Source organism: Parasteatoda tepidariorum, chromosome 4, assembly GCF_982258835.1.
Source record: "Parasteatoda tepidariorum strain Cologne lab strain chromosome 4, Ptep-v5.0, whole genome shotgun sequence".
Lineage (NCBI taxonomy): Eukaryota > Metazoa > Arthropoda > Arachnida > Araneae > Theridiidae > Parasteatoda > Parasteatoda tepidariorum.
Window position 1 is genome coordinate 41,218,050 of NC_141758.1, and position 72,089 is coordinate 41,290,138.

General features: G+C 28.0%; 6 protein-coding genes and 2 long non-coding RNA genes across 10 annotated transcripts; 4 read left to right on the forward strand and 4 right to left on the reverse strand.

Moving 5' to 3' along the window:
- Positions 1-4,074: 4,074 nt before the first annotated feature.
- Positions 4,075-9,251, reverse strand: LOC139425899 (adult-specific rigid cuticular protein 15.7-like). The gene is made up of 4 exons (XM_071182203.2): positions 9,004-9,251; positions 6,442-6,552; positions 5,214-5,683; positions 4,075-4,130 (listed from the first exon to the last, which is right to left on the reverse strand). The coding sequence occupies exons 1-3, from the start codon at positions 9,013-9,015 to the stop codon at positions 5,234-5,236; spliced, it is 573 nt and encodes a 190-aa protein (XP_071038304.1). The 5' UTR covers positions 9,016-9,251; the 3' UTR covers positions 4,075-4,130; positions 5,214-5,233.
- Positions 9,252-11,315: 2,064 nt separating this feature from the next.
- Positions 11,316-23,117, reverse strand: LOC147810916 (adult-specific rigid cuticular protein 15.7-like). Of its 2 annotated transcripts, none has more exons than XM_087160990.1 (3): positions 21,827-23,117; positions 13,067-13,168; positions 11,316-11,873 (listed from the first exon to the last, which is right to left on the reverse strand). In XM_087160990.1, exons 1-3 carry the CDS (start codon positions 21,827-21,829, stop codon positions 11,418-11,420), a joined length of 561 nt encoding a protein of 186 aa, XP_087017116.1. In that variant the 5' UTR covers positions 21,830-23,117; the 3' UTR covers positions 11,316-11,417. The 2 variants fall into 2 exon arrangements, with proteins under 2 accessions (XP_087017116.1, XP_087017115.1); XM_087160989.1 differs by lacking the exon at positions 21,827-23,117 and adding an exon at positions 15,178-15,227.
- On the forward strand, positions 18,426-23,522 carry LOC107446334 (uncharacterized). The gene is made up of 2 exons (XM_016060950.4): positions 18,426-18,564; positions 23,113-23,522. Exons 1-2 carry the CDS (start codon positions 18,553-18,555, stop codon positions 23,431-23,433), a joined length of 333 nt encoding a protein of 110 aa, XP_015916436.1. The 5' UTR covers positions 18,426-18,552; the 3' UTR covers positions 23,434-23,522.
- A 4,008-nt stretch (positions 23,523-27,530) lies between these two features.
- LOC107446331 (adult-specific rigid cuticular protein 15.7) lies at positions 27,531-34,605 on the reverse strand. Of its 2 annotated transcripts, none has more exons than XM_087160988.1 (3): positions 33,246-34,605; positions 28,845-28,946; positions 27,531-28,061 (listed from the first exon to the last, which is right to left on the reverse strand). In XM_087160988.1, the coding sequence occupies exons 1-3, from the start codon at positions 33,327-33,329 to the stop codon at positions 27,597-27,599; spliced, it is 651 nt and encodes a 216-aa protein (XP_087017114.1). In that variant the 5' UTR covers positions 33,330-34,605; the 3' UTR covers positions 27,531-27,596. The 2 variants fall into 2 exon arrangements, with proteins under 2 accessions (XP_087017114.1, XP_015916433.1); XM_016060947.5 differs by lacking the exon at positions 33,246-34,605 and adding an exon at positions 31,314-31,707.
- A 6,892-nt stretch (positions 34,606-41,497) lies between these two features.
- Positions 41,498-43,194, forward strand: LOC147810917 (uncharacterized). Its single transcript, XR_015433022.1, has 2 exons — positions 41,498-41,707; positions 43,057-43,194. It is a non-coding gene; the product is annotated as an uncharacterized LOC147810917 (long non-coding RNA).
- Positions 43,195-47,609: 4,415 nt separating this feature from the next.
- LOC107448933 (uncharacterized) lies at positions 47,610-55,295 on the forward strand. The gene is made up of 6 exons (XM_071177000.2): positions 47,610-48,264; positions 49,527-49,773; positions 49,860-50,097; positions 50,649-50,935; positions 53,305-53,490; positions 53,996-55,295. The coding sequence occupies exons 1-6, from the start codon at positions 48,065-48,067 to the stop codon at positions 55,082-55,084; spliced, it is 2,247 nt and encodes a 748-aa protein (XP_071033101.2). The 5' UTR covers positions 47,610-48,064; the 3' UTR covers positions 55,085-55,295.
- A 1,148-nt stretch (positions 55,296-56,443) lies between these two features.
- LOC147810918 (uncharacterized) lies at positions 56,444-59,327 on the reverse strand. Its single transcript, XR_015433023.1, has 3 exons — positions 59,183-59,327; positions 58,315-58,361; positions 56,444-56,629 (listed from the first exon to the last, which is right to left on the reverse strand). It is a non-coding gene; the product is annotated as an uncharacterized LOC147810918 (long non-coding RNA).
- Positions 59,328-67,036: 7,709 nt separating this feature from the next.
- On the forward strand, positions 67,037-69,654 carry LOC107448907 (uncharacterized). Its single transcript, XM_043055682.3, has 2 exons — positions 67,037-67,165; positions 68,612-69,654. The coding sequence occupies exons 1-2, from the start codon at positions 67,154-67,156 to the stop codon at positions 69,530-69,532; spliced, it is 933 nt and encodes a 310-aa protein (XP_042911616.1). The 5' UTR covers positions 67,037-67,153; the 3' UTR covers positions 69,533-69,654.
- The last annotated feature ends 2,435 nt before the right edge of the window (positions 69,655-72,089 follow it).

Genomic DNA, 72,089 nt, shown 5'->3' on the forward strand with positions numbered 1-72,089 from the left:
CAATCTGGAAAATATGGTCCCCATCGTTTGGTTTGGAGAGCGATCAGAAATTTATACCCCTTAATCTGAATTCTTCGTTTTGAGTATTTCACCATATTTCAAGAAATGTCTAAACAAAATTAAATATTTTTGCATGGAACTATAAAACTTGTTTGTCCTTGCAAAAAATAAATTTTAGTAAACATTTAATAATAGTAAAAAGCAATAATGAATTGCAAGGCGTACAATTTTTTACATCATTTTAAAGTATATAATTTTAGATGGCAAAATTCCTAACCAAACTATTAGGACCATATTTCTCAAATTGTGCCTACCTGTATTTTGGAGGCCAGAAATCCGAATATGTCAAAAAATGTATGTTTATTCAGAGAAAGTACGCTTATGAGTATAATTTCGCAACTTGAAATATCGTCTGCACTTATTAATTAGCATACTTGAGGTCACCCCCTCGAATCAATAAGATTGTGTCCTAAAATGAGAAAATCTGATCTCTAGATCAAAAGTTATTCAGGGTTGTCAGTTACTTTTGCACACTGTATACATCGGGACACTGTTTTAAGTGAAAATTCTAATTCCACTACGCAGTGGTATCTATGACCTCTCCTTTCCGGAATTCTTTTTAATTCCTCTACTCTCTTTTGTTATTATGTCAGACATACATTCTTTTTTAACTTGTTTGTAATATCCGAAGTCTTCACTTTCAGTTTAGCGAAGTATAGCCGAATCAGGCTCTCTTGTATTTATGTAATTTTTTTTCAATTATCAGAAATTCATTTTAATTTTTTAAATTAAATAAAATCGGTGATTGTAAACATTGTTTGGATCTCAAAGCACTGTTAATCTGATTTATTTTTTATTTATTTTTACCCATTGGCAAAATGGGTCTTGTTTTGCGTTTGATGGCGTGATCAACTTATTTGGTTGTCACCACATTTTTCAACTGTGTTCAAGTGTATGAGTAAACAGTGCGCATGCGTCGTCATTGCATGCGTTGCTACGGCGACCGCAGCTGTCTTTCTTTTTATTTTCACTAGCAGGTATTTTTAATGTATTTACATAATAATAATTTAAAATATTTTTATATTCTTTTTATTATTAACTTATAATTACTGGCTTGATGGTGATTCCAATATAAATATGAATACTGAAGAAGGAAAAGTATTTTGTGACGTCTTGAAACACGTACTAAGGCAAGATTTGAAAACCAATCCGACGACAAACATCAATTGAGGCAGTTTTTGCAACCCATGATTTTAAGGCAATCACAACTTTTTTTCAAATTTATTTTAACATGCATAAATTTTTTTAAAAATTTTATTGCATATTTTTCTTGAACGAAAAAAAAAATCTCTCTTTTTAAAAAGCTGAGCAGTTAAATTTTAAAAAATATGAAGAATAGAAAGCAAAATGTTTGGGAAATGGAATTGAAGTTAAAAAAAGTACATGGTTCTTTCAATTTCAAAAACAATTGAATTTAAATTAGGTAAGCAATTCGGAGACAATAATAAAGCAAAGATATTTTTCGTAATGTTTCTGCGTGTCAATTTTATGTTTGCATTCCCCACATATTTGTTTAGTGTTAAAAAATAATAATAATAAATTATCTAATCAATATCCAAATTCCAACACTTCTCCTTTCTTTTAAAATAAGAAATATTTGTTTTGTTCTTATTTTATTTTAAATATAGTTTAGGTTTCTATTTCATTTAATGAAAACATAATAATGAGAAATATTTTGATATGACCTCACCTAACTGCTTATTCGCAGACTTTCTGTCTTCCGTCTTCTTTGACCTTATTAACATTCCAAACAGAGGAGGCCGTTAAACTTTCTCTTTCTTTCGGTTGAGTGGTATTTTGCGAACGACCTTCGAAGAAAACTGAGTTTTCTGATGACCTTCATCATGAAACAAGTAAACTAATGGATTTGCATTAGTTTTCTTAAAATTGTTTACGAATTAATCATTTCTTTTAATTGTTTCATTTTATTAGAGAGCGCTGTGATGTTTTGATATAACATTGTTGTTTTGATATAAAAATAATTTAAAGTGATGTAATAGTTGACATTAATAGATAATATTATCTTAGCGATAAATTAGAAGTTGAAAGAAAGAAGTTCTAAAAATTCTGTTTGTAGTTATTTCTATTGAATTTTTTGGAGTTTCTAAATTTGATTCCGTGTTAAAAACATTTTTTCGATTCGTTTGGTTTGTTTATTTTTTTTGATTGGATTGAATGTATATTTTTTCAATCAAGATTGGTAGAATTTTAGAATTTTTTTTTTCTTTTGCCTTTAAGGTATAGATACATAAAAATATTAAAACTACCCAATTACGAAGCTTATAGTAACGAAGTTCACTTACAAAGCACATGGTAATTTATTTGTAGTTCAAATAGATACAAATTTTTTTTTTTTTTTTTTTTGAAGAAAAATCTGATTTTTGATTTAACTTTTATAGTCGCCGTGCACCCGAAGAAAAACATTGTTACTAAAAAATAAATAAATTAACTATTCATTAAATACAGTAAACTCGTTACAATTTTAATAGTGTCTAATCACGGCTTTACACAAAAAAAAATTTTTAGAGACATCCAAAAGTAGAAAATCTGAAGTACGATTTTTTTTAAACTCAAGGTAAGAAACTCAAACAGTTTTAATAAACTGAATCTGATAAGAAAAAATAAAAAAGAAACGAGAATAATTAAGGAATACTATCAGTACATCCCTGGGATCGCTTAACAATTGTAACTTGTAGAAAATAAACTCTGAAGATTTTCACTTTGGATAAATATTTTATCTATAAGCGCACATTTTCTCGATACGTGTACATTTTTTTTAAAGATTTTTTGAACACATCCCCACAAAGATGTCACCTGCAAATGATACATACTTAGAGGGGGAGAGAAGGCTTAAGTAACTCAATATATTGGATTCAATATATTTTCAAATATTGGGAAACTGACTGATACTAGAAATATCAATAATTAAATTATTACAATTTTTCAAAATACAGAATTCTATATTTTAAATTTTTCATAATTTAAGACTTTGAAAAAGCACAATAATATTTTTCTTTGGGATTATTTTCTAGAGCAAGTATATATTTTCTGAAATAATTAGACTTTTAAAAAAATGCGAATTAAGCATTTTAAAATTTGTGTTAAAATAACTTGCGACTTACTTAATATTATATTTTGAGCTCGGGGTGATTGCTTTATAACTCAATTCCTGTAACATGCAATTTACGTAAATGAGTTGAGTTACTTAAATTGGCTGTTTAGTTTAAGGTTATAACAGTAAGTTTTTTTAGGTATCTTTTTTTTACCTTTGCACCATATATTAACTCAAACAAAAAAAGAAACTTTTTTTTTCGATTCTTGATGACTACTAAACTTGACCATTTTTTCTTTTCTTAATATTGCCTTAAAGAAGTTGAAGCTGAAGAAAGAAAGATGTACAGAAAAGATATTTAAAATTAAATATTTTACAGTCACTAATGCTTTTCCATCCAAAGAAATTTATTGAACTTTAATCCGATTGAATAATGCTCGAAATGACAAAAAATACAAAACTGTTGTTGGAAAGTTTAGTTTCCCTCCTTAAACGTTGTTTGTAAACTAAATAGAACGTTGCGATTTATATCAAACTTTTTATTAGATAATTCGTAATTATTTTTAACAAACTATTTTGTTGATATATATCTCTTTTATAAGGTAGCAACACCATAATGAGTAATCAAAGTTTTAATTAATAAGGATTGTTGTTCACACCATGAAAATAATCGCTTTTTGACTTAAAATATTTTCCAGTATTTTTTGATAAATTAAAATAGAAAGAAACAAACCAAAATATTATTAAAATAAACTTTTATTTACATCTATGAACGGCACATTACAAATAAATAAGAACCAACGAAACCTTTAAAGCATACAGCATCTTAATTCAATATAATATTTAAAGAAACTCCACCACTCCTACCAATTTTTGGTTCAATTTTGTCGTAGCAAGGCAGCACATTTGGTACACTAACATATAAAAGAAGGCTTTCAGAAATTATGTAGAGAATTTGGTAATTTGCTTTTTTTTGATCATCGAAATGAAAGGTATATTTGGATCACAGCTTCATGTCCTGAAAGTTAAATACATATTATAAGACTGCAGAAAGTTAAATATATATTATAATGCTCACAATTGTTTTCATATACTGTATTTTATATACTTTGTTTTATATTGTTTTTACATAATTTGATGTTTATAAAGTCGGGGTTCCTCAGAAAAAGGTTCAATCATTTTAGGTTCCATAACTGAAAAAACTAGGAACCGAAGCAGAGTATTTATTAATCTTCCTATATAGAATAATTCCCATACATAATAAACGTAATATAATTCCCAACATAATAAATGTAGAATAATTCCCAACATAAAACTCTAAAACAAGGTTCGTAACAAAATTCTTAAATGACAATAAATTTCTTTACAATAAAAAATTTCGACATAGATCTTGACAATAATTTTAGTGAAATCGAAAAAGTTAATATTTAGTTAATTAACAGCAATAACTGCGCTTTTAAATAGAAGAAATTTCCTTCCAGCGAATTTTGAACCAGATAAATTTTATACGCTTTTTTAAGGAGAACTAAAGGTTTCATTTTACTAAGCACAAAACATTTTCTCTCATATATATGGAATGAAAAAATTTAAAGCAAAATACGATTGGGCTTAGAAATATGAAGAAAAAAAACATTAATTTGCTAATTTCAGAATGCTTTTTATTTTATTTTTTTTTTCATAAATATTATACAACCACTCGTGGAGATGGTCTTCATATTTATGAAGATCTAGCAATAATTACATGAAGTATAAAAAGCCAAGGAATTGCCTAATAAAAATGAACTTTGTTCTAAATTTCCCACATGTATTTTGAAAATTATTTTAATTCCAAATTGTTGGAGAAATAATCTTTTTTTGTCTTTTTTTTTCAAAAATATAGAGCTCTGAATTTTGTATCTTATTATAAACACAATTTCTTATAATAAAAGATGTTTTAAAACGCTTTATTGTGCTATGAAAAGTTAAATTTTACTCAAAAAGACGTTATTTTTGTTATAAATACTATAACTTATTATAAACGAATTATCTTACTATAAATGCTAGATATTATAACAAAATCAAATTTCTAAAACTGATTATAAAAATAATTATCTCAACTTACATTAAATAATTTGGTAGAAATCACCAATGTCCATGTCCAAGTCCATGTCCATATCCATAGTGGCCATGTCCTGCAACAGCGTATGGGGCAGCAACTCCATAAGCCAAGGGGGCGGCAGCAGCATGAGCCAAAGGAGCAGCGTATCCCCATGGTGCAGCTACTGCAGCATGTCCTACAACAGCTGCGGCAGGGGCTACGTGGCTAACTACTGGAGCAACAGGGGCAGCATATGGGCTGGCAATGACAGCGGCAGCTGGAGCGCTGGCTGCAGTTCCAGGTTCATTGGTCTTGACAACAGCTCTGAATCCATGTCCATCAGCAACGTATTCAACCTTTCTTGCTCGTCCATCGATGTCGGTGATGGTGTATGAACCTTTCTTGTTGCCATGGCCATCTCCTACTTCAGATCTGGAGTTGGTTGCACCAAGTCCATCCTTGATATCATACCCAAAAGCATAGTTTCCATAGCCCTAGAAAGTTTAAAAATTACTTTTTTATAAAGATTTAGTTGTTATTTTCTCACACGGTAAATGTCATCAAATAAATGTATTTGTAATGTAAATGTCATTAATGTATAAGTATTTGTGTTCAAGCTGAACTACACTGCATAGGAAATTCCGAATCAAACTGCGGTAAAAAATCTCGGCACTCAGGGTGCCGTTACTTTTTACAGTAGAGTCAATTTTTACCGGAACATGTTATGGAACAAAAAAAATCTGATGTAACATGCATTTTACAGTTATAATCATTGTAAAATCAGTGAAACACTCTAATTAAGTAAATATTACTGTAAAAATTAGGATGTAGTATTTTACGGTAAAAGCGGATTTCACTGTAAAATGAATTTTACGGATGTTGCACCCAAAGTGCCGGTACTTTATACTGTAATTTGTGTTGAAATGTTTCACAGTCTATCAAACTTTTGGAGAAAATCTTAATGTCTACTTTTTATAGTGCATTATTTTTAGTGCCAAATTGATTTTTCAATGCAAAAGATTTTGCATATAATTTTCAATAGCTACAGCAAAAATTCAAGTAACCTGAATTACTTAACTTATTAAATTTGAATGTTTATAAGCATAAAACTGAGAGCAATTGTTTTGTCATATTAAAATTGAGTAATTAAAAATCCTAGATATCGAAGATTTAACGACAATTACTGTTTTGTAACGACTGTCATTAGAGAATGCTTTATCAGTGCTTTTTTTTCCTTTAAAAATTTACTTACATCTTGGGTTTGGGCACGAGAGCTGACACCAGTGTTTACAAGATGTCCGTGTCCTCCATGGGCCAAGATACCGGCATGGGCAACAGCAAAAGCAGCCAACAAACAAGCAACCTAAAAAGAAATGCAAATTTTATTTTAGAAAGTGATCTTACCAATATCCTACAAATGAAAAATAATCTCATCTTTTTCAATGCTAAATTTTTAATTTTAGTTAAATAACTGCTTAATATTTTTTTGCCTCTATGGCAATTATATTTTACAAGTTTTTTTTATCTCAAAAGCAGCTGCAAAAAGTTGCATTTTAGAGTAAGGTACAAAAATAGTTGGCTAGTTAATTACATTTAAAATAATCACTTATCTTGGAGAGTTTTATTAATAATAAAAATGTGGAAAAAAATTAAACTTATAAATGACTATTTTTCAAGAAATAAAATGAACACAAAACAAATCAACACAAATTAAAGTTAATATAACCTTAGAAAAGAGTTGAATTTGCTTCTTATCATTGACAAATATATCGTCTCAATTTCCTTAAAAAAATTAAATAACTGAAACAATCTTAGTAGTGCACCACACAACAATAGCTCGTTGATTAAGGAATAAGATCACGAGAAGACGAAGTAATCCAGTTTGTTTTTGTTGCTTTTTAATCCGTTGGCTACTACGATATTTAGATAAGGTGTGTAAATTAAATGTGTGTAGAATGGTTTTATTTTTCTTTCATTCAAGCAAACAAACAACGAATGTTACACATTTCTTCTGACATGCAGTATTAATTTTGAACTTAAAATATTGTATTGAGTCTAAAAGACGTTATGAAGCATGACTGACTATGTTAATTTGAAATGTCAATAAGAATCGTTAGAAAAAAAAGTGAGAGTAATCTTCACCGCCAAATAGTAACTTATTTACGCATTGAATCACTAACATTAATGCATTTCTTAACATCTATGTTATATAAAATATTAATGCATATATAGATTGTTAAAAAACTGTTAAAATTCTTTTTCGCGTTGGCAAAAGAGAAGTTAAATTTCAAACAAGAGAAAGAGCAACCATAAGCATTAAGGTTCAAATGCATCTTACTATATATAAAATTCTAATGATGGTGTCGCAGTTTTCCATCGTTGTCGATGCATTTTTATTGGCCAGAAAATCACGTGGTAGGATCCAGTTTTCCCCCATTCATTTCAATATTGTTTAGGTTGTCATCAGCATAAAATTAACAAAAGTTGTAAAGGTATTGTTTTCCCTTAAATGTTTTTGTATCCCTAATTTAAAGTTATTTTTCAGTACTGCTATTATTAGCGAAAATTTTAAATTACGGTTGAGAACTCATCAAATTTGTTTGATCAATATAATGTATTAAGAATATAAATGTTATTTAAAAAAATTATAATTAAAAAAATCACTTCTGTTCACCAGGAGATCTAAATGTTTATAATACTAATAGATAGTAATATTTTGACGTGGGAAGTAGAGGCGCAAGAGCGTAAGTAAACAGAATTCCTTTTAGTACATAGATATTAAGTGAATATTTTTAACTTTAGTAGAAAAACTGTTTTCTGCCAAGAAAGACAATTATTGCGAAGCAATCATTGGGGTTGGTGAGCGGTAGCGAACAGGGGGCTTTGCCCCCTAGTAGGTTTATAAATTCCTGAACAAAATTTCCTTTCTCTCATGGACAACGAAACGCTTAAGCGAATCGAGCTATAAGTAAGGCATAAATGAAATAAAAGCGAACAACCGATACATAACAAACAGAGAATTCATATATAGCAAACAAACTGAGTTATATTTTGATTTTTATGGTGCTTATTTGTTTATGTAGATTCAATAACAATTTCGTTCTATAATTTAGTTTTACTTCATAAGATGCTTCATAATTTACACAGAAAAAATATGTATTTTTTCAACGAAGATCAACCAGGAAGGTTTTTTAATTTTACATTTCCACCATTTCCTTTGGTTTTCATGCATTTTAAGAGTTAATATTAATATACCAGACTTAAAACTGTTTTTCCAATGCTGAAATTTATAATTTATTTTTGGGAAAATTCTATGAATTATTTCTTTCAAATGCAATTATCTATTTGGTAATTTCATCACGGTACCTTAAAAGCATGGAATAAAAACCATTTTTCGGTTAAATTTTCGTTTCAATTTCGTATTTTTTACTAAACACTTACTAATAAGATCTATAATTTTGAAAACCAGAAATTCCTATAACTAACATATGAACTAAAAAGTAACTAAAGGAATTATTTAAATACCGTATATTTTAGTTTCTTAAACCAGAATTGTATTTTTTTTTTTTTTTTTTTTTTGCTAGAAATATCCTTAATTTATAATCCTTAACAAGTAATATCCTTAGCAAGCAATTTTACCACAAAAATTTTCCGAATAGTATTCTATAAATTGTATGCAAATACTTCAAATTTGATATAAATTAATTTTTAAAAATATGATACTTCAAATTTTACTTATTCAGGAAACTGAAGTAAATTTGCTCGAAAGCTACAGTTTGAGCAAACTTGATTTACTATAAAAGAAAATCCTTACCTTAGCGATCATTGTAGTAAGTTAGTGTTTCTCTGAAACTCAGAAAAGTAGTGATATACCCCCTCACGTTTCGTTCGAGCTTATATAGTAAAACGCAACAAGGACAAGCCTTTCAATTTCATGTTTCACAAAATAATAAAAAAGAGGCAAATACCAAAGATATGTTCGAAATACCCCACCCTTGTTAAGGAAATAAATTCATCGGCATGAACAATACATCTCTTCAACCTTCAACTCTTATGTTTTCCTAAACTAAATAATTGATCTCACGCTTTGTAATGACGCTGTGTTTACATTTTTATTTATTTTTCGCCACATAGCTGTTGGCGAGTCGGGTGATTTAACAGATATGGTGGAACTGGTATTCTGACTACAAAAGAAGTCGTTACCTATCTAATCGTGCGTCGAACACGGAAGCGAAGCTAGAGGAGGTGTTCAATATGATTTTTTTTTTTTAAATATTATTTTGGGTGTGACTTGACCTTAACCTGAATTTTCACCAGTTTCTAGCCAATATTTATGGTTTATAGACATATTAGGTTGATGACAGCAGGTGTTTTTTGTTTGTAAGGGAATTTATTTAGAGAATTTTAAAAAAAATTCTTGTTTGGAACAAGTTTTCTTTATTCTTTTAAAATCGAAATTCGTAGCATTAAATATTCTGGCATGAATGCAAAAATTAAAATATAACCTAAATCTAAGTAATGTGCCTACATCTTAAGATGATGTATAAGCAATTTAAGTCTAACGCGCAGATGAAAATGTGTAAAAAAGAATTTTATATTATCTAAGTATCTAACGTATTTTGATAAAACTATGCATAGAGAAATTGAAATATTATCAAATTCATGGCTTAGATTTAAATGAGGAATTGAAATAGAATAAAAGAGTAAAGTAAATAAATCTTGATAAAGATATTTTAAGTTTAATGGAATGTAAAAGTCATTATTAGTCATGCCTTCATAACAATGTGTATCCTGAAATTGAAATTATAAACCTATCGTTCTTCAGTTCTGTATTTACTTTTAATACTATTTTTGGAAAGATATAAGTTTCAAATATGTATTTCCTAACGTTTGAAGAAACTTGGAGTTTTTCCAAATGTTTCATAACGTTTATTAGTTTTATTTAATCTATACTACAAATTTAGGCATCTTTAAGGCGTTCCATTTTACTCTTCTGACTACTTTCTTCAAAGATATAAGCTAAGTAGATGCAGCATAGATGCAAAGTGATATGTAAATATATGTTAAAAGATATGTTGGATTTTAAATTTATATTTCTTTACTGTACGGAAAAATACATTTGTAAAGTGGTTTGAAAGTTGACATTTTAAAATATAAGAAGGAAACAACTTATTAAAAGGAAAATGCCTTAAGAAAAGTTTTTAATTGTTTTGTTTCTAAAAAAAATATGAAATTAGTGAGGAAGAATTCTATTTTCATACGTTAATAACAAGTATAATCATCATTATTAAGAAAAGCAAATGTTTTCTTTAGAAAGTCCAGCTTTTTTTCTTAAAAATAAATGAACTTAATAAATAATTATCCTTTTTAGGTTTTCAATGCAACTTTTGGGCAAAAACTGTTTTTAATTTTAATTGAAAAAGAACTACTTCGTCTCGAAAAGATATTTTATAAGAATGGGTGCTGTTATTCAATAAAACTATTTAATAATCTAATAAATTTTAAAGACTCAGTAATTCGAAGATATTTATTTCAATTAAATGATTAATTTATCGATTTGTTTAATAATTTCGAGTAAAGACTAAGTTTGCAAACAAATCATCAAAATTTTGCATATTTAGTTTGATAATTAAGTAAATAAATATTTAAATACCACAGCAGAATTGTGAAACAGGTATAACTACTATTCGGTGGAGTTTTGATTGAAATTAATGTGATTCAAAATGTATAGTATAAATTACCTTGTCAATATGTTTGATACAAATCAATTCATTTTCAGGCTTTAAATCAACTTAACCTAAGGAGCTAAATGATTCAGAATAATTTAACAAATTCATTGATTTAGCAATATAATTGTAATTTATCTTACTCTCTTTGAAATTTATCTCCAATTACATGAAATTGAAACTCATTCAATAAATGACAGTCTGCAATTTCAATAAAAACAATTAGTTCTTTACCACTATACAAAGTTTAATTCTACTTCTAGCGATTATTAAATTTAGTGTATGAAAACTAATCGACCGATTTATACACTGGAATAAAAAAAATAAAAATTGTCTGAAATAATAACAAAAAAAAGAAAAAGAAAATTTGTACATAAAACTAAAAATAAATTTTACAAAATACATGAAATCAAATTTTTTATTTAGCTTTTTAACAATTATAAAACCAATACAAATAAATAAATCTTAAAATATTAATTTCTAATTGTTCGAGTTTTAAGAATTACCACAATCCCTTCATTCCAACTCCCATGCCTAATCCCAAACCACTTCCATAGCCCAAACCGGCTCCGTATCCGAGTCCAAGACCAGCATGTCCAATAACTCCTCCGTAAGCTACTGGAGTGGCAGCAAGCATTGGAGCGGCAATACCATGTCCCATCATGGGTGCAACATGAGCGATGGGTGCAGCGTGGGCAATATCAGCAGGAGCTGCGTATGGACTGGCGATGACAGCAGCGGCTGGTGCACTGTAAGCGGTACCAGGTTCGTTGGTCTTGACAACAGCTCTGAATCCATGTCCATCGGCAACGTATTCAACCTTTCTTGCTCGTCCATCGATGTCAGCGAGAGTGTATGATCCCTTCTTGTTTCCATGAGCATCTCCTACTTCAGATCTGGAGTTGGTGGCTCCTTTGCCATCCTTGATGTCATATCCGAAAGCATAGTTTCCATGTCCCTGTTATTTTATGATAAGAAATAAAAAACAATTATCATCAATAACAATGTAAGTGCATTGTCATAAAAATAATTTATGATTCACAAGATTTTTAACTTAACGCATACTTTGCATTGATATAGCATCCCTTTATTTACATACTTTTGTTAAAATCGTTTAATTTCATTCACGGATTTTGATATAGCTTTGTCGATCATATCATCTGTATCTAGACTAACTTATTTTATAAATATCATTTTTTACTTTTTTATATAAAGAATTTAATTACATTAACGAATGCTGAAGTAGTTTAACTAATCCTCTCATTTATTTCTACAGTGGTTTATTTTATTCATATCACTAAGAAACTTGTATTGTTAAAAATTTTCATTTCATTCATATTATTTTGGCCAAATTAATCCATTTTTAAATTCAACATTGCATGTTTCCTTAGTAAAAGCATATATTTGAAAAAATCATTATTATTAACATACTTTAATAAGCTAAATTTTAAAAGTTTACTTTCGCTTAAAAATATAAATCAATTAATCATTAATGATTTTTCGTAAAAATTAGTTTAAACTAATCTACCTTAAGAGTATTTTGTAATACTTATCCTACGTTATGATAAAGGGAAAGATAAAAAAAAAAACATCGTTTCCAAAATTTCATTCAAAAAAGAAAAAACAAACTTCGTAATAATTAATTATTTAATTTTATCTAATTAAGTAATTAAATTTTAAAATAAACTTCAGTTGAAAAAAAATCGCTTAGATAAACTTAACTTTTTAAACTTAAAGTAATATAATTATATAATATAATATATTAGTATTATAAAGTAATATAGTATAAAGTATAATAAAATATTTTTCTAACATATGACGAAGCACGTCTTCTATTGTAATTCAATTTATTTTATGAAGTTAATCATTTCACCACCGAAGACTGATTGACTTCCTAGTTTCTAAGTCAGATTTATTTTGAGCATTTATAAGCAATTTGTCTTGCGTAAACGCTTTTCGTTAACCCGCTATGCAATGTTACGTTATGAAATTAATCAATTACGTTATGGAATTAATCAATTTGTTTTTGAAGATTGACTCATAACCTGGATTCTCAGTTAGATTTATTGTAAGCATTTATAAGTAATTTATTTAATGTAAACGCGAAGCGTTGTAATAGGTATAAAAATCGTACAAAACATATTTACTTACATCTTGCACTTGAGAACGAGAACTTACTCCAGTGTTGATTAAGTGTACTGGAGCCAAAATGCTGGCGTTGGCAACAGCCAAAACGAAGCAAAAAACAGCGATCTGTAAAAATAAAACAAAAGAATAAAGTTTGAATTACATTATGTAACTAATAACAAATTCGATGAAGAAAAAAGTTTGTGTTAAAGACGTAAGAGTTATTTTGTTTTCATTTAACTAAAAACTTTTACGACATTTATCGTATTTGACAGTTTACAGTATAGATTAATTGTTTTATAAAATAATTTATTGAGTTATCTCTCGTTTGGTACGAAACGAACGACGCTGAATTACTTCTGATCTAAAGAAAAGATCTAAAGTTAGTGCAGACCATATTTTAAGTTAAAAAATCAGACACAAAAACCTACTTATGCCCAAAAAACCTAACTTTTTTTGACTGATTAACAGTTCTGACCCTCCAAAATACAGGTGGTAGCCACACATCTGGGAAATATGATCCTAATTGTTTGATCAGGAGAGCAGGCCAATATTTGATCACCTTAATGCTAATTTTGCTTTTTGCTTATTTCGCCATATCTCGAGAACTTTTTAGGCGAATTGAAAACTTTTTGCTCGCAATTATAAAATGCGATTATCTATAAATAGTTTCAAGGAGAAAAAAAAAATTTTAAAATTATTTATTATTTCTTACAATTTTATTTCATAATAGCCGTTAAAACTTGTAAGTCATACAAATTTTTACATCATTTTAAAGAATAATTTTATAAGGTGAATTACAAAATTTGAACTTAATCGGTCGATTAGTTCCTGAGAAAAGTAAATTTTAAATATATAACTGTTTTTGATCATCGTTTTACTTATCTGTCTTCACAATACTGTTTTGAATTTTATTAACAAACTGTACACAACTAAATAAACTTATCAAAAATCTGAAAAACTAAAAAATAGCAATATGTTTTACAAAATTTATTTTGATGAATGAAAATTATTAGAAAAAAATTTGACATTGAGTTTTAATTGGAATTATTCTTTAGTAAAATAATTTGTTTAAGAATTTAATTGACAGTATAAAAAAAGTTTTTTTTTCTAGGAAAAAAAGTTTTTTTTAAAGATTCCTTTTTGATATTATTAGTGCTAAGGCAAATATGGCATAAAAAATTGGCAACGTCTTACAGCTTTGCAATTTTTGATTAGCTTACGATTTCCATCAATAATTGACTGACCATCAATAACAATAAGTTTCAATTTATCGAAACAGAAAATTTTGGAAGAGTAACTTAGCTCGCATAATTTTGGAAGAGTAACTTAAGAGAACTTTGCTTTTATTTAAATATCCATTTACTTTTGATAGCTTACGTATATACTTAATTTTTATTCGTATTTAACTAAAAATAAATGATTTTTAAATGAAGGTTTTGCTTATAGAAAAGCTATTTAGCGAATATTTTAAAGTAAAATTTACCTAAGGATTTTGAAAACTCATATAAATAAACTGAAAAAATTGGGATTAGAAATTTAGTTCAAAAATTTTATAGGCTGTTGCATTTTAATTAATAAAAATTCTGAATATAATAGGTAATACTTTAATTTAAATTGATATGGATATTAAGTCATTATTGATTAAAGATAATCAGCTATCTATATTATCAATGCATAATTGTGATATGGTTAATTAAAGAAACTATGGGTTTATAAAATATTTATGAAACAAACTTCAACGAAATCTAATTTAGTTATGTTTATTTACATTAAAATTTACTCTGATTAAAGTAAAGCAATACAATAAGCGTTTACACTAAACCGCTAAAACATAATAAATATTTAGTACCTAATTTTAAAAATTGAAAAAATTTGAAAAGTTTTATTTCAAACTTTTTCCAACTTTAAGGCATTGAAATTATTCATAATATATGTTCATGAAGTTACAAAATTAAGCTTTCTTAGCAGGATTAAGTTCATTATTACATAAATTTAAAGTATGACACTCGGATGCTAATAAATTTATTCTAAATTTCTTAATCAATAGATTCAAAGAGATTGTTACAATAAATAATTTCAGTATTAAAAATAATATTTACTCTGCGAAATAAATAAATAAATAGTTATCTTACTTTAGAGAACATGATTGCTGAAATATCAATCTGATAATAATAACCATAGCTAATCCATCGTCTTTTATACTTATTGAGTGACAAAAATAAATTACCTTTTCACTTCAAAATGTAATTTTTTTTAAAATTTTGAATAATTTAAAATAATAAAAATTATTTGACCAATATGACATTGACAAAATAGATTGTGATTGAATTTAGATCACATTATCCGATACGCCTTTGATTATTTAAATTTGTTTGTGTTATTAGACCTTGATTACATTAAGGTGGTATGTAATTAGTTGATCACCGAGTGATTTATCCTTATATTAAAATAATTATTAAATCTAATTGAGTATTGGTAAATATATTGTTTTAATTAACAAATTTATAGATGCTATTTGTTAGTTGGAGATTCGATTAAAATTTTAAAAATTGCTGCATTTTTATCCTGAAGTTGAAATATAATATCATTTTATGTATAGAAACATTTATGTTTACTGTTTAAAGTTAACGTAATAGTAATGTTATCAATATAGTAAAAAAATATTTCCCAATCTTTTAACCACCGTAATTTTTTAAAACTAAACTAGATTCATCTTTAGTGCAAATTTATTACTCATTTTCAAAAAGTTTAGTTATTAATTCATTAATAGTAAATATAATTATTGTATTTTTAGCAGAGATTACAATGTATTATAAGTAATGTATGATTATTATACTACATAATATTGCATATTTTTAACATTTATATAATCATAAAAGTGAAAATGATATGGTGTAGTCTCCTACAAAACGTTTAACTGACACTTCCGAGTGCACTTGGAATCCGCGAATTTAAAATTATGTAATCATATGCATAATGTTAGCACTTTTTAAAATTATGTAATAATAAAATTAATCCTACTGTGTTTAAAAAAACTCAATTTCGTAACTTTATGAACATATATTATGAATAATTTTAATGAAATAAAGTTGGGACAATTTTCTTCTATTGCCCCGAAACGAAACAAGTTAGTATCTTTATATTTATAGATAACAACTTTTAAAACATTTCTGGTAAAAATAAATTTTCGCATTTCTTATAATAATATAATAATATTTTAACATTTCAGAGATCATATGAAAAATCAACAAATCAAAACCTTTTAAAAATATTTCAATACCTGCTGCCGAAACTTATTATGAACGAAATGAAACGAAAACGTTTTTCAAAATTTTTTTAAATGTCTTTGTACCTATTTTTTGTCACATTCTCTACGTATTATGAACATAATTTCAACAATATGTGCTGTATTGTCATTAAATGAGTTATACTATACAGCACAAATGATTTAAATTTAGTAATTTATTTCAGGAACAATCTTCATATATCTTCATATAATTGCAACGAGTTAAAATATTTTTATGGAGGTAATTTTATCTGCCATCTCAGCCAAAGTACTATAATCAATATTTTCTTTAAATTTTTCTTTTAAGGTTGCTCAGTATTTTTGTCTTTTCCTAGGTCGGTACCAAGTTTTGACATAGACATTATTATATAATACACGTTTTTGACATTATTCGTTCTCCAGCAATCTATGCAATATTACGCTGACGAATTAAATAATTATAGTATCAATAATTATGTAAATAAATATATTAGTATCAACAATTATGTTAATAAAGTTACTCTATCAAATTATTAGCATAAAAATAAATTTGATCTCAAACCAAGATTTAATGTCATTACCAAATTTTCGTCGATGAAAAAGTTTTGGGAAGAAATAAAAAGCAATCATTTTTAAAAGCCTTTTCGTATCCTAGTACAAAAAGGTTTAAGATAAGAAAATTTAAAAAAAAAATTAAAAAATACATAAAACACATTTTTTTAAGGTTCAGCACAGAAAAGTAAGATATAAAATATTGGTGGTAACTTATAAGAATCAATTTGTTAAAGTCTCGGTTAATTTTCCTGATATTATGTTCATTTTATATCAAGTTTATCTTAAAATGTGTTGCAAGAATTTCTTAATAATTTTTTTAAGGAAACAAATAAGAAGTCGGTGATTTATTTGATTCAAAAATCTACTATTCTTCATCTTCTTTTATCGTTGGCTCATTTTATATTATTATTGTTATTCGAAAAACCGATGTTTTCAACTGCTCTCATCGGTTGTTCGCTTGATGTTATGATAGTTATTCGAAATCCGACGATTTTTATGGTTTTTTTCATCGGTGGTTCAGTTGATGGTCAGTTCGAAATCCGACGATTTTAATGCTTTTTTCCATCGGTGGTTCAGTTGATGTAATTAAAGTTATTCGAAAACCGACTATTCTTCATCTTCCTTTATCGTTGGTTCATTTTATATTATTATTGTTATTCGAAAAACCGATGTTTTCTACTGCTGTCATCGGTTGTTTGCTTGATGTTATGATGGTTGTTTGAAATCCGATGATTTTTATGCTTTTTTTCACTGGTGGTTCAGTTGATGTAATTAAAGTTATTCCCAAAACAGACGATTTTTCATCTTCTTTTACCGGTGGTTTACTTGAAGTTATTATGGTAATTCCAAAACTGACGATTTTTCACTTGCTTTGTTTTGGTTAACAAGCATCATTTAATGTTTACCAATTAGATGTATGATAAAGAGTTACTCAATTAAACAATAACGGTTTAAGTAAGAAATTAAATTAGTAAAATAACAGAATCGGAAAAACAAGGAATCATCGCATCAGGTAAGATTCAAATAAGCAAACGAAGTAGTTAATAAGTAAAGCAGTTAAGGAAAAAATAAATAAATTAGCAGAATCAGTTTATCGAAAAAGTAAACAAATCTACAATTGTTGGCACAGTGATCGAGATAAGCTTTTTTTTATTTTTCACATTTTTGAATCTTTTTTTTTTCTTTATTCCTTTGATCTGAAGTCCAAAACAATACCATTATTCAATGTAGAATATCATTAAATTAAAATGTCACTTTTAGAGAAAAACCGGTCGTCTAAGCCATTTCTCCTCAGGCCATGTTTCAACTTACAGCTTCTAACCAGTAAACGAGGCAAGGTCACGTGAGAAAAAACTATTTCCCACACTTTACATAATACGCATAACTTATAAGCTCTTCAGCCTTCAAAACTACTAATCAGTTATGTCGAACGTTACTGATTCTGCTAAGCAAAATGTTTCGTATCATAGCGTACCAGGATAAATAACTATCACTTCCACTTCCAATAATTAGGAAGTAGGAACACCCAATGATGGGTGGGTAAAATTAATAATCTATTTCAAGGACGTTCTGTATGTAGTATTTCGTTTTTTTACTTTGCAGGGAATGAATTTTAAATAGTATATAAAGCTGAGCTGTTTTATTAAAAAAACTATTAGCTCTTGCTTGTTAAGAAACAATTCTCAAAATGATCGCTAAGGTGAGATTAATATTTAATTATTCAAATAATATTCCTTCTAACTTTATTAATTCAGGTAAATTATAGTAAAATGTCACTAATTACTTATTGTATCATTAGAACGAATTAATTTTTAAGCGCATTTAATTATAAACGTAAGAGTAATTTTATTTTAAGAAATCAAACCATAGGTATTATATTTAGCTTTTATATAATTTCAAACTAACAGAATACATGTGGAGTAAATTTTTATACAGAAATTTTTAATTTTACTCAGATTAACAGAAATTTTTGTCATTTAATTTTACTTTGTTTTCTAAAAATTTAGTATTTTAGTTTAATTTTAAAAATGCAAATTATTTCCTTAACACACGTCATACACTAGTTTGAATTCGAGAGAAAAATTAGTTAGAATTTTTAAAAGATACCTTAAACAATGTGAAATGATATCAATTTTTTTTATCCCATTTCAACTTAGATAAATAGATTTTAAGAAACTAAAATTACAGTAATCATTAGAGACAAAAAAAAAAACATTAAAAACTTTAAAATTGGGTGAAATTAGCACTAATACCAGTTAAAAAGTGTATGCAATGTAAATCAATGAATAATAATGTTTCTTAGAAAGATAAAACAATTTGACGATTTAGGAAGATAAAATCTTCAAGGAATTAAATGAAAACATTCATGGGCCATAAGCAAATAAATTGTATTTTTCAGAATTGTTTATGGTCGTAATTTGTAGCTATCTTTCAGTTTATACTTATGACAATTTCTAGGCACCATGCAATAATTTTATGTCAAACAATTAGCTACGAATTTTTAATATAATTGAGATAAACAAAAAAATTATTTTTCAAATATCTTGGTTTTTAAAATATTATATTTTAACCATAAAATCATTTTTAAAGAATAAAATAATCTGAAACAAATGTTTAACTGAATTTCCGTAAATATATGTCTAATTTGTTTTTATATATTTTTATATGATTTTTAATAAGTTATATGTTTCGCCGATGTATTGAGAAAAAACTGAAATTATAAAATAAAATTTTCAAAACATTTCGAAATTAGCTTTAAGTTACATCCATAAATTATATATTAAAATAATATTTTTAAAAATCTTTTTTATTAAGACCATAAACTTAACATAAGTTTATAATTACGCTTGAAACTCCAGGCAATTTTAAAATCTCCTTAAATAACTTTGTTTACCAAAAATAATTAAGAAGCAATAGTAATTTCCAGTCATTTGTAATTACATCTTTTATAAAACTGAGCTATTTTAAACATAATTATCAATACCTTTTGAATTAATTGCTTTTGTTATTTTTTTTTGTCTTCAAGTTTAATAACTGATAAAATCTAAAATCTGAATCTAAGTAAAGGTTTAAATTTCTATCTTACAGTTTTGTATATAAATTTAACATACGAGTATATTAGGAAGATTTCACACTTTCACGTTAGCTCCCGTATGTTCCCGTACGTAGGATAAACGCAACTGCGCATGCTCGCGTTTATTTAAGATGCTACGCATCTTTAGGTTATGTTGGCTTGATTTACGCTATCAAAACAAAGCTACAAGCACCCTGTTTATAACTGTTAAATGTTGTTTTCTGTTTAAACCTTGCTTTGAACTAAAACCATAGACCTGGAATGCGAATTTAGCATCTTAACGATCGGTTAATTTTCAAGAAAACGGTCATAAAAGTGCCTATTTTTTGGCATTTGTATTTGTATTACGTATTTGATTAGTGCTAAAATCTAGTTTAAAATAAATTATCTACAATTACCTTAAAAAATATCCTAGTACTGCCATCTGGTGTGTAGAATGAGAAATAAAATTTTTTCCGGGCAAAAGAAATGAATTAGTTTTATTCTTATTGGCGCGTTACTACTGAACACTCCAGCCCGTCAATATCATGGGAGCGAGAAATAGAGGGCGAAACCTCATCCCGTCATTTTCATGGGAGCGAGAAGGAAGGGGTTAAATTATTGATTATATTTAGAAATAAATCATTAAAACTTACAACCATTAGTTCATTCAATAAAAAAAAAAACAATTTTATTGGTTTTTGATTAAAATTTTGGCTGTCTAATTGCACTAGTTCCATAAGAAACTACATATATTTTCGCTATTTCAAAATTTTAAATTATATTTAACTATACAATTTAATTTAAAGAAGTTAGATAATCAATAGAAGTTTCTTGAATGTAATAATAATAATCCAAAATTAATAATCTACAAAATTTTACTGCTCATACTTCCGCAGTCTTACGAGAAAAGCATCTGAAATCCTATGCCACAGCTTTAATAAAATAGTCTACATCGATTGCAAATGTTTATTTTGGTTTTGTGCTCAAAGTTAAAATGATATTCCACTACGTTAGAGTTTTTAACTAACGGAATTTTTGCAAAACCTCTCATATTTCCTTACGTATGTTTGATATTTTTCACAGGATCATACGCGATTAGTACTTGAATTCTTACAAACGGGAACGTAAGGGAGCTAACGTGAATTTGCGAAATCTCCCTATAAACTAATTTTTTTCTTCATTAGAAAAGTAACTGGGGATTTTTTAATAGCTTCATATTTTATTTCAATTGTTCACAACAGAAATGAAAAGTATCAAAAGTATTTTTTTCCATTATTTGAATAGACTAATTAAAAAAATATTGATGAATTACTTTATAATCTTAGATGCACTGCGCGTGCTCCAATTACAAACTAAAGCCAGTTGAAAGTGATTGTTATGACATTCGAATTTTTAAAAAAAAGACAGCTTAACCCTTAGAGAAAGATTATATCCTGAAAAGCATATAGTGATTTCGTAAAATGTAGAATCGCCATTTAGGGTATGATACTTTTATGCATACATTTTAGAATTAAAGCAAACAATTTTTTCTTGGATTTCAACTTTAAAAAGCATAAATTATTCAAATATTATAATTTTAATATCTATATTTTAATGAGAAATTGTTAAAAAAATATTTACAATATCTCTAAAAAATCAAATTTGTTGCTGCCGTAGGCCCTTAAGAGAAAGGGAGCGATTGTTCTTATTTTCCATCTATGGCGAAAAATTCAATTTCTGTCACACCCATACGTCACACCCGTTTATAGAGCAGACCCATTCATACGTCCATTCATTCATCCACAGATCTTAATTTTGACCTGAACCAGAGACCAATCAATCTTCAATTCAGTACCCTCAGAGGTATATTTCGTCTTGGGAACATAGAGGACTTTGTGACTCGACAGATTTAACATGTACCAGTTACCATTTACTACACCGGAAGTCTTCGGCTTTCTGGATCGAATTCCCGTTCTCACGAAAGTGAGTCCTGCATCCTGCCAACCAGGCTATCCCAGCCCTAAGAAATCAATGAATAAATAAAATGAAAAATTAATGAATTTATCGAAAAGTAGTTCTGATTGAATATCTACAAAGCGATTTTTAATAAAATAAGGAAATGTATTTAGTTTCACAGCAATTACTTTTTTTTTAATTAAATATTTCAATTTTGATCATTGTTGTCATGTTTGCTATTTCAAACGATTAGTGAAACTAAAACACTTTTTTTCAAACATCACTTTTAATCATAGCACTTTAAGTATTCGAATCGAATAATCATGGTTATTGAAAACAACACTTCTATGTTATTAAAAAGATAAAAAAAACACTACTAGCATTTTTTGAATGTTTTATTAATTGCAGAAGTTACATATTCATTTATTTATTTATTTATTTTGCATTTTTCGTAATCATTTCTGAAATGCGAATTTTAATTTTTAAATTATTATTTTTGAAGGAATGCAATTTTTAAGTCTTAAAAGCTATTCTAAAAACCACAAATCCACATTATTTAAAAAAAAATTTATTTTAAATGATGGAACTTTTGGAATAAGTCTGTTTAACAGTTGTTTGACAGTTTAACATCAATATAGATCTACATTCCCAAAGAATATTTAATTAAGTGAGTATTTTATTTAGTAATTAAAGCACGTTTCGAAATAGCATGCATTTTTTACATTATGTTTAACGTAACTAACTGCATTAAAATATTTTATTCAAACTTTTATGTCTATTAATATAACATATATGATGTCTCTCTTCACTATTGACAAGAATTCTATAAGTATAAATAAGTCACATATACATCCATATGTCTTTGCAGAGTATTCCGTATACTAAAAAGGGGCGGTATTATTAAATTTATACATCGATTTTAGTGAAAATATGTGAATAAATTTTTTCATTAAACGATAATGTCTGTTAAAATGGCGAAGCAATTTTTTAATGTTAACTAAACAGCATACGTCAATTCAATCAAATTAAACACTCAATTTAGCTTTAGTGAACTTGATGAATAAATTTTTTCACTGAACGATGATGTCTGTTATAACGATAAAGCCTTTTTTTAATGTTAACTAATCGGCATAATTCAATCAAATTAATCACTCAATTTTATTTTCTCTTCTATTAATAGATCGAAAATTCATTAGGTTTCCGTTAATGGTAAATTTATGCATTACTTATAGATTTAATGTGTATTTTAATTTACAGGTTGTAATCTTTTGTCTTGCCCTGGCTGCCGTCCAGGCTTCTGGTCTTGTTGGGCCATGGGGATATGCTGGATATGGTGGTCCATGGATTGGAGCTCATGGAATCGCCCCAGCTACCGTTGCCTCACAAAAAGCCGTTATCAACCATGTAGCTCCAGCTGCTCCAATTGCCGTAGCTGCCCCAGTTCTCGGACATGGCCTTCTTGGAGCTGGCCTTCTTGGAGTTGGACATGGAATCGCCCCTGCACCATTGGCTCTTGGACATGGACTTGTCGGAGCTCCATTGGGTTATGGACTTGGACTTGGAAAAGCTATTTATTAAAATATGTTTTCATTGCCAAAGAAATGAAATAGTGGAAGCAAACTAAATTGTAACATAAAAAAATAAAATATTTATTTCTTGTTCAAAAATTGATTTTTTTATTTCTAATGAATGTCAAAAGACGCTTTAAAAATGTACAATATTAAAATCTAACTATCGATATTTTGCAATATTTTGTCTGTCGAGGGTTAATGTAAACTGTTTTTCGTTTATATCAAACGTTGTTGAGAAAAGAAATGTCATAGGGTGATGAAAAATTTTAATGCTGTTGAAGAAAGACTTTGATATTTATATTTGAAAAAATATTAATTAAGAATTTTATGCCACTTTTATTTTCTCATAAATCGAAAATTAGAAAAAAGCAATTAATAAAGTTTAAAATTAAAGCGTAGACTGAGAAAAAAAGCTAGGGTCAAAACTACCAGAATGTGTGTGTATATTTATATGTAACTAGCTGAATACCTGTATTTCGCACGGGAATAATAAAAAACAGAACGAAGAACCATATTGAAAAATACTACTAAATCATGCTCGAAACTATCGACACAATTAAAGAGCTTAATGTAAGAAACAGGCAAGGGAAATTTTTAGAGGAATTAATAAATCGAGAAAATAACAAGAATGATTTGAATCATTATGGAGTTTAATGTAGCAGAACAGTTTTTGCTTTCTCTTAAATCTTAACATAACTAATCACGTCAGTTTTTAGAACGCTTGCATGATTTTTATTTCAAATCAGGCGGTGGTAAACAAAATAAAAACAAAGGATTTTTAAAAAGTTTCCTCTAAACTATTTTATTACAAATTTGATAATAAAATAGCTCGGGGGAAATTTTTTTTAGTTCTGAAAATGTCACTTGCCTGTTTCTTCCACTACGTTTTTCAATTGACATAGCTGAAATAATTGCAATTTTCTTAGTTAATATTATTTGTTTCCCATTTTTGGTGGCTTTACAATAGGTAAATAAGTAAAACCAGTCCTTTGTAGTTCATCCCATTTGAATAAAGATAAAATCTATTTAGCAAGTAATTTTCTCCGGTATACATCCCTTTTGAAGGGCCGTAAAACACTTATTTCCAAAGTATCAATTTCAAAACTGCTAAGTATTGGTACGATCTTAATAATCACCAAATAAATCAATATATTTTTTACTTATGTTAGTATATGTAGTACTTATTGCATAACACTTCAACGTTTAAGTTTTGTGTAAAAGAATTACATGTGTCAGCAACAGCGAACTAAAATCAAAATCGTTTTTAAAAAATAGAATTATTATTAGAACTGGATAACGTTTTTGGATTATGGCCGTTTATCTATCTGACCTTTAATTAACCTAGAACTGTAAAAATATTTAGAAGTAGTTGTTCTTTTAAGCCTTATTCATAAAAATATTAATACATTATCCTCGTTAAAAAAGTATTTAAATTAAGTACTGAAAAAAGTGTTTTTTGAAAGTATGGAACAGGCGTTCTAGAATTCTTATTAAAACTGTCCCAATTATAATAAAAGTAGTAGTGCATAGTACAGTTAGTAGGGCACAATAAATGTGCGTCATCTGTAAATGGCGATTTTCTACTGTCCCCCTAAACGAATTTCCTATCAACCTTTTAACCTTTAACTTCGATTTTTAGCACATTGCTTCCCAATATGAATAGGTACTTTTTCTTCATGACTTTTGCTTTTAAGTACAAAAGTTTTTTTTTATATATCATAACTAAACTCAGTGGCACGACAGCCCATAGAGGGCCAAGGCCTACTGTGCCCATCTCAGTTTTCTTGACCTTGGGCTCGGGTGCAGGAGCAGATGTTCCGGTCACGTGGTGAGCCGAACGCGGAACCCCCAGTGTTTAGTTCCCAAGCATGCTTGGTACTCATTTATCGACCCACTGAAGGGATGAAAGGCTGAGTCAGCCTTGCCCGGCCCGAGGATCGAACTAAGGACCTGTGGCACGACAGCGCGAAGTGCTACCGCTCAGCCACCGGGCGTATATCAATTGACATATTGCAAACAATTAAGCATTATTGTCGTCAATGATGGCATAACGATTGCTAAGAGTTTTTCATGATAAATAAATATTACTCCATTGCTTTTTCGTTCTAGTACATAGCTTATTCACTTTTCTTCAATATACATATATTACCAGAATTAAGCATCATTGTCGTCAATAATAATAGAGAGATTTCTTTTACGCTTCATCTAAGCGAATTAGTATCACTTTTCCATTAATTTTGCTTTGAATACATAAATATTTTTTCTATTCAATTACAGTTTATTTTAAATATTTATTTTTCAGAAACACAGTTTAAAATAATTAATATAAATTAAAAAAGGCGCGTAGTACCAGACAACTATATAAGTATAAATTTGGTGACGTAAACCACATGACCTACTACGTAATGTTCTTTATCGAATTAATCTGACACAGCGAATAGAAAAAAAATTAAACATTTAAATATCTGTTTACTTATTTGTTTCAAAAATAAAATTAAGATTAAATAACGGTATAAAGAACCGGCCCTAAAAGGGTGTCATTTCTTTTTACCGTAATATCCGATTTTACCCTAAAATGCATTTTTAATGTAAAACATAACGGGACAAAAAAAATTCGGATGAAGTGTGGAAATATTCATTTCGATTTAATTTCTGTGGCAATATTTACTAAATCACCGTAAATAAATAAATGTTGCTTTAAAAGTTAAGGTATAAAACTTTTTGATAAAAATGAATTTTACGGTTTGATCCGAAAGTTTTTAACATTATTGAGCAGTGAAAGTAAAGTATAAGTAATTATAATAGGGAATTTTTTTCTTAACAAGAAAAATCAATGATATTTAGTATTTTATTATTATTCTTCGATTTGCTTAGATAGTGATAAATATTTTTTTTAAATTATCCTTTTAAAACTCATATATTTTTAAAAGGTTCAAGAAATATTGCAGTAATGTATGAACACGAAGTTTTATACAAATTTATTAGATTAATTACTCAAATTTCTGAGGGTTTAAAGAATCTAATTTCTTGTTTTTTAATGTTCTTTTTTTACCTGCACACAAATATATCTGGTCATAAATTCGAAACATATGAAGAAACTTGATTAATTTGTATCAATGGCCGTACTAAACGTACTACTATCTCAATAGTAGTGGAAGACTCAAATAATCGTTTACCATGATTTGAAAAATTTACAAACTTTCGATTGTTAAAAATATTAAAAAGATGTGAAAGATACAAAAAAGAGCAGAAAACTGTGATGCTATGATGCATAAAAGCATCACATAAATTAATTATAAATTCAAGATATTTTTTCTAACCAGAACAATTTTCAGTATTCTATATAAATTAATAATTCCCTTTAAGCAGAAAAGCCCTATAGTTTCATGAACCATAAAAAGTATGCCCACTTTAAATAACAATAGGAACAGAACACAGCGGAAAAAAATTGGTGAAATTACCGTTTTGCATGGTAATGACTTTTCTGGTTAGAAAAAAATAAATATAAAAAATAATAATTAATAAAACTATAATATATGGTACTTAAACCATTTATTTGGTTATTTTCCCGTTCATTTATGATTACAGTATACTAGTAATTCAAAACTATTCAAATTATAAAAATTATACTTTTCAAAATTATAGTTCTTATTACCACACATTTAGTAAAAAATACTGAACTGAAAATTAAATTTAAGCAAATTAATTATTTTTCATGCCATACTCTAAGTCATCATGATAAAATAACTAAATTTTACCGTATTTACCAAATTTAAACAAATTTTAAAAAACGATCTTTTACTGCTAATTTTACCAAAATTATTACCAATGCCCTTAAAACTGTACAGAGCTTTTTTTCAGTTCCCCTAAGGTCAGAAACGCGGTAAATTTTACCATATTCTGGTAGTTTTGACCACACTATTTTCTCGGTGAAAAGGGAATAAAAACAGCAAGAATATTATTGCAAGTGGACCTACAGCTACATCTCCGAAGCTCATAATAGGGTCAAGAAATTAAGCTAATAGTTTATAGGTGGGTGCAAAATATAAATAATTCTGTTTGTTGTTTATTAGAGACATTTACCAAAATAAATCAAACAAAATATAGAAATTACAATATTTATTTCGCAACATAATACACGTAAAGTACCACACCATATGACCATATAAATTACCACATTCCTTTCATTCCAACTCCCATGAGCCCCATGCCTAATCCGAGACCATTTCCATAACCCAAACCAGCACCATATCCGAGTCCAAGACCAGCATGTCCAATAACTCCACCGTAAGCTACTGGAGCAGCAGCAATCATTGGAGCGGCAATACCATGTCCAATAACGGGTGCAACATGAGCGATGGGTGCAGCGTGGGCGATATCAGCAGGAGCAGCGTATGGACTAGCGATGACAGCAGCGGCTGGTGCACTGTGAGCGGTACCAGGTTCGTTGGTCTTGACAACAGCTCTGAATCCATGTCCATCGGCAACGTATTCAACCTTTCTTGCTCGTCCATCGATGTCAGCGAGAGTGTATGATCCCTTCTTGTTTCCATGAGCATCTCCTACTTCAGATCTGGAGTTGGTGGCTCCTTTGCCATCCTTGATGTCATATCCGAAAGCATAGTTTCCAAGTTTCTAGAAGAGAAATTTTATGTTAAATACATAGGCGCAATTAAAAATTTGCAAAACAATATATCGATAACAAGGAAGGCAGACAGTAGAAATACTTTTAAGTATAATAAAACTTTTTAATAATAAATAATAAAGTGTTTTTCTTAAAAAATATTCCTATTTCATTCAGATAAAAAAAATTATTTTAATAATGTGAAGTTTATTTTTTTAAACTGTATTAAATAAAACAAAATATAAAATGATGTAAGAGTGAACAAATAATTCTGAACGGTCCTATTATTTTATTATTACATTTCATTTTTACATAATTACTTTTTATTATATTTTTACGATTACTACTATTACTGCTACACTTTAATTTTACTAATTTATTTGTTTTGACAAACTATTACGAATTTGTATTTAGTCTGAATGCAGAATTTTGATTAATAAAATAAAATCGAGTAAATGCATGAAAAAATTGTCAAGGTAGTAAAGTATATCAATCAATCAAAATATAAATATCAAATTGAATATTTATATTAAATAAATTTAATATAAATATTTTTACAAAATATAAATATCTGCAATCGCATTGCTAGTATAATGTTTCTGCTTGCCTAAAGGACTCTTTAAATGCAACCTTCTCAAACAGTAATATCACAGAAGTTGAGATATGAATATGAAAACAGCAAAGTGTTAATGTATGGAAGCCTAAGATTGAATCTTTTATTTGAAAACAGCAATAAATTATTATGTACATATTTTCTTTCAATTTTACAAAAAAAAAGTGATTACTAAACTTACATCTTGTACTTGAGATCGAGCACTCACTCCAGTGTTAATCAGATGAACTGGAGCCAATAGACTGGCGTTGGCAACACCAAGAACTAAGCAAAAAGCAGCTACCTAAGGAAAAGAAAACACATGTTAATATAATATATAGTATGAATAAAAATAGATCAGTTAGTACTTATTTATTACTCAATAATAAGATCATTGAGAAAGAACAACAAATTGGGTTTCTGCCATCCCTTGTAATTTCTATGTAAAATTAATCAACATATCAAGTATGATTGAATAATATACTTTTTTAATTAGTTTGAGAGAAAAAATTATAAAATTTGATGCAGTCAACAATGAAAATTTTATATTTTTAATTGTCTCGTAGAGTTAATCAAAAATCTCTTCATTTTTTTTTAAAAAAAGAAGAAGAAAAAAAAGACATTAGTTTTAATCAGTTATATTAAAAATTTCTTTTCTGATGAAAAATGACTAAAATGAATTAAAAAATTTTGCTTTGAATATTGCTGGGTCACGTTTTATCTCTCCAATATCATAAACTTTCCAAAATAACAGAAAATTTAAAATGCTGTTTGGCTAAACTTTATCACAAATCAATTTTTTTAATAAAACCAAAGTATTTAAAGATATTTCTCTAAGACTCTTCCGAAATACGAATTCTGGAATTCATAAATAAACGGTCATTTTTTTCAAAAAAAAAAAAAAAAAAAAGGCGTATTTGTAGAGTTAACCGCTTTTAAAAAAATTGCTGTTTTTCTGTAAAGTACGTTGTTAGTCAAAATATTTGACAGCTTAAAAGAATATTTCAAAATTTGCATAGCCATTATTTAAAAAAAGCACATTATTTATAGGTTCTAAGGAATGCAAAGCGTCATATTTTGTTGGTATAAAAGATTAGAATTCTCTCTTATTAACTTTAAAAGAAGAACTGTACAGTTTTTCTAAAAGAACATTGTTAGTTAGTGTGTTTAACTACTGAAAAAATATTTTTAATCTTGCACAGTTACTATTTAAAAAAAAGAACAGTTCAAACCTCAATATTCACAGGTTTTAAGATAGCCAAACTCTCGTATTTCGTTTGTATAAAATATTAGCGCACTTTATTATTAACTTTAAAAAAAAAATTGAAGTTTTTCTCAAGGAAGATTACTAGTTAATATATTTTAATGCTTAATAAAATATTTTTAAACTTTCACAACCATTATTTTTTAACATTAAATCAAGTACAATATTTTTAGGTTCTAAAAAAAGCAAGTTCTCATATTTTGTTTGCATAAAATGTCAATATATTTTTTTAAAAACTAAACATGCCAGCAGCAGTTATTTATTTACCAATGGAGTAATGGAGTACCAAAAAACCGCAATCAGTGGCATATTGATGAAAATGTGTTCTGCATTACACGCTGACCGTTTTATTTTCCAAACTAACTAGTACCCGTCAATCTGAAGTTAGGGCACAAAACTAAGTAAAATAAACTTGACTTTCTAACTCTTGAAGTTTGACTTTCAGCATTAACTTTCATTGTGATTTGACAAAAACTGCTAATTGCCTTAACCACTGGACAGTTGCGACTAAATTTAATAGTAATAAAAACAAGATCATAAAACCAACCAAAAATGCAGCCATGATTTGTGCGCAAATTGGAAACTCTTTTTATCGTTACTGTTAATTTATAAAAGATTTTATGTAAAATCAATTTACAATGAGAAAATAATTCCAGTAACATAGCTGCTCTAAACAGTAATGGCATTTCTGGTAAAATAAACCCAAATTCTGGCTAATAAAACTAAAATATACAGTACTTAAACCATTCCTTTGATAATTTTTCGATTCGCATAGTAGCGATTTTCCGAAAATTCTGGTATTCAAAATTCTTTTTATTATACAAAAATCAAAAAAAATATCTAACCAAATAAATGGTATTTATGTCACCCTTTAGGGAATCATAATAAAATTTTATATCATTTACCAAATTTTATCATGTATTATAAATCAAGTTGTATTATTAATTTTATCAAAATCAGTACCAAAGCACTTCTGTAAAACTTATCGAGCTATTTGGTGTTCCCAGACAGCCAGAAAGATGTAAATTTGACAAATTTTTGTCAGTTTTGACAGTACTTTTTTTAATTGTCAGTGCAGAAAGAATGATATTTTTATATAAAAATTCTTCTGCTCAAGTATTAGTTTATAAAATATGTACTATTAAATATGCATCTGTTATAGTAATTCTTAAAGTAAAATAAATGATCCCTAGTTATTAGGTGAGATATACATTTGGTGAACACCAGTTTTAATAGCAACAGGCAACCTAAACCTTTTTTTAACAATTTTTACTAAAAGAATAATTAACTTCCAATAACTTCACGTGGTTTTAAATTTTTCCTAAGATTGTTACTTTCGTTATAGTTTAAATCAGAAAAAGGTAAAGACTAAGGAAAAGCTATAGTAATTATGAAACAATAACTTACCTTTGAGAACATGTTTACACAGGAATCAGTCTGATACTACGAATGAGGTATTTTTCCTAAGCTTATATACTTAATGAGAAAAGCAAACAAAAACACTCTTGAAAGCCTACATAAACAAATTTCCCGTATTTCTCCATGAAATTTAATGAAAAAAAATTCTCCAATAATCAATGATTGACATTGGAGAAATTCATATTTAAATTAGATAATAATCAACTCACGCCACTAGTCGAGGAAGCAGAACATACTTCAAGTCCTTGACGAACGTCGCTAACTAATTCGAAATCTATTAAGTAGTTAAGAATGGATTTAGTTATCGTAGCAATGTGATGATTTATCAGAACCAATGAAATGAAATTAAATATTCTGTTATTTGTATTTCTTTGCCTTTTTAGTATTTTTTTAATATTTCTTTAATTTTAATTTATGTACTTATGTGTAAAAATTAATATAAAAATTAAATTTATGTTTAGAAATTAATAAATAAACATGTAAAATAAATTGATACTTGATATACTTGACGTGATTTACTTGTAAAATAGGTCAAATTCATTTAGTGTTTCTTATTTTGTATTGATATTTTTATTTGATTCGTTAATTAAAATACGCCTGTGACTAGACTTAAATACTTCTGAATAAAAGGTTTTTAAATAGAAAATAGAAGTTGCAAATAGTCAAAAATTATAGCTACAATTGTAAAATAATAAAACAAAGAGTTGCTAAACTTTCTATTAAATAACATATTTTCTCAAGTTTGAAGGCAAAAAAATAGCTCCTAAGACTCAATATTTTACTTCGAAATCTAAATGAATGGCAAATACGGAATGTAAAAAAATATATTTCAATTCAGTAACAAATGGTTCTTTTTAAAAGGATTTTCAAAAAGGCAACTCACAGAAACTAATTTTTTGGAAATCACAGAAAATGATTCTTTTATGTATTCATTACTACATGAAGCTTAAATGTACTCAATTTAAAGTTTTATTATTTGTTATTATTTCCCTTTTTTTGCATAAACTCGCTAATTTCTCATAATTTGTGATTATAGATATTAATTATTCATAATTTTTTTTAAGAAAACAAAACCTTCATACACGTGAACAAACCCATCTAAGGACTGAAAAATAAATAAGTATTTTATGTTTTATTACAGTTCTTGTCCTTATAAATATCAACAAAAGTTCTTCATGATTCATTAACAACTATCTCAATAGAGGAACTCAAGAGATAAATCTGCAGCACATTCTTCATATCCACTACTATCCCAAAGAAGTATTATAAAAATAATTACTGTACAAATTCAATTTAATCTAACATAAATGTAGCAAAGATTGCAAACATGTGTATAAAAACAAATAATTTAGGTTTATTAGTTTTAGTTTTGGTGTTTAAAAACAAGTTATTTATTGTACCGTGAGTAAAAATTTTGGTACAATTAGTTAGAGTTTAGGCCGAAACAACAAAAAAAAAAACATAAAGATCGTATAGTTTTAACAATATTAAAATTAGTACACAAAAAAAGATAATAAATTAACCTAAATTTGCCAAAAGGTTCGATTAAAAAAAAAGGATTTATTTATAAAAAAAAATCACTTACCTAAAGCCTTAGAATACACATGCTGAAACAAAAAAATACCCCCCCCCCCTTTCTTCATTACCTAAAACATGTTTAAATACAATGGGGAAAAAAAAGGAAAATCAAAATTATGTTGAGAAATGACTCCAATCATTAAGATAAAAAAAAAATTATTTATTATAATAGCATGGTTATCAGGATATATTATCAGGATTATAAAATGTAAGTTTAGGTTTTAAGGTTTTAAGATGCAAGGTAGTTGGCAAGGTTTACAATTTGTTAAACTAAAAGTTCATTAGATGGATGGCTGCATTCACTCTATTACTAATGCAATTAAAAAGGAAACGAAATCATACCACGTGCCCCTTGGCACGGACTTGCTGGCACTTCCTCATGGAGATCTCATGGATCATGGAGATGAACAGGATCTTGATCATCATTTTATCTTCTTTTCATACTAATCATGTAAGCTTCAGTGCCGCTTTGCACGTGTTTCTTTCCAATTCCACATGGCTTTCTTTCTTTAGCCACAACGTCTATCAGGTAGGAGAGCGAGAGAGAGCAGCTCTTTTTTGCACACCACGCACACTTCCTTTTATATACTTTCCAAAAACGCCACCATTGCCAACACCTCAAAACTCACAAACAGAAATAATTTTTCAAAAATAAAATTATTTTAACAAAAATTGAAAGATAATTACAAAATAAAAATACCTTGCATATGTTGTGAAATAACTTAATCATTTAACTATTTAACCAAATTTAAAAATTTAATTACAAAAACATATCAAATCAGCAGAAGAAAAAAAACAACTTCAACTGAATAAACTGAAGTTAAGTCATGATTGATGCTGCCACCTGTCTGCTAAAAAAGAAACTAACTGAACAAATGTTTTAAAAAAAACAAACCTGTTCACTATTATTCAAAGAAACAGTTAAATAAATCTTTAAAAGGAAAAGTTATTAGTCTAAATTTTAAATTAAATTAAATACCTAAAAAAACTGAACTCTTACAAGTAAGAATAATAAAGTTTACCAAAAATAAAAGAAATTTAAAAAGTTAAAGGTAAATAAAACATGTAGAATTTTTGAATTCTACAATACCCCTCCCTTAAAATTTAAAAAAAAAAATTTGACAAAATTTTTTTTTTTTTTGTAAAAAAAAAGATTAAGTTAATCAATAATCTAAGCACCACACAAGAAAAATTAAAACTTCTCTTAAACTCAAATCATTTAACTAACTACTCTTAAAAAAAGAAAACCCAAGTTTGTTAGGTGCGCGCAAACCTATCAAACAAAAGCTCCTGAATGAAAGCAAAGTAAAAAAAAAAATAGAAACGTTTATAGCCAACGATTAACTTAAGGTAATCTAGTGAAGTATGAAACATAATGGCAGCTTACAAAATTGAAATTGGACAAATTTGGAAAAGGGGTGCCAGGTTTGCCACAAAAGGGAAAAAACAAAGGAAAAAAAAATTTTTTTCTTTCTCTTTCTTCCTTTCCTTTTTTAAAAAGTTATTCATATAAAACAAAAAAAAGTAAAACAAGTATATATCCTCCCCCCAAAATTGACATAATATAAAACCATTTACTCAGAAGTTAAACACAAATTTTGATCAAAAGTTATACCTTAACACAGTATTGTGATACTAAAAATAAAAAGAAATACAACTTTCATATTCCTCAACAAGAAAGGAAAATTGAACGTAACCTCTAAAGCAAATACATTCAAATTTGGCAAAAAAAGATCCATAATGGCTGGATTTAATTAACAATTATATATCAATTCCTGGAATACATATTGAATAATACAAACAACATAATATAAACAAACGTGCACATTTTTCTGATAGCTATCATTAACAAAAAAATTTCGAGTGAAATAAAAATTTCAAATAATTATGAATTACATATTGGTTCACTTAATTTACAAGAAAATGTAACTCATTAGACATATCCGGGAAATCGGGAACAAAATTTTGAACTAAATGGTAATTTCTATAAGCAACAAAAAAAATTATTCTTTAATTTTTAAATTAGAGGGAAAAAAATTATCGCTGCACTCGCCCATTATGTCTGGGTCTTAAATTGTAAGGTGGAGGGAAAGTTACCGTCCCCTGGACTTCCAAAGAATCCAGAACCTGCCTTAAAAGGATATCCTCGTCAGGAATGCCTTCAATATTTTCATTAACTGGACTATCCTCAACCTTATCATTACCTGAATCTACCTGATCAGCAATTAGTTCCCTATTGTCACTTGTATCGTGTTGAATTCTGTCACTAATTTTAGTTAAATCTTCAATATGTACTATTCTAGTACAATCTTGCCTTGTCTCGTGTTTAATTTGTACAGACACAGGTGAAAAAAATTTAGTAATAACAAAAGGACCCTCATTAAGTTTTGCAAATTTTTTGCATTGATTCCTTTTAATGGAAGGATTGAACCAGAAAACCCTGTCATTAACCTTAAGATTTGGATCCCTAGCAACTTTCAATCTCCTGTTCCGTCTGTCGAGAGAAGCCTGCTCAAATTTAATTTTTGCCTCCTTATAAATTACCTTAAATTTATTCAATAAGTCGTCAGTGTAATTAATAGTGTCAGAATAAGAAAATTTAACTGGTGTATTGAGTAATTGTCGTGGTAAATTAAATTCCCTACCAAAAGTTAAAAGTGCTGGTGAAAAATTAGTAGTATCATGAGTAGAAGTACGATAAGCAAGTAGAGCATAAGGTAACTTACTATCCCAATCGGTGTGTGAAGAATTAACTAAGTGTGTAAGAAAGTTAGCTATTGTTTTATGTGTTCTCTCAACTACGTTACTTTGTGGTCTGAAGGCAGTAATATTAATTTTCTTAACCCCTAAAGCCGAATAAATTTTTGCCATCCCTTGACTAATCAAGTTAGATCCCCTATCTGAAAACAATTTAGTGGGTGTACCATATCTACAAATAAATTCCATTAAAACCCGAGCTATGGTCTCACTCTCGACAGAAGGCACAGGGAAAGCCTCCAACCATTTTGTAAAATTGTCAGTAAACGTTACTATATATCTATTGCCTGACTCTGTAATTGGCAAGGGACCAACAACATCAAAATATATATGTTCAAAAGGACCATTAGGCATTTGCACACTTTGAAATGGAACAAGGTGTGCGGGTTGGTGTGCTCTTCGACCCAAGCAACTCTCACAAGATTTAACCCAATTCGTTATATGTTTAACCATTTTAGGCCAGAAAAAGGATTTTTTAATTCTCTTAATTGATTTATGAATGCCCTGGTGGCAAACTGCTGCACTATCATGGTAAATTTCTAAAACATTATTAATTAAGGATTTTGGAATAACAAATTTACTTTCATCTTGTTCATTACTATCTTTAAATTTACACATTAGTATATCTTGATTTAAATAAAATTTATATCTTTTTGAATTAGAATTACTGGCTTTTAAATCTTCTTTAATTTGTTTGCAAAAACTATCCTCATTCTGCTTTTCTAAAAGCTCTTCGAAAGAAATATCTGGTAAAATGGTAACTGTTTCTGTCATAAATAAATTAGTTTTAACTGTTTGGGCCTCAGAAATATTTCTAGATAAAAAATCAGCGATTCCATTGGCTTTTCCTGGGAGATAAAAAATTTCATAGTTAAATTGAGATAAGGATAAAGCCCATCTAGCAATCCTACAAAATGAGTCCTTTAATTTTAAAGATCCAGTGAGAGGAGCATGGTCAGTAAAAATTTTGAATTTTTTACCCAATAAATATTGTCGAAAATAATTAGTGAAATACACTATGGAAAGAGCTTCTCTTTCTGTCACTGAATATCTGGTTTCGGGAGACGTTAGTTTTCTACTGCCGAATGCAACAGGTCGAGGGAAATTATCTTGCATTTGGCATAAAACCGCACCTATGGCAACTGAGCTAGCATCAGTATACAGTACAAATTCCTTTTCCATGTCAGGGAGAAGTAAAAAAGGGTCACTTTTCAAAGACTTTTTTAAATCATCAAATTCATTCTGAGCTTCAACTGACCACTTGAAGACAGATTTCTTCTTAGTTAAATTTGTTAAGTGTAAAGAACGGTTACTAATATTAGAAATAAATTTACGATAATAATTAATTGAGCCTAAAAATTTTTGAACATCAACTCTATTTTTTGGTATAGGAAAATTATTAATTATTTCAATGTTACGTTGATCAGGAAAAACTTTACCTTTATTAATGACAAATCCTAAATAATTAATAGTCTCAGTAAGAAATTTACATTTTGAAGGTTTAACTTTTAAATTATGCTGTAACAACCTTTGGAACACAGCCTTTAACTTAGGAAAATGGTCATCTATTGTTTGACTTGAAACAATTATGTCATCAATATAAATACCTACATTAAGTGGTTCTAACCCTGACAAAACAATGTTCATGAGTCGTTGAAAAGAATTGGCACTAGTGCGAAGCCCAAAAGGTGTTCTGGTATATTGATATAACCCCTGGTGAGTAGTAATTGCTAGCTTATGGCGATCTGCCGGATCCACACACATTTGATGGAAACCACTAGTTAAATCAATAGACGAGAAGATTTTTCCACTCGACAAGTTATCAACGGCCTCAGTTATGTTTGGGATAGGATAGGCATCAGGTATAACCTTAGTATTTAATGCTCGAAAATCTGTCACAAATCTATATTCACCATTACTTTTCTTAACTAACATAACTGGAGAGCTATATGGAGAAGTTGAGGGCTCTAAAATTCCAGCTTCTAACAAAATATTTAATTGGTCATTCATCTCTTGCCTTAAATGGTAAGGTACCTTATAGGGTCTCTTACGAACAGGGATATCATCCCTAAGAGGAATTTTATGCATTAAAGTAGTACAGCCGGGCAAATCTTTAACAGATTTTGCAAAAACAGACTTATTCTCTTCTAAAAATTTTAAAAGTTTATCTTTAGTTGGTTCCTCTAAATGATCAATTTTGAAATCCTGTTTAAATTCTAACTCTACCTCCTCTAAATCACCTATTTCCTCTTCATTAACATTAAAAAGTTCCTTATTACCATCATTTGAAGAAATAGTACTGGTAAAATTAACTAAATTACAATTTTTATTTACATTTACATCAAAATTATTTGTATTCATTAACAAAACAGGAATCTTATTTCTATCTTTTAAATTTACAACTGAACGAGCAATAAAAAAATTAAATTCTCTTGTAACAGGTTCGGCTAAGAACAAACCGGGTTGGAAATTTCCTCTAATATTTACAAAAACAAGTTTTTGTGACAAAGGTGGTAACTGAGTCTTTTTATTCAAATATCCTTTAACTTCAGCCATATCTGATGCTTTTTGTTTACATTCTTTATTTACATTAACCCAATCTATTTTTTCACCCTTAATACATAAAACCTTCTCCCCATAGTCAAGATTTGCTTTATTGTCAATAAAAAATTGATGACCCAAAATGACATTAAAATTTTTAGAAATAGTAGTAGGTGAAATCAAAAATTGTAAATTACATTTAATTTTCCCTATAATGATTTTAAGTTTAACTTGTTTAGAAATTTTAATAGTATTACTTAAAGTTTTAAGTTCAGTACAGCATGGAAAAGTCTTAACCTCTTTCGGTAAAAGAGATTCCTCTATTATATTTACAGAAGCACCTGAATCACATAAAGCCAAAGCATGTTGTCCGAGAACCTCAATTTTAATTTTAGGTAAAATACTAAATTCAGACAAGAAAATTTGTGCCTTTTGGGGTGTTTTCACCTGAGTCTGCACAACAGGACAGGCCCCCCCTACTAGTTTAAAGCAGCTGGTTGAGGATCATCAATTCTAACCCGACAGAATTTTCTAATGTGGCCCATTCTTCCGCAGCGGAAACATTTTATGTTTCTCCTAGAGGTAGAGCTTCTATTTGCATCAGATTCTAATTTGCTAACTTTAGCAGTTAGCTGCTCAACCTGATCAGCAAGCTTAGTACAAATTGCAACTAGCTCATTTGTAGGAGTCGCAGGAGCCGGAGTGGCCTCAACCCTGTATACCTCAGTTAAAGGGGCTGCAAATGGGTTGTGCACATTTTTTATAGCCAAAAAGGCTTGTTCCTCAATCCTGGCAGCTGACTTAACCTCCTCTAAAGTTAGGGGATTCTTTGAAAGGACCCCTCTTAAAATTTGGGGATGAAGATTTGTTTTTAACATATTAATCAGCATTTTTTCCTGTTGGATTTTTGCCATAGCAGGGTCACATCCTAAATCTAATTTTTTAACTTTCTCAAATGCTTGGGCAATAAATCTGTCAACAGGAGTATTAATATCATGTTTAAATGCCATAAAGTCAAACAATGCTTGAGAGGGAGAGATTTTCTCCCCAAAAGCTTTAAAAGAGCTGTTTTTAAATCTTTATGATTTAACCGATTCTCTAATTTCTTCACTGAGCTCTCTGGCTTCATCGAATAATCGATCTCTTAATGCAAACAATTTGTTACTTTCTGACCAGTTGAACTGAACTGCATAATCCTCCAAACGTGCCAAAAATTCCTTAATTTTCATACCACTGTTCCCACCCCTAAAAATTGGCAATGACATAAGCGATGAAGCAGTTAAAGCCACTGGGATGATATTGGCAATTACGTTTGGAAGACCAGGCGAGTCAGTATTCTCATCAGAATCCATGATTCAAAACAATAATATAATACAATAAAAACAATATAAATACAATAAAATTAACCTGGCATAACCTGGTCACCCCTCACAAATTGAGTCACCTCTCAACAAAAATACATGTGAATATCAAAGGCTGAAAGTAAATTTTAAAAAAAAAGAAAAGTCACGGCACCAATTTTGTACCGTGAGTAAAAATTTTGGTACAATTAGTTAGAGTTTAGGCCGAAACAACAAAAAAAAAAACATAAAGATCGTATAGTTTTAACAATATTAAAATTAGTACACAAAAAAAGATAATAAATTAACCTAAATTTGCCAAAAGGTTCGATTAAAAAAAAAGGATTTATTTATAAAAAAAAATCACTTACCTAAAGCCTTAGAATACACATGCTGAAACAAAAAAATACCCCCCCCCCTTTCTTCATTACCTAAAACATGTTTAAATACAATGGGGAAAAAAAAGGAAAATCAAAATTATGTTGAGAAATGACTCCAATCATTAAGATAAAAAAAAAATTATTTATTATAATAGCATGGTTATCAGGATATATTATCAGGATTATAAAATGTAAGTTTAGGTTTTAAGGTTTTAAGATGCAAGGTAGTTGGCAAGGTTTACAATTTGTTAAACTAAAAGTTCATTAGATGGATGGCTGCATTCACTCTATTACTAATGCAATTAAAAAGGAAACGAAATCATACCACGTGCCCCTTGGCACGGACTTGCTGGCACTTCCTCATGGAGATCTCATGGATCATGGAGATGAACAGGATCTTGATCATCATTTTATCTTCTTTTCATACTAATCATGTAAGCTTCAGTGCCGCTTTGCATGGCTTTCTTTCTTTAGCCACAACGTCTATCAGGTAGGAGAGCGAGAGAGAGCAGCTCTTTTTTGCACACCGCGCACACTTCCTTTTATATACTTTCCAAAAACGCCACCATTGCCAACACCTCAAAACTCACAAACAGAAATAATTTTTCAAAAATAAAATTATTTTAACAAAAATTGAAAGATAATTACAAAATAAAAATACCTTGCATATGTTGTGAAATAACTTAATCATTTAACTATTTAACCAAATTTAAAAATTTAATTACAAAAACATATCAAATCAGCAGAAGAAAAAAAACAACTTCAACTGAATAAACTGAAGTTAAGTCATGATTGATGCTGCCACCTGTCTGCTATAAAAGAAACTAACTGAACAAATGTTTTAAAAAAAACAAACCTGTTCACTATTATTCAAAGAAACAGTTAAATAAATCTTTAAAAGGAAAAGTTATTAGTCTAAATTTTAAATTAAATTAAATACCTAAAAAAACTGAACTCTTACAAGTAAGAATAATAAAGTTTACCAAAAATAAAAGAAATTTAAAAAGTTAAAGGTAAATAAAACATGTAGAATTTTTGAATTCTACATTATACAATGTTAAAAAAATCGTGGAATAGATCCTTTTTACAATAAAAATTTTTAATCAAACAACAGAAAAATAATTGTTTACTATCCATTTTAGTTGCGAGCTCTCAAACCAGTTTTATAATTTTGATAGGAAGTAAGTTTCGAGATGTTTTGAGAAAAAAAAATCTCATCAATCTTTTCCCAATGTTTTTTTTTCTTTTCAATTTTGAGATTAAAAATAATAATTTGCGGATACTGTGATAATTGAAAGTAATAATATTATTGAGTAATTTTTTAAAAAGGATATGCTTGGACGTTTGAGTGGCAAGTACATATTTTTTTTCCAAAATGTTTTAAATATTGAATTTTTTTTTCTCCCAATGCCCACCTGTGTTAACATCCGTCAATTCAGGCATATACAGGGCGATTTTGTTGGCCTCTCTTTCCGGGGCGCACGATTCCAAACCGTAATGTTCCCAATCCTTAAGACGGGGAATATGCAACTTTTTCCCTCTTTCTCGGGAATACGTGATTCTAAGCAATGACGTCAGAATAAAATAGGTTTGTGCGCATGTACCTCTTCTGGAAAAGTCGCAGCATGTTGGTTGATATACAGCTTCGAAATGTGCGAAGCTGAAATCGCCATGCCTGAAACAACTATTTATGTCATTTTCATTAAACAAAAGAAGAGAATCTGCTAATTTCCTTGGTTGGAGTATCGACACATTAATTTAATAAAGAGTTCGTGAGTGATGCTAGGTAAGTCTAATTTTCTTAAGAGTACCGATAGTTCTTTTCCCACCCAACTATAAAGTTTTAACGCTTTTTTTTTTGCTAGTTTTTCCTTTAAAAACCTTTTCCAGAAAGATACTAAGTGAAATTACGTTCAATATGTAAATAAACAGTTAGGATATGTATGTTGAATTATTAAACATTATTAAAAATATATGTTCTTAGTAGTTATAGCTTTGGCTCCGTTACGAATATTATATTAAGTTATAGAATTTTTTATTTATATTACTTTATAAATTTTTATTGCATTTGATTTGTACTGTTATTAAGTATCCTTCCATTAACAGTCATATGCATAATTCATGTCATTGTGCAGCTCTAATGCGACGTAAATAAAGTACCTATTAATTATTAATCTCTTCTTAACAAAATATCGTGTATGACTTTAGTTTAAGGCATTATTTTTTCTAATCAGTAAATAATATAAACAATTGTATCTATTAATTTAATTTTAGTTGCATGGAGAAAATTTTTTAATAAACAAGACATTTCTAGTGACAAAATATATAACCTCTAACATGAGGCACATCTTAGTTTTAAAACACCTTTCAATTTCACAATATATAGAAATTGATAATTTAATATTTGTTGTTACTATTATATTTTGTTGCTACAATATATTTTTACTTTTGAGATATAAAGAGTATGAGTAAATAAGTTACCTTATATTTTAATGTTTAAAATATCAAAATTTATATTTTCAAACACTAGGTTTTTATATAAAGCCATTTAAATAACATGCGTAGGTGTGTGGAAATCAGGGACAATCTCTTCTGTCAGATGCATCTGCAAAGTGGCATCCCAATGTTTTTACTGCAGAAGACTAAAAAATATTTGTAAATTTGAAGGAAAAAAATCATTGGAAAGATTCATATTTATTAAAATTTAAATATCATAAACTCATTTTAATTCTACTTATGTATTTCAGGTGCAATAAATAAGTAACCAAATTATTTGTGGTGTTTAATTAAAGTGGATAATGGGGAACATAATAGAAAGATTGTGGTAATAGTGTTTTTCTGACTCCAAAGATTGATAATTAACAATATTATTCTTTTTTAAAAATTATTGTTTCTAACAAAATATTCTTCATTTTCCTTAGTGTCAAAAATATTTAAATTTTAATGTTAATCAAATGTTATTAAAATTGTTTAAAAATAGTGATTTATCCTAACTCGTTTTCTTATAGTAAGTGTACCTACCTAATGAAACATAAAATTTCTAGTAAATAAAGTTTGAGTATATTTATTTGTTAAACAGATACCCCTTTAATTGGATGCTTATGGCCTCACTTTCTTTTTTTTTTAAATTTTCAGCTACATTTATGCAGACAGCTTTCTATTTGATGAATGAGATGATTTTTCTACTGTAAAGAGGATTCTTATCCAGAAACTAATTTTGATATCTAAATTGAGGACAGTGGCTAAGCTGAACTAAATATCACATGGCATCTACAGTGAAATCACCAGTGCAATTAAGACAATGACAAAGGCTAGTAATAGATCATCAAGCAAGGTTTTAACTGATCTTCCAAGTAACCTCCCTAGACCAGCGGCTGCTACTAACTATCATTTATCATAAGTTTCATAATATTTTACAATGCTCTACATTATTTATGGACATCTTAAGTCTTTCTTATTCTTTTCGAAAAAAAGAGCTGTGATAATAGACTGTAATTTATTGTACTTAAAGATTTTTAGCTGCAATTTTCATTTTTTAATATTTTGAAATTTCTGTTACCTTTATATTTTTCAAACGATTGAAATATATAAAACCTGTATTCATGAAAATGTCTTTGATAAATACATTTTTTTTAAAATAATCTCCATGCTTAAAATATCTTAGTATTATGCATTAAAATTTTGTGAAAAATTATATTTAATCATATTTTATAAAAAATAAAAAAAATTCATTGATGTCTTAAACAATTTTGTGTTGAAATCATAAGATAGTGGTCACATATAGTAGTAACTAAAACTAATTTCTTTGTCTGAAAATCATTGAAGACACATAGCACTATTTTAACAATGCTCATTCGAAATTGCTGTAAAATTTATGCAAACATTTAAGACATATTGAACACTTGTTGAATTCAGTTGCATACAACAATGAGCCAGTTCCTTCCAACCTTGAGTGCGATTGTTGCCCAGCACATTGCAGGTTCAAGTGAATTTGTTTTGTAAGCCTGTGCTTGATTGTATTTAGTTTTATATTATTTTAAAAACAAATGATCATGGATTTTATTTGTTTATTTGACATGCTGTGCTATTGATTTGAATTCTTTTCTTAGTTGCTTTAAATTCACATAATTTGATATTAATTCTACTTAGTAAAATTTTTTCCTCTTTTTATCTGGTAAACAAGTTTTTTTAAAAACAAATAGGATTAATTTGTTTTGACATGCTTTAATGCATTGAAATTCACTTAATTTGATTTTAATGTTTACCTCATTTTTTCTATTTAGTATAAGTTTTTTAAAAATATCCATTTGATTTTTCTACTATGCCTATCAGTCAGCTTACTAAAAGGCATATAATATATAAATTATTAGTCGAATGGGAAAAATGCTATTGGGATAATAAATTTAAAAATTTTTTAAAATTATATTGGCAGATCAAGTTAATTACTGCTAGTTTCTTATTTCCTTAGGTGTAGAAAATTTTTTTTTCCTGTCTGTATGCATTATTCAAGTGTTTCGTTCTATGTTTGATCTGAGTATGAGACCAGAAAAAAATGCAAGTTTTCTTAATACCCATGATTCATAAAGTTATTGTTTTAATTGTACTATTTTTAATTATTATTATTTCTTCAAAGCTTTCAGGTTTAAGTAAAGTTATTTCACCTGTGCATATTACAAAATGTTTAAGTTCATTATATTGTTTATAAAATAAGATATCTGAGATGTGCTTTGAAATCAGTCCCCATTGATAATAATTGCAATTACTAAAATATATAATAATTTATTAAATTGTTATTATTTATATAATTAATTGTTATAGTCGACAGTAACATTATTTAAACCTCATTTACAAATTCAAATTTATTCTGTTTCAAGTATTGAATAAATTTTTTAATTTTTTTTTCTGTTCTCTATGAGGATATAAGATTTTTTCTTCAGTAATATTATTAAAACTGTATTTCCAAAATTCTGTTTTCATCTAGTTTTCAACATTTATTTTAACTGCATTTTACGATTTAGAATATTTTATGAAAAAGTATATTCACATTGCTTAGCAATTAGATTTTTTTATAATTTTAGTATTACATGCTTTATAATAGTTTCATAATCCACAGTGGGTATTGAATATTGTTTTAGTGCTTTTGAAATAAAAATTATTGTTAAAAAATTATGGTGCTTTCTTTTAGATTTTTTTTACTATACATAACAAAGTTAATACCTGTTTTTGAAATGTAACTGAAAGCTTTCTAGCATTATGTTCTTTAATATAATTTTTAATGGGCATTTTGGAGGCTTTTTCTTGAGGGATTATAAATATTTAGTTCACTGGAATTGTTCAATTTAAGGTTATCTTCAAGAATTGTAGTTTTTATTCTATTTAATGAATTTGTTTTAATAACTTGACTTTATTATTCAACATATTTTATTTGTGCAAATGTTTTTTCCCCCCATGACCCTGTCCTTAAATTTTTTGGTCCCTGGTGACCTACAAAATAAGAAGTGTTAATTTTTGATTTCCGGTGGAAAAGTATATAAAATGTAAGAAAGTTTAGATCAACAAACTTTATTCTGCCTTACCGAATAGAAACTCAGTTTTCCACAGCGGTTTCTATTTTTTTTAATTCATAATTTTTATATTCTTTTCCTCCTTTATCAATTATGCAAAAACATGAAAAGTTCGCTAAGACTTAAAAATGTAAATTGGATGCAATCAACATTTTTTGTGTGTTTAATGAAAATAACTAACGTTTGTTAAAAGTAAATATTATAAATAAATAATGTTTCGATTGAGTATAGATCTTGTATTTATCCTTTTTTAACCCTTTATTTTCATGTACTGTTGCTTTCAATGCATAAGTATTAACACCTTTTTTTTTTTTAAACTTGAATTCTAAAAAAAAGTGTTTAATGCAATGATTGTAGAATATCCTATTTTACTGGCTTCTTAAACAGTTGCCCAAAATTTTTTTATAGTTCGTATTTTTATCCTGTTTGGTATGTGTCCTGTTACAAAGGTTAATTAAAATATATAAGGATTATTACAATTCATATTATCTGTGGAAAATATCTCAATACTAATGTAATGTAACACTTGGTAAATTATTAATAAATTTGTTCTTTGCTTATTGTGGTTTCTTTCAAATTACATACTTCAAACAAGCATTTTTCAAAATTTTTAATTCAACCCATTTTGCTTTATTTAAAAAAATTTCTGGTAAATATCCTCATCTGATAATCAAAATTTAGATTATGTATTTAGAGATAAATTCAAGTTCTTGATAATGTTTTGATATAAAACTTGAAATCGAAATGTGTGAATCTTTAGAAGCAACTTTAATCATGACTAATGAAATAATTTTTCCAATTAGTTTTAGAAAAGGCAAAATTTACAGGCAATACTGGTAACCAGTTTTTGTCTTTAGAAAAAAAATTCCCAACTCTAACTACTGTTTAAATTTTAATAAATCTTGTAAGTTGATTTTAGAATGAATTCATATAGTTATGTTATTATAAATAATAAAATTTTGAACTTTCCAAAAATAAAATTTTTTTAAAGAATATAAACTTTAATACACGCATTATTGATGCTTCAAATAGTGTTCTTAATTAATGGGAAAATTACGTTTTTAAATTAATCTAAACTGATATTTTCTATTTTATTAATTAATGGAGCTGTTTAGGTGGAAAATTTTCCCAGGAGTATAAAATCTGTTCATAAAACGAATAAATATTTTAGTCAAAAAATCCTTAGAAACAAGTGATAAGATATTACTTTATTAAAAACTTCATTCTTTCAAAAATATACAAATAGGAAAAAACAGTAGACATATTTCAAGCGCTCTAAAATAGGCACCCATTTTCAAGACACGAAGAAAGAAAAATGATTTGAAATATAAAATGTGAAGGTACGTATTTTAAATCACTTGTTTCTTCGTATTCGCGTGTGGCAAAGTCTAAAAAAAATGCAAGCTTTAAATATGTCGATCATTTCCACTGTATATATTTTTTTATCAAGTTATGTCTTCTAGGTTGTTTCAAATACTGTTACATATTTAAAATAAAGTAATCTACTAAAATAAAAATTATCTAATTTTTATTAAAAAAAGTCGAAAAATAAAACATGCTTTTGAAATTTTATTACTCGAAAAATTCTTTTTATTTTTTTAAGGTCAAAAACCAGAATTCATCGAAAACTAAAATGTAAATTTATTAAAAACAAAGTACGCTTATATGTGTGATTACTTAACTCAAGATATCGCCTGCCAAAATTAATTAGCATATTTAAGGTTAGTTAGTTTAATTAATATTTAAGTTAAGGCCCCTCAATATATCAAGGTACATTCTATGAAAATATATGATTGCTGAAAAAAAAAAGTCTTCCGTTTTTTTTTTTCGCCCTCAGTACAATGGTTATTTAATTATTATTCAAAAATTAATTTTAAAAGCATTTCTAATTCAAATTAAAACTATCAAGACACTCCCCCCCTTATAAAACGAAAAAGTCGGTACGCGCCTTTCAGTTTCCAATCGTTACTTAAAACTCCTATCTTCAGAAAATCTTTATATCTATAAAATCTCCTTTATAGCCTTACACAATTAGTCCATATACATATATATATATACACACAATTTGTTTCTCACGAATACCATATATATATTCTTATTTTTTCAAAATCTTATTAAGAACACATGTTCTAAATTTTAGCTTTCCATTTTCTTGATACTTAAATGATTCATATACTTCCATTAACTATTTTTAGATTTTACTGTAAAAAATGGTTTAGTTGTTATTGCTTAAAACCCATTACAAAATCCTGTAATTTTCAGTGAAATATTTCAACTATTTTTAAATTTAACATTGAATAAAAAACTCCTCTGAAAAAAATACTCCAGTCTGAAGACATATTTCTTCTATCTCTGGTGACCATAGTTTTTGATGGTCTAAAAGTCGGTGAAAATCCTTTGATTTCTCTCTCTGGAGTGCCTACGTCCCCACCCACAGGATCAGGGGTCAATTTGCAGGTGCAAATGTGGGGGTGTCAAGACATACTGGCAGTTTTAATCAAATGCAGACTTCTTTGTTTAATCTTAGCATTAGCGTTATTTTGTAACCCATGTTTTAATGCTGGCTTTTAAATTTGAGAATGGAGTTGAAAAGAAAAATACATTCCGAATTGGTTAAGTTTTATCCTAGTTGCGTTTTAGATGAAGATTCAAAAAATGATGAATTAATAGTTCGTCTGAGTCTACAAGATGTTAGTGAAGTTGAAGATTTTAAGAACACACTAAGCAGAATTACTAATACGGAGTGGATCACCAAAAAGGAAAATTCTGATTCTGAAAGGTATGTTTATTCTAATCTTCTCCGTCAAAAACTATATGAATTAATAAAACTAGCATATATATGCAAAAAAAAAAAGATATTAATTTCTTTTAAAAAATATTTAACATAGTATATTATGAGAATTATTTTAAGCATAATAAGTCTATTGTCAGAAATTATTTTGAACCATGATCAGAATAAATCTTTATTGGTATTATAATAAAAATAAATGTATAAATTACTGACCAGAACAAAAAACCTTTAAGCCAAAAACCATGTTTTATAATCATATTTCTTTTTAGCCTATACATGTTCATGGGCATCCACAATGAGAAACAAAAGTGTGCACTGGAAAATCCAACAAATTTTAATTTTTAGTTAGCTGTTATTGCTATTAATTTTTTATTCTAAATAAATAGAAATATTGCTACTTTTATGTCATATTGCATCTTTGCAAATGCATTAACTCGGCCTATAAGTTGCCTCTTTTAATTTAAAGCTACAAACCTTATTTCTGTTAATTATATGTGGTTAATTAATGTTGTGATTAAAAAAAATTACATTTATCAGACAAGAAGAGCTGGCTTACTGTTTATCTTTTACTAAACACAGCCTTTGTTTATTTTTAAAAAAAATTCACAAAAAATAATTTTATTAATAAAAATTATATTACTTAATAATATTTTGAGTTTTATTTTAACATTAAAATGCATGTTAAGGATTTTTGTAGGCTAATAAAGTGCACAGCAATATTATGTATGATAATATGTAATTTTTTAAAGAAACTTTAAAAAAGGGGAAGAAATAAAAGACTTGTCACTAAGAATCTAGGATAAAATACAAATATTTCAGGTAGAGACAAATGAAATCTAAATTTTAAAAAAAAAATTAAAAAGGAGAAACATTATTTTGCATGCATTTCCCCTTTTCCCAAATATTTGTATTTTAAAAAAACAAATATATGGATAAAAATTTTATTTAGCTGTGTTTTCACAGTATTTACATTCTATTTTTACTATTCAATTATTCTTAAAAATAATTTTCACATCACTTTATTTTCAGCATTCGTGATTTCCTTTTTGTAATGATAAAGGCAATAATTTATTGTAGTAAAATTAATGATTAAAGGATGAAAAAATATAGAACAATCAGCTCTATTTTAAACATGGCATATATAGAACATTTGATTCATATCTTTTATCTTAATAGTTAATATAGGAATAGTAAAACAGCTACTATCACTGTATAAATTCTTGTTGATATAATAAAATGCCCTATTTCAGGTTTACTTTTTGGAAAAGATGGGTCTGTCAGCACAATCAACTTCATAAATCCCCTGATTCCAAAAGAAATGCAAATTGTAAAGCCCAAATGACCCTAATCATAAAGAAACTAACAAAACACACCATAAGAAAGGACAAGTTTTTGAAGCAATCACCTCCTTTACCAGTTTGGGTTACTCTGAGCACACAACACACTCATAGTGTTCATTCTGCAGAATCTCTTCGAATGTTAAGAGTTACTGAAGAGGTATGTACTGGCATATATATTTGTGAATAATTTGTTTGTCTCTTTTTTTTCTTTCAATAAAATAATTAGCTTTTTTGCATTTTCAGGTGAAAAACAACTTTAGTGAATATTTCTCTTCTGGAATGACTCCAGCAGAAGCTATTATGCATCATGAGACAAAATTTTTATTGGATAATAACTATGAAGATTTAGCAAATGCTTCTAAGAATCCTACGCGAAGACAGGTTCATTATTTGCATGATTGCTGGCGCACTATAAATTTAGGATCTTACTTAACCCCATTAGAGAAATTAAGAGAGAAAATTCCATCATATAATTCTAATGGTAAATTACTTTATTTTTTTTATTTAACTACTGATTCTGTATATTTAAAGATTTGAGAACTGTTTCATATACACTAATAAAAATTACGAAGCTGAAATAAAAAGGGAAATATAAGAACTTTATTATTTTAGAGAGACAATATTTTAAGCATAAATAATTGACCTCAATTGTTTGATCTATAAATAAGTAGCTTGTGAATTTTTTTTAGCAGCATTAATGGTACTACATCCTAACTCCATATGCTTTTGTCAATTCCTTGCTTTTCTCTTTAAAAAAAAAATTAATAATGGGAATTATAACTTTATTTGTTCATACTTTTCTTGGAAGGGAAAAAAAAACATTTTTTTCTTTCAAATTTTTGTATTTAAAAAAAAACTTTTCAAGCAGCTTTATTACAAGAAGTTAAATTTGAATTAGATTAATGTTAACCTCAAATTAAAAAAAAGGAAGAAACAAAGATATTTTAATATAACAATTCAACATAAGTAAAAATTATTTAATTAAAAATATTTTAAATTTAGGCATTTAATAAAATTTTTAAATATTTCTAGGTTCAATAATAAAAATCTATGATGTGAATGATGGATGGGCAGTGCTTCTTGTTTCTCCAATCATGAAAAGAACCCAATTTTTGGCAGCTTCAAAAGAAATGATTTTCATTGATTCAACATGTAGCTGTGAGAGAACGTCATCAACTCTAACAGTTCTATTGTCAGCAACAAAAGCTGGAGCTATACCAATAGCCACACTTATTCATAAATGTCAAACTACAGAAAATTATCTTAATGCATTCACATTATTAAAAGAAAGTTTTCCCAAATGCTTCGGAGGTGAAGATGTAAGTATTTATTTTTAAAACATCTTATTTACATAAAGCAAAGTAATGAAAAATTCATCTTTTCTTAAAAGATTTATAAAAATAACAATAAATATATTAATTTAATAGAACCTTAATAAATATAAGCAATCTAGATTCATTAAGTGAATAATTCCAAGAAACTGAAAAAAAAATTTTTTTTATTCGATAATTTAAAAATTTCATTTGCTTCAAAAATTATAAAAATGGAATATATCAACATGTTTCAAGAGCTATTTTATTCTGATATGTAAAAATTTTCTGCATTTTCCTCATTCACATAGGGCAGGGATGGCGAACCAATGTCACGCCACATAATATTTTGGGCACGCCACCGATCATGAAGTTCATTGTGAAGCAATTTACCAATTAAATTAAAATTCACAAAAACAAACATAAAAAAATAAACAATTATTAAAAAAAAATTACAATTAATGCCAAAAAACAATTAATTACCATAAAAAACAAGCTAAGAATAAATAACTAGCAAAAAAAATTAACAGACCTGCTTAAAATAACATCTTACAACCTAATATAAATTATTTGTCATCTAATTTGCAACAACAGAAGTCATACTGATGTTACTTTAAGTTGAATTACGCTTATAACTGAGACATTGCGAAATGTATTCTTTTTCATAGTAAATAAAGAGTTTTGAGTTGATAGTATTTAGTGTTATTATTTTCCCAATTATCACGAAGTCAAAATTGTTTGACGGTACGTTTATGACCAAATTAAACAATTTTTTTAGAAAAAATGGCACGTTGGTGCATAAAGGTTCGCCACCCCTGATATAGGGTGAATCTAGAAAATGGGTGCCTATTATAGAGAACTCGAAACATGTTTACTTTTTCCACCTTTACAATATTTTTAAAAAATTAAGTATTTACATAATCTAGATTATAAATTCAAGATTAATAAAACTTTTCACAGTTATTTAACTTAAGGTAATATAATATATCTCAAATGTGTCTTTGTCTTTAATACATACACAAGTGCATGACAACATTTTGATGAAAATTACCATTTGAGCTTAAAGAATGAAAATAAAAAAAAATCCTAACTATATAATTTAGAAATAAGCATTGAATTTCTCTAGTTGAGCAATGTATTGTTTCATTATACTGTATATTTTAAACATCTGATGGATTTAAAATTTATAAAATTTAGTCACTCATAAATTAATTTTCGACTCTGTAAGTACCTCTTAACTCTTTTTAAATAACTCTAAAACCAATGTTTTCAGAAAAAATATGAAAAATTTCTTTAATGAACAAATTTTAAAATATGTAGTATAAAACCTTTTGGAGCTTAAAAACTTTAATTAGTATTTCAAAACATTTACTAACTGAAGAGTTTCCATAAAGTTTCAATAGTTCCATTATCACTCATATATCATTAAGCCATAATAAAATAATAAGAATAATGCAGGGTTCCAACTCTTTAAACAGAGCAAAAATTATAAGACTTTTAAGGACTTTTTAGAAAAATTAAGGACCTTAAACATAGTATGATTATTTTTAATCGAATACCACCAGTGACACTTATTTACTTTTCTTAAAAATCAAGTAAAAAAAAAGAATAAGAAACAATTTTATTATAATGTAAGTACTGATATAATTGTATTAATTAACAGGGTTCACCGAAGTAGGACCAAATAATTTCAGCTAACCAGGGTTGGTTTTTTTAAAAAAAAAAATCTTCAGATTGTTAAATGTTAACAACATCTATGAAGCTAAACTGTATTCCATTTTTAATGATTTCACTGAAATTGAATTGTAAAATTTAGTGCAGAAATTAAAATTCGCATTTTTTCCATACATTTAAAAAGAAGAGTAAATAATGAAATCTGGGAAACACATTGAAAAAATTATTAAAACAAGTTTTTACATTTCGCTGTCAGGCACGCATAACATATTCAGTTGTGGGTCGATCATGCTAAATATTAAGTTACGCCAAAAAGTTTGTCTCTCCAAAATTCTCTGCCGTCAATGCATGGTCTCATTCTAGGTGATAAAAGATTGACTTTTTTAAAAAATATTTTTGCAAGACTGAAAAAATTATTCCTATTAAGTAATAGTGAAGCAGAAAAAATTAAGGACTTTTAAGAACCTTGTACCAAAATTAAGTACTTTTAATGGCCCTTATTTTCCAAAATAAGCAGTTTTTAAGGACCGTGGGAACCCTGTAATATCAGAAATGTTTCCATACATTTAACAAGTTATGTTTGTATGCTTCATGTCCATTCTTCATTAAAATGCCACTATTTAATATACCAGGCTTTGATATAAGATGGAAAAAAAAATTTTTATATAAATATTTGAACTCATCAAAGAAACATATTTTTCTAGTTCCCTGCCATATTCATGACAGACGACTCAACTGCTGAGAAAACTGCATTAGCCACAGTTTGGCCGAACAGCACTCAACTACTGTGCCATTTTCATGTAGCCCAAGCGGAATGGCGTTGGCTATTTTCAAACAATAGCAAAGTTCAGAAGGAAGAAAGACCTAGACTAATGAAACTTTTCCAAAATGTAAGTGTCATACATGGATTTATATTTCAACTAATTTCTTTTTAAACATCAATGGATCAATGCGAGGAATGTTAACAATATAGTATATTTTATAACATTAATTTGATTTTTTTTTTAAATTAAGCAGAAAATATTTGTTCATAACATAATTTATGTACATAAGGCAAGCCTCAACTCCAGCACTCACCATGGCTTGAAAAAACCTGGATTTCTTTGGGGAAAAAAAAAAACAAAAAAAAAAAAAAAAGACTAGTATAACTAAGGGCTAAAAAGTAGACACCGAAGGACTGGTTCATTCCTCATTCAGAGCTGAAGCTACGATTTCTCACCTCATGACATCTAGAAAAATCGCATCCAAGGGAAATAATTTTACTTAAATACTAAAGCCTTAGACTTACCCTGTGAAATTAAGAAATATATGCAATTATAATTATTAGATATAACTTTACTTCCATTACAATAAGATAGTAGTCTAATTAAATTGTTATTATTAATTATTTTTTAGGTAATGTATGCTACTACAGAAAGAAACCTTTCTGAAGCAGTAAGGGAAGTGCAGAAGGAAAAAAAGCATCCGCAATTTGTAACAAGATTTAACTCCTTTTTCCTAAGAAGAAAAGAATGGGTCTTGCTAGATAGATCCCTAACAAGGGATAATAATACCAACAACTATGCCGAATCAACAATTCGCATAGTTAAAGATATTGTCTTAAATAGGACAAAAGCTTTTAACGTTGTAGCATTGATAGAATTTTGTCTGGAGGTTTGGGAAAAATTTTTAGCAAGAAAACTTTTGGAATATGCACACTCTCGCAGGAGAAATGTAGACTTAATATTTAAATCGGTATATGAGAAGAGTAAATTCATAAAAGATGAAAATGTTCGAGAGTGTGCACCAAATTTGTTTGAGGTGAAGAGCGATAATGTTAATAAATCATACACTATTAACACTGATTTAGGGGTTTGCACTTGCCCTACTGGAATGTATGGGGCATTTTGCAAACACCAGTGCTTTTTCCTTATGGAAAAAAAACTTTCTTTGCCTAATGCACCCCCCATTTCAGTAGAGGAAAAATATGCATTGGCCAAATTAGCTTTAGGTGATAAGTGTCCCCCTCCTTCCTTTTTCTCTGAGTTTATAGAAAGAGATACTTCAAATCCTCCTTCACTAGAGGAGGAAATGTCAGCAGAAAATAACCAATCTTATGAAACCTGTGACATGGAAATAGAACCTCTCAATCAAAATGCTAATGATGAAAAAAAAAATGAAATGGCTGTTGAACTCGATAGAATAAAAAATGTTCTTTGTCAAAGTACATTAAAAAATAGAAAAGTTAATGATATTGTTAATAAATTAAAACAAATCAAATCAGCCGATGATTTTGACAAACTAATGTTTTTCAAGTCTACTTTTCGTGAAAGAAAAATTAAAGTCCAACCGACTTCTATTTCCAGACGGAGAGTAGGCTTGACTCGCACTAAAACAAGAGTACCAGGTGGACGGCCTCCTGGAAAAATAACCAAATCTCTAAAAAGAAAGAGATGTTTAAAATCAAGTATTATCAAAAATATACCAAACGCTAAGTCACACTAGTCAAATTAATAAATTTTAACCTATTCTATTGTTTTCAAAATTAACTTTAATTTTTTTGTTACAATTTTTTTTAAACATAAAATTTGTTCACTTAATAACTTAGTGTTAATAGTATCATATTACGGATTCACAAACTTTTGTTTTTTTCCAACTTAAATTTTAATTTAAAAAATTCTAATGTTCTATAGCCATTTTCTTTCTGATGAGATAATTAAATACATAAATTCAATTCAATCCTAACCGAAATTTTTTTAATAAATACTACAAATTCTTTTAATTACAAGGAAATATTAAATTTTTTAAAATCAATCTTTTGGTTATTTTCTGATGATATTTGGGTAGCTCTTTGCTATAAAGTTTAAATGGTAGACGATTAGTCATGGTAATAGTTTAAGAAAATATTTTAATGTATTCACAGGAATAAACTTGAAAACCAAATAATGTTTATTTCCACATTCCCTAACTGAATGACATTCTTGAGACGCCTTTAAAAACATAAGAATCAATTACAAGTTAAAAAATATATTTGTATTTCACTATTTTAATATATTCATAAACAATTTTATTTTAAATTACTAAATCTAATTAAACTACTAATTATTTGCCAAAACAATAATTTTCATACTAAAGAAATCTCTGACATAAATCTTTATCGATGTTATCATATCACTATTTGAAAATAGTTCATTTATTTCAACAAATCTTCAGTGTTAATAGTGTAAGATTTATTAATTTTGTGCAATCAAACCAATTATTTTTATTTATTGTAATATAGCTGTATTATCTCATGTGTATAATTAAGAGAAAAAGTTTTAACTAAATTACTCCAGACTAGGTTAAGCTGTAATATCCATATGCCTACATTAATATATATGAAAATTAAACCTTTCCATTTCGAATATCAAACCTAAACAATTTGTTTATTTTTCTTCATGTACTTATTAAATGCGGGAGCATTAAAGTTTCCATTCTTGCAGTTCCTGTGCTGAAATATTTAAGAAATTTTACTTTTTTAATCATTTATTTTATTAATGTTTTTTATTTTATTAATGTTTATTTTAACATGTGTTACTTATTTTATTTTTTATATGTTTATTTTAATGTGTACTCAATTCATTAATTAAATATTTGAGAAATGTCTTAAGATTCTATTTCTTTTCTTATATGCTTGTTTGAATGTTTACTAAATTCAGTTTAACTTAAAAAACAATTGAGAAAGAAAAAAAGGTTGCAAGATAAAAATCAGATTTTTTACACATATTTATGAATAGAAATGTAATTGTTAGTTGCAGCAATTGGTAAAATACCATAAAATAAATAAATGTAGGGTTTATTTAAGAATTAAAATAAAGTGAGAAATCAATTACATAAATTTTTTATTTCAAAAAACATTTGCAAAACATTTTTAGCACAAAATGGTATCAAAGACAGATATAAAAACCCTTTATAATATATACCTGGAACAAAATAACTTTGTATCTGCTGTATAATAGAAGAAAGTTCCAAAGAAAATCTCAGACCCTGCACAACAATTTTTCCAAGAATCTGAAACAAAAATCATACACAATCTTAAATTACAGTACATTTTAAAAATAAAATCACTTTAAAAACATCATAGCAACTGAATTTTTGATGAAAATTTTTCTACAAATTATGTATTAGATAAAACTATAGTTGGGGTTACGACAAAACCATAAGCCAGAAGGTAACGAGCCTAGCTCAATATCTAGGTTTTTTCGATAATAAAAAGTAAAATAAATCAACAGAAAACTTTAAAAAAAAAATTTTTTGCCCAGGGATAAAAAAAGTTTGTCTGAAATATTCTAAATATATATATGTATAAACAAAGGAATTAATAAAAGGAACGATTTAGGAATAGATATTTTAGTCTTCCATTTATGCGCATTATAAAATTACGGAAATGAAGCTTCAGAAAATGTAAAGCCTGTTTTAAATTATAGATAAACACACAAATAAAGAGAATTACTAAAAGCATGTCAAATCACTCCTTGGAATGTAAAAGCACATATTAAAACATTCACTGCACAAGATAATTAGCTACTATATTTTACAATAAATTAATTTGCTGCAATATCTTGTAATTAAAAAAAAAAACATCAGTTTGTATCTTTATAATACTTTTATTTTTATAATTTTTGCATTTGATTGTATGAAAAAAACTTTTAACACTTAAGTACAGATTACATAATTTTATGATTTAATTGGGTATACATAAATGTTTATTAGAATTAATAAATTAAGAGTAGACAAATAAATTATTCCAATAACGAACAAACAATTACAATGTGCATGCACATTTCATTAATATATGTTAATACATTTCATTCATCTTATACTTTCATGATGTTTATTATCCTACATCTTCACTACAAAATCTTTTTTACTAGTTTATTTGTATCATAATCTGTTAACAAAATTTAGAGTACTGAAATAATTTTTACTTATACATTCTTATGGGAATATGCATAGTTTCTGATTTATATTTATTACAGAAATAGTCAATTTTAAAGCACAACTTTATTTCATAATTTAAAAAAAAAATATATATATATATATTTGAAATTTAATTTTAACGGATAAAATTTGCAAACTTCTCTCTGTAGGTTCAAGCTATATCTCCTTGATAAACTCTGGATAGTATTGAAATCAACAGATACAGAACTGTCCGAAAAATCAGAGGTCTAAATACTGAAATATCAGATATCTAAAAATACTTATTGGTTGCTAAGACCATGCAACAAAGTTTTAAACTACAATATGACAACCAAGATATAAGCTACAATAATACACCTAGGTGAAAAAAATAAATATCTAGGTCATAATAATAACAATACATCCAGAAGTATACTGAAATCATTATCAATAACACAAAAAATTAAAATGATAACATTATGACTAAAACAATGATAACTATTATAAAAGGTTAAAAATATCATTCGGTACCAAAGATATTGACAGATGTTAAAATAACATAAATTATTAAGGTTGGAAAGCCTAGAAATTTATTATTAAATATTGTATTATGTATCATAAAAAAAATTTACCTTAAAGATATGCACGAATCATTAGGCATATTAATTTAAACTAAATGAAAACTATCTAAGTAAAAATAAATATCTGAATGACAAACTTTTAATAAGAAATTCTTTTATTTTATAACTTGAGGGATAAGCAATAATTATTTTAAATATTAATGAAAATTTAATTACCTCTTATGACTAAAACCAACCATTGCTCCTTCCATCTCCACCTGCATCTGAAAGGTAAATAAAACAAAAAAAAGGATTTAATGCTTATTATTGCATGCTAATTAATAATTATGCTCTTTTAAATATATATATTTTATTATAATAAACATTCTATTCTGATATATTAATAATAAAACAGTCTTCTGTTTAAATAACATAGTTCTGAACCAAAACAACTGGTTTTATCAGTTGCTGCTGAACTAATTTTTTTTATAAAGCAAAACTCCAATACATATCAAAATTAATGACGTAAACATAATTTATAAGAGCAATTTAAATTTTAATATATATAATTGCACCTGTAGCCTACACTAGTGCTATATCTACAGTAACTTCTCTTCCTGTTAGTAGTTTTATCTCTTTTCTAAAGCAGATAAACTTAACAATTTGCACATGGATGTCCAAAACAAAATTAAGCTATCTAGAAATTTACATATTGCAATTTAAAACTTTACGTTTTGGGGACATAACAGAAAAACGCAACAGCACAGCATTATTCAAACCTTTGAATACTGCATTACAGACACGTGTATCATTTATAATAAGCAATAAAAACCAATACTATTTAAATGTTTAATTCACTATTGCACGATTACATAATTATAATTTATTTAATTCTAGGATTGATTATGGAACGATGAAGTATGCTCAGCACATTCCGTAACTTTAATTAATGCAGGGAAAAACTAATGGCACACACACTATAGCGAGATGTATGGGGTGTTAGATAAACAGTAAAAGCAAAACAATTAATTAAAAACAAAATATATTAGAAATTTATCAGTTGTAATCACAAACAAAAGTTTAATGAAAATGATAAATTACTTACTTCACTGCATTATTAATCCACAGTTTCGCGCTCAACAGTTTCAACTGAAAATAACAAATAATAATGGTTGAAGAGCTTTGCTGATTCCCGCCACAGCACAGCGCCAGAAGACAGTATATGGCATGCTGCGCGCGCACAATTTTATTCTGACGTCATTGCTTAGAATTTCGTATTCCCGAGAAAGAGGGAAAAAGTTGCATATTCCCCGTCTTAAGGATTGGGAACATTACGGTTTGGAATAAATAAACATGTAAAATAAATTGATACTTGATATACTTGACGTGATTTACTTGTAAAATAGGTCAAATTCATTTAGTGTTTCTTATTTTGTATTGATATTTTTATTTGATTCGTTAATTAAAATACGCCTGTGACTAGACTTAAATACTTCTGAATAAAAGGTTTTTAAATAGAAAATAGAAGTTGCAAATAGTCAAAAATTATAGCTACAATTGTAAAATAATAAAACAAAGAGTTGCTAAACTTTCTATTAAATAACATATTTTCTCAAGTTTGAAGGCAAAAAAATAGCTCCTAAGACTCAATATTTTACTTCGAAATCTAAATGAATGGCAAATACGGAATGTAAAAAAATATATTTCAATTCAGTAACAAATGGTTCTTTTTAAAAGGATTTTCAAAAAGGCAACTCACAGAAACTAATTTTTTGGAAATCACAGAAAATGATTCTTTTATGTATTCATTACTACATGAAGCTTAAATGTACTCAATTTAAAGTTTTATTATTTGTTATTATTTCCCTTTTTTTGCATAAACTCGCTAATTTCTCATAATTTGTGATTATAGATATTAATTATTCATAATTTTTTTTAAGAAAACAAAACCTTCATACACGTGAACAAACCCATCTAAGGACTGAAAAATAAATAAGTATTTTATGTTTTATTACAGTTCTTGTCCTTATAAATATCAACAAAAGTTCTTCATGATTCATTAACAACTATCTCAATAGAGGAACTCAAGAGATAAATCTGCAGCACATTCTTCATATCCACTACTATCCCAAAGAAGTATTATAAAAATAATTACTGTACAAATTCAATTTAATCTAACATAAATGTAGCAAAGATTGCAAACATGTGTATAAAAACAAATAATTTAGGTTTATTAGTTTTAGTTTTGGTGTTTAAAAACAAGTTATTTATACAATGTTAAAAAAATCGTGGAATAGATCCTTTTTACAATAAAAATTTTTAATCAAACAACAGAAAAATAATTGTTTACTATCCATTTTAGTTGCGAGCTCTCAAACCAGTTTTATAATTTTGATAGGAAGTAAGTTTCGAGATGTTTTGAGAAAAAAAAATCTCATCAATCTTTTCCCAATGTTTTTTTTTCTTTTCAATTTTGAGATTAAAAATAATAATTTGCGGATACTGTGATAATTGAAAGTAATAATATTATTGAGTAATTTTTTAAAAAGGATATGCTTGGACGTTTGAGTGGCAAGTACATATTTTTTTTCCAAAATGTTTTAAATATTGAATTTTTTTTTCTCCCAATGCCCACCTGTGTTAACATCCGTCAATTCAGGCATATACAGGGCGATTTTGTTGGCCTCTCTTTCCGGGGCACCATATTAGGTGGGTCAACGTCGCTCCCATAGTGAGGACAGATAGTACAGAGAAGGAAAGAACATCCATGCCTTGCCCGGGATTAGAACCCAGAACCTTTCTGATGCAAGGACAGCTCCCTGCCCCCTACACAGGCCGGTCGGCTAAAACACTGAATATTAAATTAAGTAAAATAAGTTGCATTTTAAAAATGCAACAAATTTAATTTTTAAAATACAAATTCTTAATATTATTAATATTAGAAATAATTATTACACATATAATGGAAATAATTACTAGACAGAATATCTGTAATAATTATTATGCATTATTAGACATTATTTATATGTAATTAATATTAGAAATAATTATCAGACATATCGGAAATAAAATAAAGATTCGTAAAACTATGCTCTAGTCTTTTCCAATTGTTTAGAAAATTGAAGCAACTGTAAAATAGCGTTGCGTTTTTTTCGCTCCGTAAAATCAATACAAGAATCAAGAAACTTAATTTAAAAATTAGTCAATAATAAACATTTAGTAGTTTTGTTTTATAAATTTATAATTATTAGCAAAACAACATCATGTTTTTGTTATAAAATAATCTGCCATGTAGTAATAAATTTTAATTTCTACAAAAAAATTGTACCTTTTTTTTGGCGTAATGAAATGATGTATCTATGAATAAAATGTAGCGTCTCTAAAAATGATCCCAACTGGCATAATTAAGTGTAAAAACAAAGTTACCAATTATGAATGATAAAGCTATTTCAAATAACAAAACAATTATGTTTTTTGTTTACGTTTGCATTTAATTCTATTTCATAAAAATTAGTTAGCTTTAAAGGATGAGACAAGGTTTTTTTGTTTGACATGCTTGTTTTTTCGAAAAAAAAAAAATTTCTAACACAGCTTTCAAATCTAAAAGTAAATCATTGCTAGTGTCGGTCGTGGAATTAACAGATTTTCCTCTTGGCTATAATATGTACACAGCTGTAAGAAACTAAGTGGTTTTATTAGCCGAGCCTAATTGGTGAGATAAAATTCTTGTAGTTTAACCGTATTAGGCAAAAGCACAGTTAACACAGAGATGCCAACTTGCTCCGGGCAGCAAATATATATTTTAAAGTGGTAGTTCATCAAATATGATTCTTGGTTTAGTAAATTCAATTTAGTAGATTTTTATTCATTACTATTTCTAAACAATTTGTAGTTTTATATAGTTCATCAGTTTATAATACTTAAGTCATGCTAACATTTTAAAAGGCTAGAAAAAATAGTCAAATATTTTCGAAATTTACTGTGTAGTTATTTACCGTTTTTTAAAATTATTTTGGAGTGTCCAGAGCAGTTGGCATCTCTGTTAACAGATTGAATACCATAGTTTACGGTTATTTGACAGTTTTGCTTGAGTATGGTAAGATGACAATTAAATAAATTATTATTTAATCATTTTTCTGAGAAATTTCAAACAATGTGATGAATGGATGAAATTTTGATGTTATGACGTAACAACCAGAATCGACCATGGTGCACCAATCCTGAACTACAACCTTGAGGTTTAATAAGCTAATCTGATGTAACACAAGAGAAAAATTCGTTAGACTATCTCTAGTTAGTGGAACTATAAGTTATCGGAACCCTTTATTCTCCTTTATAACGGATTTCAATATATCGTGAGGAACAATATATGAAGTATAGCGGCCCTTCTAAATGATAGAATATATTAATATGCATTTTGGAATTAAAAATGTAATAAAAAAATATGTAGCTGCAGTTTTTTTTAGTGTTATCTATATTCTTAGACTGGTAAAAATGCAAATTATTGGCACTAGGTTGTTTTTGTTCCCTTTATTATTTTTAGGCATAAATATTTATATTATATATATATATTATAATATATTTAAATAAATATTCATATGAGCCGTTATTTTTGAATGTAGCATAAGTACATTTGAAGCAAATTACTCGTTTGCGTACTTTCTTCTTCTTACGATATTGTTTCAGCAAATTAAGTGTTAAAAACATCCCCCTAATCGATTAACTTTTGCCAACGTTCTTAAATTATTTTTAACACTAACCCTTATAAAAAACTTTCCACTTTCGAAAATAACGGCACTCCGAACAAGGTCCTAAACAATGATTTCGTCTAACAGAAGAATTTTATTGTAAGTTGGTTTTAATATTCTAATTAGTTTTATCAAATAAATTGTTGCTTTACTTTAAATATGAGCGAATTTCTGATGGTTTGTTTAGATTTCAGTTAGACGTCTTCTCATCTATTCGTTGAGTTACATCGGTCTACTGAAAGACGTATATAACCGGCTTTGAACAGCCTACCCAATTTTGGCTTTACGACTACCAATGTTCAACTCCTTAGTCTTGTAATTTTGAATCCAATCTGGGAGACTAGAGAACTCCTAGATCAAGTATTGGGAGAAATTTGCCTTGGTGGAGGTCTTTTAGATGGAACTACACCACATTTGCGTCACGTGGAGAGGATTACTATGAAAATATCCCACGGTTATCTTGACGGCAAGGGGACTCTAAGCCATGATTCGACTGCCACTGAGGATCAACACTGTTTTCGGTGCGAGTCGGGTGCAGATTCATTTCAACCTGCCATCGTTGGGATTTGAACCCGCCTCACCTCTTTGGGAGGAGTACAGTACAGCTACAGTTCTTAGTACCAAAATATATCAGTACAATGGTGTTAGGATCATTCAAAATAATTGAAACGAAAATAGAACTAATTAAGTCAAGCGAAAAACAGAAAATAAAATATTAAAAAATTACAGCACAAAACACAAACCGTATTTTAAAATGCAAGTACTGAATTCAAATGAATTTACACGTACTGGAATCTTTTAAGAATTAAGATATTTCCGTAATAAATTTGCCAGATTACAAAATAGAAAAACAGAAACTCTAATAGAGGTTAGAAGCGTAATTAGAGGGGTCTTTTATGGCGTATTCTTACTACAATACTGAAGCACGTTTGATTCGTTAGTTACCTTGGAGTGGCCCACAAATGGATGTGCGCAAGATAATAATATTATACTAGATAATTCATAGTTTATTAGTTACTAATTAATAAGGTTGATAACTAAATATATAATTTGAATCGTTTTAGAAAATTAATATTTATTTAAAAAGCAAACGTGATTTGCCAGGTTTGTACAGATTTTTGCCACGGATTTACCCAAATTGGATTTGCACATGCTAGAAGTATAAATTTAGTTAGCAAAGATGTTTTTAGTAAATTTATTAATCCTAATAACATGCAATTAACTTAATGATTTTATATATAACTTAATTGCATTAGTCTATTTCCTTTTCTCTCTTTTCTTTTGCACGCTCCTTAGCCTTGTAATTTTGGAATCCACTTCAAGAGAACGAAATCAAGTAATAAGAACAAATTCTCCCAAATAAAGTAACGCGCGAAATTTGCCTGCGTGGAGGTCTTTTTGATAAAAGCAAATCCCATACCTGCCAACTTTTATTCTCTTCCATTATTATTTTTCCCAGTGGTATTAAAATGGAATTAAAACTTCAATTTTAAGCAAACAAATACGTTGTATTTGAGAAAACTTAAGTTGACAACCATGACAGTAACGCATATTAGTATATATGTGCTTAATTTTTGTAAGAATAGTGGTGATCAATATCATTTAAAAATTAAGATTATAAAAGAAAAAATAGTATATAATTACTACCACTTTAAATATGAAAATAAATTCTTCCGGAAAATCCGGAAGAGTTGGCAGGTATGAAATCCGCATTTGCGTTAGATGGAGAGGAAAACGTCGAAAAACATCATTTGTTAGCCCCACGGCAAGGGGACTCATGATACGTCAACCTCTGAGGACATTTTACGTCAGCACTATTTCTGGTGAGGAATTCGTATTGACCAGTAATCGCTGAGATTCAAATCCGGGTCATCTCGTTGGGTAACTAGCGCAATATTTCTTCAATACAAAATCAAAATTCAGTAAGTTGTGCGAGGCGAAAAAAAACCAAAAAAATGTAGATTTTTGCTAACTGTCTTTTTCATATTTTTATTTTTTAAATATATAGTTAAATAAATTAAGAAAATAATGGAATATTAAGAAATTAATAAAATGATGAAATTAAAATAAAATAAATTTAAAGAAATAAAATATTAAAAAATTAATAAATAAAAAAATTTAAATAAAATAAATGAAATAAAATTAAAAAAAACAATAAATAAATAAATGTTTTTTTTTAATGGCGGGCACTTGGAATTATTGTCCATTGGCCACAGAAAGTGCCAGAACTGCTAACTCTCTTTTCGTTACGCAGTGGGCACCTGTGGCAATGCCACGGCGGTGGAGCAGCTTCACCCACGTCACACTACCACAACCCGTCTATGCGTGTCACATTCACAAACAAAGGAGAAAGGAACACAGATAGAGAGAAAGAAACATCCATGCCTTGCCCGGGATTCGAACCCAGAAACTTTCTGAGGCAAGGACAGTTCCCTGCCCCTTACACAGGCCGGTCGGCTTAAATAAATAAATAAAAAAGTTAAATTTCCTTGATCAAGGCTAACCGAAAAGTAAGAAATTCATTATAAATTTTAAAGTGCATTCAATACTATTTTCATCTATAGTTTATCAATGACCCTCTATTAATTTCTAATGCACCTCAAGTACTGAAAATTTTACCAAAGCCACCCTAAAAGCTTTCGCTGCCCTTTGGTTGAAATTAAAGGCCACGTTGCGAAGCCATGCCTAAGAACATAACATAAAAACTATTGATTTGATTAAATTTTCTTGACAGTTTTGTATTTTTACTAAAAGTGTGGTAATAAGAATTATAATTTTGATAACAGGAATTTCAGCTATGCCATTACCGTAAAAACGAAAAAGTATCATGCATTATGTTTTTATTACCAGAATTTATTTTCGGTTTTATTTTTTACCTGAAATGTTTTTATACAAGTATGGCATTTTTACAGGATTTTTTCTTCGTATATAATATATAATATGATAAAAATTAAAACCCCAATTTAAGAATGATATTTAAGAACTTTTTGAAAATTGAATTGTGAAATTTAATTAATCAAAAATATTCAATTGGCACTTTAATATTTTCTAAGTTCAATAATTTACCTCATTTATAACCTGTCCTTGAAATTTTACCATTGACAATCTGACGACTCGATTAACTTAACAATAACAAAATTATTCTTATTTAATGTTTCTTCCTTTTTACTGGCATCAATTTCGTTTTATTTTCTTATTTATCTTTACTAATTACATTTCTGTTATACAATTCAAATTGAAAACAACAAACTATTTAACTTGGAATTGATTCTGTACGTGTATCCATCCATTCAACATATGTGTAGTAATTAGAGACATATTTATTTTCTGAAAAAATTCTTTCTTTCTTTTTGCCAATTCAATGCATTTTTAAATGCTATCCTTTTTAACAAGAATGAGGTCAGACTTAATTGCACCTGTATTATAAAAATTTTCTTCTTTTAACCGTTTTAAATTGCAATAATTACGTCTTTGCGATAACTTGAACAATTCCATTTTAAAAAATTTATATTTTAAAGTGAAAAGATTTTGTAGAATAAGTCTTTCAAAAATGTACTTCTTCCTTTGGTAATGAGTGCTTATGTCATCTAATTTTTGCGAGGCTGGCATTTTTCAAAAGTTTCTTTTAGGAATTAATATCATTTAGGTAAATAAAATTACCTGTTCATGGGCACACGTAAGAACAAAAAAAAATTTTGGTAAAATGTACCGTTTATTAAAATTTTTCCAAAACACGGTCATTTTTACCATATTCTGATAGTTTTCACCATACTCTTTTTCTCAGTGCATTATAACTGCATCACTAACAAGCATTTGCTTTGAAATAACCTTTTAACTTATTACAATTACACTTCGTTATAATTATAATCACACTTTTATTCAAATACATAACTAATTAAACCTATAAAAATAATAATAACACTTTAAAACAACTTCTAATGATGTTATTTAATTTCCATTAATCTTAAAAAGAAATTATTCTATAAATAAAAATTATTCAATACGTATCCTTCACATATATCTATCCTTCGGCTATCAATATCATCAACCATATTGATTACGCATAAAAAATAATAATAATTAGTACCGCACAAAGGAGATCGAGGAAAAATTGGTCGCATACTTAATTCAATCTCCACGCTTTGCATGGGTGTGGACACGTTTTTTTTATTCAGCAAGGACATACTTTCACCAGGTACGACAATGGCGGGAAATATTTCTTTTTTAAGGTAATGTAAGCTTTTAATTTGAATCTGAAATTGTATATAAAAGTCACCAGGCGATGTTAATAGGTCATTAGTTCTAATAAACTTCATCAATTACTAAACATGTTCGCTAAGGTAAGTTCATGATTCATTCAAACCATATTCTTCTCCTAATTTTCAACCTCGTAACATTTTTCTAACATCTTCTCCTTACATTTAATTTAAAACGTTTTGCTGTTCCCTAAGTTCATGAGTCATTTAAACCATATTCTTCTCCTAGCATTCAACCTTAACAATTTAAAACGTAAAATTGTTCACTAAGATTAGTTCATGATTCATTTCAAACCATATTCTTCTCCTGATATTCACCCCTAACAATTTAAAATGTAAAAATGATCACTAAGGTTAGTTCATGATTAATTCAAACCATATTCTTCTCCAAACATACAACCTTAACAATTTTAAAAGTTCTTTTCAGTTTACGATTTCAAGCATTTTCAGCTTTTAAACTCTAATTGTATCTCTTGTAACTCTTACTGTAAAACTAAACTCTTTATTGTATCTAAGTTATAATTATTGCACCTTATACAGTTTATCTCCTGCTGAAATACACATTGGTAATGGTACTTTAATGGTAATGATAATGGTAATTTTTAATGGTAATTTTCAATGATAATGGTAATTGAATTTAATTGCCATTTCAAAGCTTTTTATATTTTATTGTTGAGTAAAAAAATTCTTAAATTATAATTTTTAAATTTAAAGCCTTACTATGACATATTTCTTAATGAAAATGTGATTAATAAAATTTTTAACTATTTAAGACAGTAAAGTAAATTTTTGAAATGTCTGCAAAATATGAAATAAAAATGTTTCTAACTAATAAAAATACAAGTTAAAAATTGTTTAACTTATTTCATCTTTAAAAAAAAGTGTTATTTTTTAGTGGAAATTATAATTTAAATTTATTAATTTACAGTAGTAAATTTGCAAATTTCATAAATTAAAAATTTATTTTAGCGAAGTTCTTATTGAAAACGGGATTGCAAAAATTTCTTATTGCTTTTCAAAATAACCTGCATGTGTTAAATTATCATCAATTTGCTAAACGAAAATGCGAAAATGTTTGTAGCTAGTAAAAATGTGAATTAAAAATTTTTGAACTTTTTGAATTTTTTGCTTGAAAGTGCGTTATTATTTTCTTTAAATAAGAAGCATATTTCGAAGCAATAAATCAAATTTGTCCATTTTATCAAATTTGATTTCATTGTTATTGTTAATTTGAAAACGTTACAATTTTGTTTAATCTTCCACGTCCTACGGAAGTTCATACTATGTAACGGATTATGGAATAATAAATAATTTCTAAACATTTTAAAATTAATATTCGGATCGCGAAATTAAATTGATTAGTGATTTTAGAACAGTTTTGTTCAGTTTTCCTGATACCAATTTCGAACTCAAGAAAACTATTTTATTTTAAACGCAGAAGCATAACAGAATATTCAAAATTATCACATTCTGATATGTAATTATTTTTAAATAAAGCTATTGTGTTACTAATTCTCTTTTCCCCTTCAGGTTGTTGTTCTTTGCTTCACTGTGGTTGCTGTTCAAGCTTCCAACATTGTCAGCCATGTTGGTCTAGGTGCGCCATTAATCAGTTCTGGTCTCCATGGCATCGCTACTAAATCTGTCTTGGTCGCTCCTGCCAATATTGCTACTCAAAAGGCTGTCATCAACCACGTCGCCCCAGTTGCTCATGGTGCTCCCGTAGCTATTAGTTACGCTGGTCATGGTTTAGTTGCTGGACAAGGCATCGCTGCCGCTCCTGCTACCATTGCTACACAAAAGGCTGTCATCAACCACGTCGCCCCAGTTGCTCATAGCGCTCCCGTAGCAATTAGTTACGCTGGTCATGGTTTAGTTGCTGGACATGGCATTGCAGCCGCTCCTGCTACCATTGCGACACAAAAGGCTGTCATCAACCACGTCGCCCCAGTTGCTCATAGCGCTCCCGTAGCAATTAGTTACGCTGGTCATGGTTTAGTTGCTGGACATGGCATCGCTGCCGCTCCTGCTACCATTGCTACACAGAAGGCTGTCATCAACCACGTTGCCCCAGTTGCTCATGGTGCTCCCGTAGCAATTGGTTACGCTGGTCATGGCTTAGTTGCTGGACATGCCATTGTAGCCGCTCCTGCCACCATTGCTACACAAAAAGCTGTAATCAACCACGTTGCCCCAGTAGCTCATTATGCTCCAGCTAAAATAGGACACGGATTACTCGCTATGCCTGTTCTTGCTGTTAAAGGAATCCATGCCGTTCCCGCAACAGTTGCTACTCAAAAAGCTGTTGTTAACCATGTTGCTCTCGCCAATCATCATGTGGCCGCAGTCCCTGTTGCTGCTCCCGCTGCCATTGGATACGGTAGTCATGGACTCGTTGCTGGTCTCGGTCTTATCGGAGCTCCTTTAGCTTCAGGACATGGTTTGCTTTGATCTTCGTACGACCTTTGCTATAAAACTACTCATTTCATCTTAGTATTAGGAAAAGCTATTTTATACATTATTAATTTTTGAACATACTGTAAAATAGGACTATATAAATAAAATATTTATTTTTGAAAACAAAAAGCGCTTTATTCATTTTTATTTCTGGTGCTGCATAGTAATACGACTCGGAACAAATAATACTATTTGGGGATCACTTTCCGAAATTGCACAGTAAGTCTTTTTTAAGTAATTAACAAATAGCAAACATATATGAGTTATATTTTTTAGGTTACGCTTTGTTGAATTTGTATTTACATGAGAAAAAAACTTTACATTTAAATGATAACCGAGTTATGTATACACTTTACATATTTTTTTTTTCATTTGTATTTTTCAATAAGCAATATAGATTTTGATCACTTGGAAGTTAAAATTTTCAGAATTCGTAGTCGTGCTGTTTTAAGAAATACATGAATCGAAAGTGTTTCATTCCATATTTCTTAGTTATACGCACTAGAAAAGGCTCTAATCTTACAGACATAGCAGGGCTCTACAAGCCATTTGAAATAAAATAAAATAAAAAACTCTTTAATGATAATATATTACCAACACATTAATATTAAAATGACAGTGAGATTAAATACCATTAATTTGAGAATAGTTAAGCCACAAGATGTTCTTTAAAAACGTATTGTAAGTCTGACAGATATTCTGATTATAATTCTAGGATTATACCACATGCTAATGGAATATGGGAAGCATAATATGTTTTGTAATTTTAATGATTGGATTGAAATTTATTTATTTTATGCAACATTAGATATATTTCTGAAACATTTTTTACTTTTTACTCCATTGAAAATGAAACTACGAGTACATTGAAAAATTAGTAATGTAAACACACATAGTTGTAAAAGTAAATTCTGTAAAAGTTAAGTACCAACTGTTAAATATTTGTTAACTTTAAATAATAATAGACAAAATATTAATTAAATTATATCACAGCAAAACAAAGAGGGAATAAAGATTAAAACAAATAAGAAAATAAATAAAAAGTAGGTCAATAGAAGAGTTGAAATTGTACGATATGAATATTTGGAGAATTACTTTTTATAAACTATATTAATATCTCTTATTAAAACTTCTAAATAATTGTCGTAAAATGAGGTAACAGTTAAGCAAAGCAAGATGATTTTCACAAGGCATACACGTTTCTTTAAGTTATACGGCTTCTAGCTAACTCGTTATTATTTTGTGAAAAGTTTTCAAAAACATGAATTGTTAGAAGCGATTTAAATTTTAAAAAAATTAGAAGAATTCTTTTTAAATAATTGAAAACTTTTTTTACAACCAACGCAAATAAAAACTAAAAGGAACGATTAAAACTTAACTATAAGAAAAAAAACCATTATTTTATATTTTATATGTTCAAAAATTATGTAAATAAAATTTAGCGAGTTACTTTTGGTGAATATTTTTTTATCGAGTCTCTTGCCAGAAGAAACCATTAACTATATAAAAGCGGACATTATTTTCAGCTATAGCAATCAAAACAAATTGTAATAAATTTTAATTTTATTAATTTAGAACAAAACTTAAAACAGAAAATTTAACTAGAAAATAGTATATTGCACTTTCCGCCAATACAATGATGCGCGGTATTGTTCGGGTTTACCATCTGACAATAGAAAGTATTATAATATTAAAAACGTTTTTTTTAAAAAAAAGGAAGTTGTTTTTGCATTTCTTCAACTATTCTGTTCCATCAATGAAAAACTCTGTCAGATCATTCTCTTCATCTCCATTTTCGCCTTTTTTTATTAAGAATTGTAAACGTCATCACAGAGAATTAAAACATCATAAAATACAAATGATCTGATTGGTACAAATATGAATCACTCTTAATTAAAATCAATTTTTTTCTCAGCGAAGAGAAACAGTTGCTGATATTTCGAACAAATAAAATAACGGCAAAATAAGTGGCAACAGTATGTCTATTCAATTCGCCGTAAAGTTTACGGTTAAAAACATTTCTTTACCTTGTCGATTTTTTAACCATTTACAACTGGTAGGGTTAATAAAACGTGATTACAAAACTCGCTACAACTCGTGATACTGTCAAACTCCTGATTACGGTTTTGTAAATATTTACTTCCTAGCATGGTTTCAAAACCAAAGCAATGAAATTTAACTGTACGTTCGAGTTTAGTTAGGTTAGGTTTTTTCGTATTAGATAATGGGCATGGGAGTTGGGTTACAAAACTACAAAAAATGCATTTACTTAAAAAGATATTTTTGAATACATATAATGGTATATGAGTTTGTTTTAATCTTTATTTATTTTTCATTTCTGTTTCACTCGCGGACACAGTTTTTGTACTTTGGTTTTTCCCTTTTATTTTCCCTTTTGCCTTGGCAAAATAATATTATCTTCCTCACATTTGTTTGTTTTCCTCTCGTTCGTCTAACAAGTCTTGAGATTACTATATCTGAGCTCTCCTAAAATGCTGATTTTTATTATGATATTCATATTTTTTGAAGCAAAAGAAGTTATCATATTATT

What these genes read in the sequence shown, in the direction of transcription:
- LOC139425899 (XM_071182203.2), bottom strand. An exon ending in CTCGTGCCCAAACCCAAGAT is followed by an intron (nt 5,684 to 6,441) that starts GTAAGTAAATTT and finishes TAAACTTTCTAG; the next exon opens with GGCTATGGAAACTATGCTTT.
- LOC147810916 (XM_087160989.1), bottom strand. An exon ending in CTCGTTCTCAAGTGCAAGAT is followed by an intron (nt 11,874 to 13,066) that starts GTAAGTAAATAT and finishes ATAAAATAACAG; the next exon opens with GGACATGGAAACTATGCTTT.
- LOC107448933 (XM_071177000.2), top strand. Translation starts at nt 48,065, where the DNA reads ATGGAGTTGAAAAGAAAAATACATTCCGAATTGGTTAAGTTTTATCCT. An exon ending in GAAAATTCTGATTCTGAAAG is followed by an intron (nt 48,265 to 49,526) that starts GTATGTTTATTC and finishes GCCCTATTTCAG; the next exon opens with GTTTACTTTTTGGAAAAGAT. An exon ending in TAATGAAACTTTTCCAAAAT is followed by an intron (nt 53,491 to 53,995) that starts GTAAGTGTCATA and finishes ATTATTTTTTAG; the next exon opens with GTAATGTATGCTACTACAGA.
- LOC107446331 (XM_087160988.1), bottom strand. Translation starts at nt 33,329, where the DNA reads ATGATGATCAAGATCCTGTTCATCTCCATGATCCATGAGATCTCCATG. An exon ending in TCCGTGCCAAGGGGCACGTG is followed by an intron (nt 28,947 to 33,245) that starts GTATGATTTCGT and finishes TCTTTTCCTTAG; the next exon opens with GTAGCTGCTTTTTGCTTAGT. An exon ending in CTCGATCTCAAGTACAAGAT is followed by an intron (nt 28,062 to 28,844) that starts GTAAGTTTAGTA and finishes TTTCTCTTCTAG; the next exon opens with AAACTTGGAAACTATGCTTT.